Here is a 72,089-nt window from a genome sequence, read left to right on the forward strand (position 1 = left end):
AAATTATAAGGGATTCATGCAAACATCTTAATGGATATAATGGAGAATATCTTTACCATCAAGAATAAGTTAGTGCTTTCTGTTATATACTAAGGATTAAAGTGCAGTCTGTTGTTCATATTGTAATAAGCCAGTACACATCAAGAAGAACCGCTGGAAGAGACATGAGTCCAATAAAGACTCCAAAAAGGAGGAAAATTTAGTTGAACTAGGTCCACGTATTATTGATGAAGTTGTATTATACTTGTAATGTCCCTCAACAATATGAATATTAAGTGTTAAGTGTTATATTATGGTGTTTCTCATAATATGTGTCAACATAAAAAAATTACTTCATATCAAAGTGAAATTATTTTTATGGAAAATAATATTTCTTAGAAGACTATTCGGGTTGAAAGCATCAAAATTAAAATGTTTAATGATATTATAAGGACAGTAACGAATACTGAAAATTACTTAATTAAATAAGGATCCAATGTCTTTGAGAGATTTGGATTTTAGAGATCATAATTTTGCAGGTCAAGGTTTGAGAATTGAATGTTTCCAAGATTAGTAGTTATCAATGCTACAAAGATAGAAAAACTTTACAAGTTGTATAGAAGTACTAAGATCAATAAAAAAATCATGTAATATGATGGGAACTTGAATCCAAACATTTATGGCATCAGTTATTGGGTAATATAAGCAAGAAAGCGATAAAGTATTGATAAATGGCAAATTACTTCCAAATTTAAAATCTCTGAATTTGAATTACTGCAAACATTTTATATTTAGAAGGAAGTGTAGATAAAAGTTTGAAGTAAAAAAATCATATTGGTAAACATTTTCTTGATTATATCTATTTAGAAGTTTGGATGAATCTCTTACAATTTCTATTTAAGGGTAATAATATTTTGTAATATTTATAGATAATTATTCTAGAAAAGTGTGAGTCCTTGCCTTGAAATAAAAATTAACATGTTTAATACATTTGAACAATTCGAAGCTGATGTATAAAAGAAAAAGAGAAAAATAATCAAGTTTTTAAGAATGAATAATAAAAGTTAGTTCACTTCTTTAGAATTTGAAATTTATTTCCAAGAATATGGGATCATATGAAATAAAAATGTTGTATTCTCTCCCACATGAAATGGTGTCACAAAATGCATAACCATGACTCTCATATAAAGAGTAAGGAGCACGCTTAGCAACAAGATTATATTGGTGGAAGCAACCACTATTGCTTGTTATCTTTTATTTTGATCATCATTACTTTTGTAATGAATTATAAAATACTTAAGGAAGCATGGACATGTCCTCCATGCAATCATATATATATATATATATATGAAGTGGTTGTGAAGAAAACACTCATATTCCTATGAATTATCAATTTAAGCTAGACCCTATATACAAGAAATATATCATTGTTGGTTACGATGCTATAGCTAAGTAATATATAATATAAGGTTCGAGTCTCCACAAAATCAGTCATTAAAGAAGATATAATATCTTATTACTTTCTTCTCATTAGATCAAATATAGTAGAATAACACCTAAAGGTACATAATACCATAGAATAACACACCAGTAATACTTGAGATGCAAGTGTTTACTCTTATGGTGTTAATATACAGTTGAATTCTCACAGTGAAGTTGTGTCAATCTCTCCCATGTAACTATCTGACTCCACCTATCCAGGTATTGCACCTGGCTTAGGTCACACCAACTTTTAGCATGGTTGGATTTTTTCCCATAAAATTTTGAACCAATGACCTTCACACCACCGAGTGCTATAATAAAATACCTTGTGACCTCTATACCATGTAGACATTAACTTTAATAATTTTAATTCCAAATTTTAAATTTCAATTTTTAAAAAATTATATATATATATAACGATGGGGTAATCTCTCACTTGATGACTCACAATCACAAATTTGAGAGTGAATTTACATTAAATTATTCTAAAAATTCCAAAATACAAAAAGTGGGTAAACTGGACACAAATAAGTTTCAATGCGTACGTCAGGTACATCAATAATGTAAATGTGCATACATTATGCATGACGAATGAAGGTTTCTTGGAGTCTACGGAAACTGGAATATTAATAAGATCTGGTGAATATTTATTATATATTTTGACTCTTCCGTAATCGCTTACAGGTTCAAGTTATACATACAAAATGTACACTCGTTCACAATTCTAATCCTTTTAGCAATAATAGAATGCATCAAATGACGTTAATAAATGTAAAAGATACAACTCGTTGACAATTCTAATCTTCTAGTAATAAAAAAATACAGTTAACGACGTGAAACATTAAGTTTAATGTGGTTTTTAAATCATTGAAGAAGCCTGTTTGTATTGTCTTCATCTGCTATTCGTTGAAAGTAGCTTGTCTCATTGGATATACGTATTTGCAGGTAAATATTATAAACTAACATTTAATGGATGGTTGTCCAGGTCACACTATTTATTTACATTGGTGCTAATAAATTTGTGTAATATGTAAATAAAAATAAATCAATATATTGTATTTTAAATGTATTTTTCATTTTAATATATTTTTATACTACCATATTCAATGTACGATTGTTATATTTATATATATATATATATCGGAGTCATGAATTTTCACCTACCTTGGGAGCGTCCAGTTCAAGGAAGACATTGTTGGGAGTTTGTCTCTTTCAAACAGTTGAGTTTCATTAGTTTTCATTTCTTAGGAATGTCTGTCTCAGCCAATGTTAATGTTTGTTTAGGTATTTCTTTTTACTTTTTACTTTCATTTTTTTTTTTTTTAATTTACAAAGCAAGAAAACACAGTTATTGAGAAACAATTTAATGTAACCACATAATGTAACCACTAGCAATTTTTCTAATTGTCCAATGTTCTCTACAAAATGAAAGGAGAAAACAACTAATGTAATCTTTTTGCCATCATAGAATTGAATGAAGAGAAAGCAAGGAAACATTTTCTAAAGACAAACATCTGAATCCATTCATGTTACAGCGCTAGAATTTTTCCACATAATACTTTTAAATTATTTTCTTTTAAGCAAAGTAAATACACACAGGTGAACAGTAAGCACCAAAGCGAGGAGAGCTCCCGGACAAGCAGCAGCACAAACAAAGCAAATATATGAAGGAACGAGAAAGCCATTATCCACAGAGACAAGCTTCAGGTACAGAAAATGATTACATTCCCATTTCCCTTTGCAAAATTTAAACAATTGAATTTATAGCATAAATATATATATATATATATATATATATATATATATATATATATATATATATATATTTGTCAAAATCCAAGCATCACAGTACATTGTTCAATGACCAACGAATAGAACAGAGTCGAACGAAACTACAAACCCTCGCGAGGTCATTGCAAGACCATTTAAATACATAAATAACTACAAACAACAGAGTTGCAAATACAAAGTGGAGCCACAAGCACAGTGCCAAGAAACCGCAGAGCCAAGCCAAACTACCACCAAAGACTCATAAACCCTATGAACAACAAACCATTAGCCAATCAAATAGGAAGACACCAAGGGGCGACCCTACCCGGTTCAAGCGTAGGAGACACGGCGTGAAGACCACGAGCAAGCGCTTCACTAACCTGCATTGGCCAACGAACAAGTCATTAGCCAGGAGAAACAAACCACAGTTACGTTAACAAAGTGCAACCAGAACAGAGGATAGGGTTATGAGAACTTACTGAGGAAGAGCTGAGCCTATTTAAGTCGACAGAGGAGCCACGGAGCCAAGGTCACAGCCACAGAGTTGCTCACTGCCACGAGGAGTAGAGGTTGTCAGTAACTGAGAAAAACAAAGTAAGAAAATCCATCATAGAAAGAGGGCTTACCTTTCATAAGACTGTCGAGTGGAAGTTGAAAGCGAGGGACTCCATAGCTGCAACCTGAGACAAGAACAAAACCAAACAAATAGTAAACTACTAAAGCCAGCGCATGGAGGGGAGACATGTAAACCAAAGCTGCAACTGAAAACACAAATATAGCCGAGCAAAAGTTGACAACAAAGACCGATACCAAGGGTTTCACACCCAGGTCTCATAACCAAGCACAGAGCAGGGAGCATAAACATCTTTTGCAAGTGGAAACACTCACCAAATTGCAAGCCAGGAATAGTGAAAATGAAACCCCAGCAAAGAGACAGAGAAAACCCCCATTTCGCAAAACCAGAGACCTTACGAGCAGCATAACGACACAAAAAATTGAAAAAAATCGCAAATTAATGAGACAGCCATTCCTAAGAAATGAAAACTAATGAAACTCAACTGTTTGAAAGACACAAACTCTCTGAGCTGGATGCTCCTGCATCAGGCTCCCCGGGTAGGTGAAAATTCTTGGCTCCGGTCCCCACACATATATATATATAAAGTAGTTAAATAAATAAATAAGTTTTATTATTTTTACAAAAATATTTTTTGAAATAGTTATATAAATGTGAAAGTCTATGAAGAAAGCATTAATTCAATATTTAGATAGCAATGTTTGTTGATACTAAGAATCAATTATTTGGAGGAGTTTGTCATACTTAGATTGCAGTAATTGTAGAAGTAAATTATTTTCACATGAAAGTTTGTTTATTACAAAGGTCATTATGCAGGGATATAATACTATTTTTTATTTTTTATTTAAAATATATAAATTTATTTATATATAAAGTTTTTATTATAATAAGTTAGTTATATAAAATTTTATAATAGGGGAAAATTGATTATAATTAGATTTTCCAATTAATATTGGGGATAGTTGTCACTAGTTTCTATTTACAAATACAAATTAACTCATTACTATTATTCAAAGAAGCCCACACCAACCATAATTATCAACTAATGATTTTTAAAAAAGTTAAATACTTTTAAGTGCAAGGAATAAACCTATTTTTATAAAAATAATAATTATAATTTAAAATATATATATAAAAGTATAATTAATTAATTTGTGATTATAAAAAATAGCTTATTCTAATACAATTTCATGTTTCAAGTTAAATAGTAAAAAATATATAAAATATAAACATATTTTTTTCATACATATTTAAAACAACTATACAATTAGATATACCTATTTTAAACATCTTTACAATTAGATAAGTGGGCTGGTTCGAAAATAAGAACGTTCTTACAGCAATACCGTATATTATAATATTTAGATTTTAAATTAAGTCATATATATATAAGTAATTAATCTTACCCTTTCCAATTTAAATTAAAAATAAAGACGGTAAACCAAACCAATCTCAGTAGAGCTCTATATCCAATTTAAATTAAAAATAAAGACGTAAACCAAACAAATTTTAATAGAGCTCTATGTACTTTCACAATACTCTACAATTAGATGAGGATCTGTCTCGAAAGTAAGAACGTTCTTACAGCAATACGATATATTATAATATTTAGATTTTAAATTTATATATATATATATATATATATTCTTACTCTCTCCGATTTAAATTAAAAATAAAGACGGTAAACCAAACAAACTCTAATAGAGCTCCCTGTCCTTTCACAAATTTTCATATAGGGTAGATTAAAAAGTTGAGGAAGTGTAATAACATTTGAATTTACTTTTAGTAGAGAGTAATACCAGATTCTTTCATAATTTTGCAAATGGACGAAGATTAAAGAATGCCATATGGAAAATCAAGAAGGCTGAGGGGGATTTTATCTACACCCAACAAGAAATCTCAGAAGAAGCGACTAGATTTTTCAAAGAACAATATCAGAGGCAACAAAATCATCTCGCTGATTCACTATGGGCGGTGGATCATCTCCCGACCATGTTTGATGAGGCAGCAAATGATGTTTTTTACAGACCAGTCACGGAGGAGGAGCTTTCAGAAACAATCAGGGGTTTCAAAAAAGACAAGAGTCCCGGTCCAGACGGTCTGCCAATCGAATTTTTTTCCCACTTCTTCGATCTGTTCAAGCATGACCTGTTAAGTATGGTAGATGCTTCTCGTCTTTCAGGCAGCATAAATAGTGCTCTCTCGGCCTCTTTCATCGCGCTAATCCCAAAACAAGCAAATCCCTCTACTTTTGGCGATTTCAGGCCGATTGCTTTATGCAACTCGTTGTACAAGATAATATCCAAAATTATCGCTGAAAGATTAAAGAAAGTACTAAATTTACACATCTCACGGGACCAGCATGCTTTTCTGAAGGACCGCCTAATCATGGATGCTGTCGCAATGACACAGGAATGTTTCTCCGCTATTCTCTCGAGGAACATCGACGCTGCTGCTCTAAAAATTGATCTCAAAAAGGCATTTGATTGTGTGGATTGGAGCTTCCTCAGAATTCTTCTTGCCAAGATCGGTTTGAGGGCTCTAGCTATCAGCTGGATAATGTCATGTGTTGAAAGCGCACATTTCTCTGTAATCATTAATGGAATCCCATCCACCTTCTTTCGGGCTGAGAGAGGTCTCCGCCAGGGGTGTCCCCTCTCTCCCTTACTATTTATATTAGTAATGAATTGCCTTAGTTCGCACATCAATCTGGCTGTTCTGGAGGGTCGATGTAAGCCGGTAAAGATTTGCAGAGATGTTTTCCTTTCCCACAATCTTTTCGTGGACGACATTCTCATTTTTGCTCTTCTGTGTAAATCGTCTTGGATATGCCTCCACTTGATCTTCTCGAGATTCCAAGGTGCCACTGGACTCCAAATCAACTGTGAGAAATCTGTATTATATCATAATGATACAAATTCAGCTTTGGCCATCTGGATTGCTGATAAGTTTCACATCAATTTGCGCTTGTTAAAGGATGGTTTCTCTTATTTGGGTTTTCGTCTAAAGGCCTCGTCATATAGATGCCATGATTGGGCCTGGCTGGTCGATCGTTTCTACAGCAAGATCTCCTCATGGGAATTCCGCCTTCTATCCCTTGCTGGTCGTTTCATCTTAGTCCGGGCGGTTCTCTCTCAGCTGGCAGTATACTGGAGCCACCTCTACATGCTCCCCTCCTCGGTTATCAAGAAGATGAAATCTGTTGCCTCAAATTTCTTATGGGGCGGTCACTCTTTCTACTCAAAGATCCATTTAGTCAGCATGGATACCATTTCGCGTCCAAAAGAAAAAGGTGGGTGGGGTCTACTCAACATGAAGATCTTCGGAGAAGCACTCATCTGCAAATCCCTCCACAGGGGAATTTTTGGACGCTGTCCTTGGAGCTCCCTAATCAACAAGAAGTACCTGAAAGGTAGGAGCCTGGCGTACTGGCTCAAAAGATCTACTCTTGGAATCAGGAGCGGATCCCACATTTGGCACAGCTTCAAAAAGATCCATCCCTTCTTCCTCAATAATCTCAAATGGACTCTTTTCTCCGGCTCCTCTGTGCTCATTGGCGTCGACCCCACTCTCCACAACCTTGAGTCCATGATCCCTCCGCCGCTTCTTTCCTTCTTCCACTCAAGAGGGCTCTTTACCTGGAACCACCTCATTCTCTCTTGGTCCTCCCATTTGCCTGTCTGGAAATCTGATCTCCAGCTTGCCATCCCCCCCCTCTCCGTCCATTATGGTCTTCCTTTACATCTAGATTCTCTCGCGGGGGGGTTCTCCAACTTGGCACCAAGGATGAACTTATTTGGTCCACCAGTACCGCCATCCGCCCCATCACTGTCCGGAACCTGTACTCTGTCTTATCTGCTGCCCTCCCCCCTCTCCCCTCCGTCTTCCCTCTCGTTTTTTGGAAGGCCCCCTGCCCCCTCAAATCCATTCTCTTCTCATGGCTCCTTTTCTCAAACAAGAATCTCATATGGGACGTCCTTCAGCGGAAAGGTTGGTGTGGGCCTGGTCGCTGTCATCTCTGTCTCGCTGCACTGGAAACAAATCTACACACGTTCTTTCAGTGCCCGGTTTCCTCAGCTCTCTGGTATGAACTCTCTTGTAAATATGATTTTCCACACCAGCAGTTCTCTTTGATACAGGATGCTTTCTCCTGGTGGGCCTCCCAAGGCTCTTCTCGGCAGGCGCTCTTCATTCTCTCGTGTTGGAACATTTGGAAGTGGCGGAACCGCCCCATTTTCCAGGGCTGCTCCCTTCCGTTTCTTTCAATTCTTCCTATCATTCAGGGGTCTTTACCCGACCTCTCTTAGTTTGCTCTACAAGGCAGAGGTTTTTTGGTTTATTTTGGTTATCGCTCTCTCATTAAGAAGATTTTGATCATCTCCACATATTTTTTTGCAACATGTCTCGACCAATATCTGCTGACTGATGTCTGTCTTTTCTCATAGAATGTCATAGAATTTCATGAGGCTATATCTGAGAAGGCCTTCCTTCTTTCTCTCTGTAGATGTTTCTACTTATCGCCACAGGGCTGTATTGGGACCATGCTTCGTTATATTGCCTCAGGGCTGTATTGGGACCATGCTTCAAATTTTGAATGTGGCTTCTCGCCCTATTGTACCTTGATTATACAACAATATCAATATATAATGATTTTTCTTCTGAAAAAAAACTCTAAAACTGAGTGAGTATAACTTAGCATCGATTTTTTTAGTGTAGTGTAGGTTTTGTTTGGTATTGTTAATTTTGTAACTGACTCGGTGGAATTAGCATCAGTTTTTGTTTGTATTATAGGTTTTATATGATTTTGCCCAAAAGATAAAAAAAAAAAATTGGAGAGTGAGTGCGTCTATCATGTAAGTTAAAAGTTATGTATATGTTAGACAGGTTATAGTTATGTTTTAGCTTAATCAATTTCTATGTAATCACATGACGTATACATGATGTATAGGCCTTTATTTAAGTGAAGAATGTTTATGAATATCAAATTCTTATCACCGTTAAGAAAATAAAAATTTCACTTGTGAATGGATATTGATAATTTTATATTTCTAAGTTCTCAACCAAAGATCATCTAATAATTGATCAATCTATTAAAAATTTATATCATGATAATGATAATAAATAAAAGATCGCCTATCAATTGAAACTTTTGTTCAAAGCTTATATCACGATAATGATGGCAATAAAGTTCGTATCTCCCTGATGGGTGCCTTTAATAATTCCTATCACGGCATTAATCAGTCCATATCCATAACGAGTGTGCGAGTCTGGATGTCCAACTTCAAATTATGTGCGGCCCCTAAAACCTCTCCACCCGTCGTCCTTGCATGTCATGGAAACCGATCATGTGGCTGGGATCTCAAATCTTTGTCTCTTAGCTTTATATGCTGAGAGGCAGTTGCAATCCGGAGAAATTGCTGTGACGGTGAAAAGTGATTTTAGGTTGTCAAAAAAATTCAGAGGCAGTGTTTGTATTGTATTTTTATGGTGGAAATAGATTTAGCGTCATTAAAATTTTTTTAGAACACCTAAAATTTTGAAGTTTAACAACTATAACTTGGATTTACAAAAATTCTTGTCAAATTTTCTCTAAATTGACTAGAATTTCCATAACTTTCGGGCTAATTAAACTACGACTATTGTTATTACTCACACCGTCGTTTTGAAATTTTAAGTTCATATGAAGCACTTATCTATGGAATTATTGGCTCATGCCTCTGGGAACCTGACAAATGGTTCGTGGCACACATGTCCTCTCCTAGACTTGTCATGCTCTGTTAAAAGCTCATTTTCCTTGGGACGTCAATTGACGTTCTCCAATTATATCAGCATGAGATGTATAGAAGGGTGGAAACACTACGATGTTATCTGGAGTGGTGGGGAGGTCATCTCTTCACATGTCTGTTTTTGGTTCTTAATTGAGGTTCTCTCGGGTTGCATGGGACGTTTATTTCGTTCCCTTGCTCAATTTTCCATTAGTTCTAGTGTGACTGGCAAGCCGACATACATTCAACACTTTTCATTCAGTCCTGGAAGCATAAGAGTGGGTCAATGTTTTTCATTTTGGTTTTTCGTTTTTCATTTTGGTTTCTCATAACAAAACATTTGGGTTGGCTTTCGAATTGGTGGTTAACCACCTCAATGTTTAAGCACCTTAATGTTAGAGAAAGATTTCTGCGAAAATCACATGGAATGTTATTTGTCGATGCGTTTCGAACCAACCAGTGTGGTTCATCGTCAAGACAAGTTGACACTGATTTGGTAGAGAAATAAAATATCAAAAGACTTCTCCACGATGTATGTTTCAACATGGATGATACTGGGTCACAATTGAGTAAGATAAAGAGATACATGGTCTGTGAAACCCACTCTGAGACTGAGGAGCTCATTGACCTCCTACATTTATCAATCCACCTCTTATTACTCCCTCTCCTCCTCTTATCGCTCCTTCTAGTAACTCCTCACCTATCCCTCGAGTTATTATCTCAGACTCATGGGTGAATAGATGGATGCGTTTTTGTCTCTCTGTCAGTCGTCTTCTCTGGAACTCTGGATGGATCAGTTTTGGTCTTGCTCTGGCCTCGCTCCATGGAATTCTTAAGTCACCCTCAACACCCTTGTACGAAACATGGCGGTCAATGTCATATTATTTTTGCAAATTCATGAACTTTGGTCACATTTTTCACATAGGGATGGCGTACACTGCTTTCTCGCGTTCTTTGCAAGTTTCCAAAATGATACATTTTGTTAGGAATCTGACAGTGTTTAGTACTCGTTTGTTTAAGGACAATTCCTTACTATATTTTTGATATAGTGAAATGATCCTCTTTAGCCAAAATTGGTTTTGGACCATGTATATATTAAGATGTCAATTTCTTGATCTTATATTTTGTCCTTCGTTTCTTTACCACATCAGTCGGTATATATGTTTACAGGTGGAAATGATGGTTACTCTGTCTTACCTGTATGGAGGCATGATCTCCCAGGTCATTCTTTTTGGCATCATGTTAATTTTATGTACTCAATATAATCTTCTTTACTATTAATACAAAAATTTTGTATTAGCTTCAAAAAGATAATAATAAAGTTCGTATCTATTTCATGTTTTCAAATTTAAATTAATATATTACTTTTATTAACTAACAAATTATAAATTTTATTTTTATTATAAATTTCTTAAAATAAATGTAATATATTTCTAAATTAAAATTTTCCAAAAAACTCATCTCTTCTTTAAATTCGGTTCATTTTTATCACATTGTTTGAGGTTTTATATAATATTCTTATCTATATATTTAGAAGTTTAATACTCTCTCAATCTAAATATAAAAACGCTAAATAAATCTACTTGATTGGAAATTGTGTTGTCGATTATTATGTGTTGATAAATATATATCACCCTATTTTATACGTCCTTTGTCTAATTTGTTATGAATTATTATTTGTTGATAAATATACCCTATTTTATACATCTTTTTTCTTTGTCTAATTTGTTATGAATTATTCCAACTAAAGGGAAAGAATGATATTAATGGAATAACATGTTATATATTAAGTCATGATTAAACGTATGAAGAATGTGTTTTACTAGATTGATACAGTAAAATGCATACAATGTGAACTATTCTTTTATATTTATTAATAGTTAAAAGAGGAAATTTTCATTTTACAATTTCTTTTTAAATATATCTAGAGAAACATTACATGTTCATCGTTAAATTTGAATGATAAATTGTAGGAAATGGAAAAAACATTTTAACTGTTTACCAATAGGGAAATGGTATTTTAAGAAAAGCAACGCACTTACAAATTTGGAAAAAATAAGTTTTAAGAGGTATGGTAAGAGAAACAATGTATCTATAAATAATAAAAAACAAAATTAAGGTTAGTTAATTTTGGGACTATGTTATTTAAGTCATATTATTATTAGGGAATCATTTTATGATGTGTGGATTTTGACTTTAAGTGTGGATGAAAATTAATTTACTTGATCAGGGTGAACACGGGTGGGAAGGGTGAACACGGGTGGGAATGGTGGGATTCGTTTCATAATTATGAACTTAATCAGTGTACACCAAGGGTGGTGGCATGGCTACATCCATGCGGACTCAAGCATGGACGAATGATAGAGAAATTAAATTCTAGTGGGAGAAAGGCTCGAGAATATTTGGAATTCGGTCTGCTTGAACAATTACTGTAGGAAAACCAGATAATCTCATAAGATTGAGATTGTACCTTTCTAGGGCAATGTTAGAATATTTAATTCTTACTTGTCTCAGTTGTGTCTTTCTAACTAGAGGCGTCTGTTCCTAACTATATTCCTAGTTTGGTGTGTGGTTAAGATATTTTCTCAACCAACAGATTTTATGTCCAAGATAGTTTTCTTATCTTGAAACAATACTCTTGTATATATGTAATATGATATTTGATTTATGTATCTGGATATAGTTTACACTATCTGTTTTTATCATGGTATCAGAGGCCTGAGTGCCTGGACCCTCCTGGGCTTAGCCCATCCTGGCTGAGGAAATAAAAGAGTATTTTTTTTAGTGTTTAGTTTTTCCGTCGTTAAGAGACTCTAGATTTGGATTCAGGGGGATCTTTGATTTTTGCGTTTGTGAAGCGTTTCGGTGGCATAATTTTGGAGGCCGAGCAGACGAGCAAGCTGCGGGCCGAGTGGTGGCACAAGGAGAACCGTGGTATGGCATAGTTTACGTGCTGCCTGGTGGATAGTGGTTGCCAGATTGCACCTGAATCTGCGTGGCTGCGTGGAGCCTGGAGGTGGAGATCGCCTGGTGTCTTGTTGTTCGCGTGAAGGTGTCAGATCTGCGTGGGAGCCTGATCTGAGTTTGAAACCGTATTGTAGTAACGGTGATGGAGTGCCGAGAAATGTTGTGTCAGTGAGTTGAAACGACGTGCTGTGTGAGTGAACGTTGCTGCCAAACGAGGGATCTGCTGCGTGGAGAAGACTGCGAGAAGAGAGGATGTGTTGTGGTATTGGATACTGCAAAGAAGAGCACTTCCTGATTTCCAGAGTGATATTTAATGATGTAATCTTTTCATTGATGGTAATAGAGTGTACGAGAGTGATCTCTCTATTTTGTGAGTGTAGTCTCCAGGTGCAGGCCACACCTGAGAGCTACATCTCCTTCTTTTCAATTTTGTTCACATTTTATCTTGGTATCAGAGCTTCAGAGCCCGTAAAAGCCTCTGGCCCTTCCTGGGCATACATAAATAAATTACTGAGTGTGTATAGCTTTATTAAATTTTTTGTTTGTCCATCAGAAAGCAGTTCTATTCTGTGTAGGACTAAGCCTGGAGCGTTGTTGGTAAAATCTCTAGAAGACTGCACCTCTTATTCTTCAGCGCGTTCATATGATGGGGTTGAGAATGACCAGCAATGGTTTTCGGGCGATGTTGCCGCCAGAGCGCTAGTGCACTACGCGACGAGCAGGATCCTCCCTCAGCAGAACAGAGGTGAAATCGATCTGACCCTCAAAGTTCTTTCTGTGAGAAGCCCCTGCAATTTCCTGGTCTTTGGCCTCGGGCACGACAGTGCAATGTGGAATGCCTTGAATGCCCACGGGAACACCGTTTTTCTGGAGGAGGACTCCAATTGGATACGGGAAATCGTGAAAATCCAACCAGGAATTGAAGCTTATCACGTCCAATACCAAACGAGGATGTCCATGGCTGACGCTCTGCTGCGCAACTACAGAAAAAATCGATCCTCCTGCGGCCCCACCCGGCCGTTGAGGTCCTCCAAATGCGAGCTCGCTCTCACAAACTTGCCTGCGCTCATCTACGAGACGGAGTGGGATGTCATCATGATTGACGCCCTCCGTGGTTTCTTCAGCGCCGCACCGGGCAGAATGTTCGCCATTTTCACTGCAGCCGTGATGGCCAGGAACAGGAAGAAGGAAGGATCCACAGATATTTTCCTTCATGATGTTGACAAGAGAGTGGAGCAAATGTATGCCGGGGAGTTCCTCTGCAGCAGCAATCTGGTGGGATCTTCCGGGAGGCTTTGGCATTTCAGGGTTCCCCCATCATCCAGTGGTGGCAGTAGCACTGACGGTTTCTTCTGTCCGTGACCTAGCCACCTGCAATCGTGTGAGTGGTTTCCCATGAAAGAAGATCAAAGATACAAACTAAGAAATACCCAATCATGTTAGCAGGACTGGTTGCGAAAGGTGCTTAGTGATCATTAAGAGCAATGCAATCAAAGTGATGTGCAGTGATTGATCAACTTCAAGTAAACTGTGAGCAGTTCGAGTCCTCTGCATTGGGAAGTCAACAAGAGTTGCTGCATGGAGAAGAAAGCAGCGTGGGTAAATTCTTTGGTGAGCTGTTGGTGTGTGCGGATCTCCTCAACGTTCTTGATGCCTTGCTACTACGCCAGTCTGTTGCGTGGTTTTTTTGTTGTTTACAATTCACTAGTATGTTTGGTGCAGATCAAAAGTGTTGCCATGATGTCATGCTGTATATTGTTTTAAGAATGGTCATGTGAGTAATGTAAATCTGGTTGAAAGAATTAATTTATTTATTGTGACATTTAGCTTGGCAAATTATTGTCACGAGTATAAATCTATGTTGGAATTTTCCATTCCAACAATAGACAAATTTATTTGTAGGAATGATCTACTACCAGATACGATGATGACATGACAATGAAAATGGCATAAAAGAATAGTGGTTGGAGCTGCACGATGATCGCGTTTGGAAAATAATCATCTATGGGCAGAGACAGAGAAATTAAACCTGAAGAATTTATGCTTTATTTAGTTTCTTGGAATCATGTTTGAAGTTATTGAGCCTTATTGAGCCTAGCTAACTCAATGTAGGTAAAGTTATTTTGTTACAATTCGCGACTCTAATGAATGACAGGTTAAGCATGGAGTTCCAAGAATTTATTTTATAAAGATGCCCAATATGTGAACAGTGAACAGATGAGGTAAAGGAGCAGCAACAACGTTTATGGTGGACAACAAAGTAGATGTTTGTTTGAATTAGTGTGGTTTGTGGAATAGACTCCCTAGCATGTTATAAGCAAGTCCAGTTGTTGTAATGGTCATTGTATGTACCAGAAACTCCAAAATGTGGAATGAAATGTAAGTTTTAAAGGCATCTAAAAGTTCGTGGTGATCTTAAAACCACTTTGTAATGGTTTATGGTCAGCCTGAAACCATTTTTTGTCACTGTAAAGTGAGGGTTGGTGGTGAGCCAGAAACCATCTATAGAGTCTTTGTGGCTGAAGTGCTTTTGTGATCAGCTTGCCTTTGTGGCAGAATCGACTCTGTGGCTTGAGGTGCCTTTGTGGCCACGTGTACACGAGAGCTTTGTGCTCAATTGAGCAGGTGGACTGCAGAACACCTGGCTCGGACTCAGATGATTTTTTTAATTTTCTGAGTAGAAGGGGATTGGTGCGCTTTTAGCGCTGACAGTAGCGCCAAAAAGTGCAACTGGCACGTCTATTAGGCCATTAATCGCGCCACCGTGCTTCACGAGTTTCCAATTTAATATGGGCGCGGGTTTTTCGCTCAGGATCGCGCCAATTCACCTTCAAGGGGATCCGCGGGAATCCTTATCTTTGTTTGAAGCTCTATATGGATTTAAACTAGCAATAAACCATCTAAGAGTATTTGGGTCAAAAGCATTTGCCCATATACCCAAAGCTGATAGGAAGAAATTAGACCCTAAGGCAGTTAGATGCATCTTTGTTGGTTATGGCACAAAATTTAAAGCATATAAATTATTCAATCCTGAGTCTCGTAAGACATTTGCAAGTAGGGATGTAGTGTTTCATGAACAGGTATAGGAAGGGAAAGATGACGTTGGTGATGATTGGCACATTCCATTGTTGATGGAGGAAAGCAGCGAGGATGAAAGAGAGCAGGAGCAGAAAGAAGAGCAAAAAGAAGAACATCAAGAAGGTGATAATGCAAGGCCAGTTATAGCAGAAGAAAACAAATTTGAGTTAAGTCCCCTACCAAGGAGATCAGGTAGGAAGACTCAATTACCATTAAAATTGACAGACTATGCTTTGATGTCAAAGGTTTTGAACATTGTAGAACCCACTAATCACAAAGAAGCTAGTCAATTTAAGGAGTAAAGATTTGCAATGAATGACGAAATGGAATCAATTCTTAGAAATGATACTTGGGATTTATTTGAGTTGCCTAAGAATAAAACACCCATAGGATGTAAATGGTTGTTTAAACCAAAAATGAATGCAGATGGAAGCATAGAGAAATTAAAAGCTAGGCTGGCTGCAAAAGGATATTCACAGCAGGAAGGTATAGATTTTGATGATGCTTTTGCACCTGTAGCAAAGTTAAATACAATCAGAATTCTTATTGCTTTAGCTACTAAATGTAATTGGGAATTACACTAGCTTGATGTTAAATATGCATTTTTAAATGGTGATTTAAAAGAGGAAATTTACTTAGTACAGCCAGAAGGATTTGTAAAGCAGGGGCAGGAACATCTTGTTTGCAGATTGAAAAAGGCTTTATATGGTTTAAAGCAAGCACCCAGGTCTTGGTATGAAAAGGTTGATTCTTTCTTTTTAGAGCATGGTTTTCATAGAAGTTTAAATGACCCAAATTTGTATACCAAGTACAATAATCAGGGGCAGATTATTTTGATTTCTTTGTATGTGGATGACATGATTATAACAGGAGATGCAGATGATTTAATCAGAGGAATCAAAAGGCTTATGGCACAAGTTTTTGAGATGAAAGATCTCGGAAGCCTTCATTACTGTCTGGGATTAGAAGTATGCAGAGATACTGGGCAAACTTTTCTTACCCAAGGGAAGTATGCCAGAAATCTGTTGGAAAAGTTTGGTATGGATCAGTGTAGATCAACAGCGACACCTTTGCAGCAGAATCTGAAGTTGAGCAGTGACGATGGCACTAAAGAGGTTGATGCTACAATGTACAGACAGCTGGTTGGCAGCTTGATATATCTTACAACAACCAGACCTGACTTGGCATACTCTGTTAGTGTGTTGAGCCAATTCATGTCGAAACTGCTTGAAAGTCACTGGGTAGCAGCAAAAAGCGTGTTGAGGTATCTTTGTGGTACTGTTAATTATGGTATTTTATACACTGACGCATCTGATGTTACTCTAGCAGGTTTTTCAGACTCGGACTGGGCAGGTAACTTGGATGATCGGAGGTCCATCATAGGTTACGCAATCAACATAGGATCCGGGGTCATATCATGGAGCAACAAGAAGTCGAGTATTGTAGCTTTGTCTTCGTGTGAAGCTGAGTATCAAGCATTGTGTGCAGCGACATGTGAAGCGATCTGGTTGAGAAGGCTTCTCAAAGATGCAGGAAAAGAACAGAAGAATCCCACTTCCATCAAAAGCGACAACCAGAGCACCATTAAATTGGCATACAATCTAGTGTTTCACAAAAACACCAAACATATAGACACTCGGTTCCATTTTGTTAGAGAGAAAATATAGTCAAAAGAAATTGCTGTTGAATATTGTAGAACTTGTGACAATGTGGCTGATATTTTTACAAAGCCTCTTGCATGAGTGAAATTTGAATTTTTTAGAGGGATGTTAGGAGTTCAGGAGAACCCTTTCTCCATTAAGGGGGGGAGTTGAAAATAATTAATATTATTTTGTATTAATGGAGAAATGGTTACATAGTTGTAATGTATCTCCTTAGTTTAGGATTTGTTCCTAGAGTTTAGGAGTGTGGTTGCAACTTCCTGATTTCCAGAGTGGTATTTAATGATGTAATTTTTTCATTGATGGTAATAGAGTGTACGAGAGTGATCTCTCTGTTTTGTGAGTTTAGTCTCCAGGTGTAGGCCACACCTGAGAGCTACATCTCCTTCTTTTCAATTTTGTTCAAATTTTATCTAGAGAATTATTGAAAGGATCCGTTTTGTCTAAGGTTGGTTTGTGACCGCCACATTGGAAGTGTTGAATAGACTTCGTGTGCCTAAGTCAGGTGAGATGGCACTGTTGTGAGTGTGGCCAGCTGTGAGCCACTGTTATTTTCCCTGGTGTAGTCTAAGAGATCAAATCGTGGCTAGAGCATGGTCGTTATGGCTCGTTGATGTCAGCTTACTAATTTGTGTGGGCATTTGACCTGAGAACAATTATCTCTGGCTTTGAATAGGCGTGAAGCCTGTAACTGCTACCGGATCTGACGAGGTGTGAGTTGTGTTTAAATCTATGTGGAGCTAGCTTGTAATGCAGAGCCCTGGATCGTAAGGGGAGCTCCACCTACGTGGGGGAGACGGTGACTACCTGAGTATGAGGAGCATGAGGAAGGTCGGTGAGGGCCTGTTGACTGTACTTGTGGCCACTGCGTCTTTTTTTTGCTTGTGTGTCAGCAACGTTCGATTGCTTCTCATCATTTCTTGAAGACCTCTAATTTCAAACCTAGAAGATGTCCGGATTTGTTTTTCTTTCTGCAGAGAAGCGAGAAGTGGCTGGTTCCTAGTAATGATGATGAAGAAGAATTGCATCATTGCTACCATATTTATCAGTGGCATCTAGTCTTTACGACATTGTGGGGTTCGCTAATTCAGGCTTTTGCTTAAGCCTGTGACGTAGAGGAGACGAACCTTACTATTAGGTTTTCCAATCATTGTTGGCAAGTGTTTATCGATAGATTTTTCTTCAAAGCCAAGGGACTTCATCAAAGAAGCTTTTTGATACTTTATAGTTCGAATAGAGGTGGGGTCTTTAAAGTCGAGATCCCCAGAGATTTTACTGAGAAAAGTTTTCCCATGGAGCCACTGGCTGACCTTTCTGCTACCGTTTCATTATTAAAGCCAGAGCGTTAATACATTGTGTAAAGGATCCTCGTTTGAGATTAGCATTCAAGTTATTCACGAGACTATTTCTAAGCAATGTGAGGGCATCATGAGAGGGACCTGTGAAGGATGAGAGGATAGCTAGTAATTCAGTGGTCAAACTTGCGAATGAACTGTTGATCGCCTTGGGGACCTCTGATCTATGGGATTAAAGGTTTTTGAGCAATGTTTAGATCAAAACCCCGAGAAGGTGGAGTAGCTTTTTTTAGATGAAGGGAATGAGGAGTTCATCCTATTCAACAATTGAACAACCTGATCCCCATCCAAAGATGACTGTCCGTTTGATTTCTGAAATAAGAATGAGGGCATTGGTGGGGTGGAAACCTTACAACGACAAGATTGTTTGGTGCAAAACCACTGATGCCAACGATAAGAATTCTTGTGTGTATTAATATTTCATGTCATGGTATGGTATTTCATTGTTTCGTGTATTAATGTCATGGTATTTCAGGTTGTCATTGAAGTGATAACGGTCTAACCAACTATTGTCACAATTATGAGTGTGTGTTGGAACTGGGCCTTCTAACAATACACAAATTTGTAGGAATTATTGATTACCAAATATTATGAAGACATGATACTGAAAATGGCAACATCAGAGATTGGAGGATGATGGATAATTGAGTTTGTGTGAATTAGTGTGAGTTTGTGGAACGGATTCATGTAGTATGAGTCACATATTGTAATTAGAACAAATCTACATGTCATATACTCCTTTGTAATGGTTAGTTGTGGTCTTGAAATGTTTTATGTATCTATTGTACTGGAAGACCCAGAGAGGAATGCATACCCTTTGTTATGTGTTCCATCAGTAAAAGAGTTTTAACGTCGTGGAAGAGTGTGTCATGCAGGATGGATACACTTGGGTAGGCCATATTGGTTTTAGGCTCTATGAGGTGAAATTTTATAGCTAGGGGGAGTTCATTAAGAGGTTGGATGAACCGTGTATGTGAAGGACTTCCTAGTAGACTAGCAGTTAGAGCGGTTGGGAACCCATGCATTCTGGTAGATGGTTGTTCCTTTATATGGACATCGACAATTGCATGAACAAGGTACAAGGTGTAATTACAAGACTGGACAAGATGTAGAATTTGCAGATTGATATCGAGACAAGTACTCATTAAGGGGGTGTGTTGGAATATTTAATTCCTACTTGTCTTAGTTGTGCCTTTCTAACTAGAGGAGTATGTTCCTAACTATATTCCTAGTTTGGTGTGTGGTTGAGATATTTTCTCAACCAACAGATTGTATGTCCAAGATAGTTTCCTTATCTTGAAACAATAGCCTGTATATATGTAATATGATATTTGATTAATGTATCTGGAGATAGTTTACACTATCTATTTTTATCAAGCAACTCTTGGCAAGGGAAGTAATGCTCCAACCAAGGAAAATTTTAAGGATGGAAAATTTTCTTGAAGTTTAAAACATTGGCGAATCTCACTAATCCCTAATATGCAAATTATAAAATGTTTACTGATATATTTGTAAACTTATTCAAATTTATAATGATTTTATATATAGTCTTTATATAATGTTGGCGATTTTTAAGGTAAAATAATTTTATATTCTAAAATTTGGGCGAATCGTCTTTTATAAAATTGGAAATTTGCGAATCTTTTTTGTGGAAAAATCGTGGAAATTAGCCCACTGGGCGAACATTAGCCCCTAAAATTTTCCATGGCTCCAACTCTACCAGTGGTCATGGAGTCTCCTCCTATCCCTCTCAAACATGTTCGGTATGTGAAAATTGGTCACACCATGAGACCAATGTTTACAACAAATTCTATGTTCTATGTATAGCTAAGTTTAGTTGTTCTCGTCCCCGCTATGTGGAATTACACTCCTTATGCCCCCATGAAAAAAGGGAGTGGACAAAGCTCACCCTTCCTATACCATATTGAATATAGGGAGCCTCCATATATGTAATTCCATGGGGAGTGTAAGAAATTCCACCAACTTCGAAACCTGCTTCTCTAGGGAAGTCGATATATCCCATCTCTCAATAGTTGGCTAGCTAGATTTTTCTATTGATATCTCTATATTTATGCAATTCTCCAACAAGTGGTCTCCTGTAGGGACAATGAACAAAATGTACTACTAGCATCTGGAATTTAAAAGGTTTCTTGTTAAGAACCCTCACAGATGTTAAGAGGGGGGTCATTCTCATTTCCAGGATGAAAATGGGGCAAGTTTCCAAGAAATATGGTTTAATGGATGTTTCTATAATGTCTATGCTCTCGTAGCCTATGGAGGTTCCTTAATTTATCCACAGAGTAAACAAATCCTCTTCAGGCATCCTCTAGATCATAACTCTGCAATTGGAAAAAAAAGAATAACGACCTGGATACATGCTTCTAGGGTTTATATTAATTTACTGTGTAGTATGACTCCCTTCGAAATGCATCAAGGCCAGACTCCTGTAGTTAGAGGGAGAGGTCATGATTGGGGCAATTGTGGTGGGAGAAGGCGTCCTCCAACAGCTTGTGTGCTTGAGACCAAGTCTCTATCCATCTCGACCACAACCATATCATATAGAATAATGGCCCACCCATGGGCTCGCTAAAAAGTTAAGGAGTGGGAATCCAACATTGTAAATCGCAACACTATCAGTGACCATGAAATTTTAGGGGAATTGGGAGTCTTAGTCCTGGACCCAGGCCACACCTATGTTCATCGTTCATAATACCAGCAATCTCTTTTTACATACTAGATTGTGAAAAGAATTATTGTGAAGGTTATGATGATGAGAACTATGGCCACTTCAACTCCTATACAAGATATTCAAATTATCCATGAGGAATTCTAACTCATCCAACACTAGATCTAACAACAAAATGCTTGTTTGGCCCATATAGAGAAGCATATTCATTGCTCACCTCAAACAAAGCTGTGAGGTTCCAGCACCAAAGGCCCAACTCCAGTAGAATGTTCAGATAATTAGTATGTTTCTTGTTGAATGTGATGTTTTGGTTGTCAAATTTCAATATTATTTATATGTATAGAAAGTAATTTTTGCATATATAGTATAGATTGCTATTCAATAGGGGTTATAAAGATGGTCATTTGTCCTTGCACTGTTTGATAATTTTAAACTATTCAAGTTTTGGTTAGCTTATAATGCAACCAGATTGTCAACAGACATGGTTTCCCTATGGGAAAATGGGGACCATCTGGCGCTGGATGCAGATTATGTTTCTCCTAAATATTTTTTAAAATTAATGGAAAAGTTTTGTTAAGCTTACAATATATATATATATTATAATTAATCAAATTAGATATTTTTGATTCTGGTAATGTTACTTATTAAAATTAAAGTTTATAATTTTTTATAAAATAAATGGAGAAATTTATAAAATTTAGTTTTGTTTTAGAAAAGTAATAATACTTTTTTTCGGTAAGTAAGTAGGTTTTTTTATATTATAAAAAAATATACATAGCTTAGAGGCATGAATAGATTTTTTTGAGTGCAACACCTTACTGTGAGTAGATGGATGAAGGGGAGGTCCAATAGAGGGAAAATAAAATGTCTCCCACAAAACATGAGAGTCATAATATGGCCATAGAAAAAAGATAAAATGGGAAGCTTGATGCTGAAGCAATTTTCCTAAAATTCAGAAACTGGATGCATTTCGAAAAAAAATTAATACATTACATAGGCAACAAACTCAGAATGGACATAGCCAAAATTGGAACTACTAGAACGACAATGGAACAAGAAAGAAACAACAAAATAACCTCTGAGAAAGGTAAATCCTAGATAGAAATCATATCTGGAGACGAATTTGGATTGAGTTGACACCTTGCTGGACTGACTTTACCATTTTTGCCTTCATTTGATCAAATCACTTGCTTACCCTTCGAGCTAGATGCAATATGATGCGCTTTTTTGTTTCCTTCTTTGTCTTTCTTTTCCTCAACTATCAGGAAACCATAGGACCTTGTTTCTTGCAGGAGGGTTCTCCTATAACTACTTGGGAAGTGTTGGTGATGGGAATCTTCAAGTTCCTCGCAATTGCTTCAGGCTTCTGGCATGGAGATCTATGAATTGTTGGACCTATACCACATATTTATTCATCTCAGGGATTAGTGGGAGAAGGGGAATCCAACTGGTGGGAATAATTTGTGTACCTAGAGTTCTCCAAGGAACTTGAGGATGTCGAAGAAAGAGAAGTAGCAAAAAATTCAATGACAATATACTTAGATAGATTGCATATCCAAATGGGAGTTCTATTGAGTTCAACATTTGTCTCTCCCATCCTTTGTTCTTCATTCTCTCTAGTTAACTCCATGGTGAAGAGGTGGCACGTGAGTAAGTTTTAGACCACCCAATGGCCATACCTTGCATTGAATGTGGACAAGGATTTCAGGGTCGAGTAGTTCCATCTGATCATTGTGCCATGGATTGCAGGGAGGATGCTCTTTGTTGAAGAATGTAAGTAGTGTCGATCTCCACAATTATATTTAAGTCATGATGTAATGTATTTCTCAAAAGAAAGAAAAAAAAATATTCTAAAAGAAATTGACTTACTAAAGCATGGGATTCATTCTTAGGTCAATGGTTCTTAGGTCAAAGCCCCCATTGTAGGCTTCTAGGGTTTATGTCAAGTATCATTTTCCATGTTATAATATAAAACACCCTTCTTAGACTTTGTCAATTAAGAATTTTTATTATTTATTGATAAATAGGTCATTTAGGCCTCCTCCACCAAGTCAGCCTCAACCTGGACAAGTCAGCCTAATTAGGGAAGAAGAAACCACTATAAGAGGGAAACAACTTGATTTGTTTGAAGCACATCCACAAAAAGTTTGATATGTAGTTGCTGGAAGCAAAAAGTGAGAAATTAAAGGAAGAGGAAGAAAACCATAATGAAGGAGAAGGAATTTTTTGTCAAGCAAAACGGAGTCAAATTTTCTCTCTCTACTCTCACATGTGCGAAATTCCAAAGTTGTTAGGGAGGCCGAAATTCTAGATCTGCAGTAGGGCAGAAATTTTGGAGTTGTTGGGGGTTCAAATTCTGGGTTGTTACTAGGTTGTAGCTATTGGACAAGAAGATACTACTGAAGGTTGCTGAATCATATTCGAAGGTTGAGATGGTTGAGGAGGAAGGCCTTTTGGTTAGGTATAAGGTCTTATTCTATCTAAATTTGATTAGTGGACGAGTTTAACTGGGTTTTCCCCCAGAGAGGGGCTTTTGCCTTGGTGTCGTTGATATTCATGTTTTGATTTGATGATTTCTTAATGAAAAGAAGATAAAATAAGAACATAAAGAATATAACAACAAAACAATAATAACACAAGTAATTATCAACATAAGAAAATATTTCTTCCTTTCTAATTTTCTAACATGGTTTCAGAGCTGAGGTGAAGGAAGAAAAAAAGCATCTTGAAGATCTACTAAAAGGGTTAAAGTAAGAAGATAATTTTTCTATCTATACAAACTATGTCAACCATAATGAAGACACAAACAAGCTAGAAGGAGCCTCCAACTATAGGGCATGGAAGAAGAGGATAGATCTTATTCTTACTAAGCATAAAGTTTCTGATCTTGTTCAAGGAAAAGTGAAGAAACCTACAAATGATGCAGCAAAGGAGAAGTTTAGGCAAACTGAAACCTTGGCTATGGATCTAATAGTATATGGAGTTAAGGATAATATAATCATACACATATCTAAAATATATTCCACTCAAGAAATGTATGTAGCCCTCTCCAAGTTGTTCACCATCAAGAATATTGGTCAAATATCAAGTGTCATGAATGAACTAAGAACAATAAAGATGACAAAAGATGATACTGTTTCTTCATATTTTTTAAGGATCCCTAGAATAAGAGATGAACTCAAGTCTAGACATGAGGTTGTACCCGCAAAAAAAATCGTGATTGTTGCACTCCTAGGTCTACCAAAATCTTCAAGAGCTTTCGCATCAGGAATTAGCAGCTAGAAAGATATGCCTACCTTTAAACAAATGTGAAATGCATGCAGTCAAGAGGAAGCATGCATCTCATTATTAAGTAAAAAGAAGGAGGATGAAGAAGAAAACACCAAAAATGCCTACACTTCTCATCACAAGAAGAAGTGAACATATAATAATTTTAAAGGAACAAGAAGAAAGTTGATTTATCAAAGATTGAGTGCTGCAATTGTCATAAGATGGTAAACTACAAAATTCAATGTCTTGAGAATTCGAGGAAAAAGAAGAGAGAAAGAGAACATGCAGATGTTGTCGATGAATCTCTACCTAAGAAGAAAAATACTGAAGAATCTAGTATCAAAGACTTATACTATTAAGTCTACTCTCTCATATCCTTCTAAATCTATTAATCTAAGTTTTGCAATGTTTTATGTTTATATTTTTAGATATAATGTGCCTTGCTAGCAATTCTTGAAGTTGTTTTGATAAGTCATAGGTATCCCTCAAAAAGATTGTATTAAGAGGGAGCCTTGAAAATTTTACAAAAAGATAAGTATATTGTTCCTTATTTCATATTTTGTTTTTGGTTTCCTCCTCATATCGAGATTTGCTAGTATTGTATACTAATAACCTCTTATTCATAATTTTCCTTGATAGGAAACCTTGCAGAATACATAAAGGCTTTGGAGGAGATTTCAAAGGAAAGACTTGGATCATGAAATAAGTTATGTTGCAAAAGAATCACTTCAAGAATTGATGTCCCATAAGGTTTGTTAAAGAACAACTCAATGTATGTCTTAGATTACAAGTTTTGTCACAAGGTTCTCTTAATACAATATTATTATCCTCTTTTGAAATTTTCTTTACATTAATCACATCGTTATGTCTATGGTTTTGAATTTTCAAGATTCTTGTTAGGGGGATAAATCATGAGATTAAATCTACCATCGTTATATTATCATTTGATCATTCTTGTGAAACCTTAACTCTTAAGGTTCACTGTAAAACCCTAGCCTCTTGCTACTAAGGGTATGTCGATGTTAATAATGAAATCCTAGTATACCTAGGGATTGTTGATGAAGTCTATAAATCCTATTCTTTTTATGTTTAGGGCTTTAATGATTTTATGTAAAAACCCGAGTCCTTTAGGGTTTGTTTTTAATGTCTAAATGAAACCCTAGATCTTTAGGGTTTGGTAAATTAGGGTTTATAAACAAAACCCTTGTAATAACTAAAGTAAGATCCTATGAATTAAACCCTAGGAATATATTCATATGTTTGATCGAAATCCTGACCTGAATTTTTCGATGTATTAATCTTGGGTTTACTTAGTAGATATTGTTGTGAAATGATAATGCATGATTATGAAATCCTAGATATGTATATCCATGTATGCTAACTTAATTGTTGATTCTCATGTTTTAGTTTGTGAAATCTAGGGTCTCTAACAAAAACCCTACTAGAGATTGGTATTTTAGGACATGTTGATATTGTTTTTTGGTTATTGGTATAGTTTAGTATTAATGAGAAAGTATAGGGTTTGGAACAAACTGTAGTAGAGTGTGGCATGTAACTATAAAACCATATTGTTGAAACCTTAAATGTATAGTACTATGATTGGATTGTTATATTGAATATTAGGATTTGTGTTTCAAAGATGGAGTCTAGGTTTTCTGACGAAACCCTAGCAAGAAGTTGAAGTTGAGTATGTAAAATGATGTAACCTTTGCTCATTATGAACCTAACTAGGTTTAGGTATTTGATGTCTAAAGTTTGATTGTTTTGATGCTTCCATTGTAATGAAATGATTTTGATTGACTTCATGCTTCTATCTATTTGTATTTGATTGTACTTGCTATTAAAGTTTTGCACATACATGATCTTCAAGATCTTGAAGATGTTCATAATGATGAGCATGATGAAGGAAGCTACCCGAATGATGATAATCAAAGATTACCTTGATTTCACGAGAAAGAAATGAAGCCTTGAAAGGATAAAGTTACTCCAATATTGTAATATAAGGATGTTGTTGATCTCCCTAATTTGAGAGGTAGTTTGGATATAAGAAAAGGCACATCTCCATAGTTCATAAGGAGGGAATATTATGAAAGTCACAGTGAATACCTTGAATAAAGAATGAAACTACAGATGGATGCTCATGAAAAATATTGAGCTTGTATTTAGTGCTACCGAAGAAGTGAAATAAGAAGAAAACTTTCAACAAGTTGTATTTAGATAAATTGATGATTATATGAGTAACATCAGAATGTCTAAGAACCCCGAAGGTTTGTGTTTACTTATATCTATACTTAAAAGTATAGTACTGCTTAGGGTTGTGATTGCAGGGTTTCTCTGTAAAAAGGTCAAAAATTTGAAGCATGCTTGAAGTAGAGGATATATATATGATTTAGTCAATAAGGAGAGATGAAGCATCTTGTGGAAACAAGATGCTTGGGAGGACATCTAGTTGACCAATATGTTGGTGTCTAGATCCTGAAGTAAGGAGGGTGGCATTGGTCATGGAGCTTTCACCTTGGATATGCACCAAAATCCATCGGTTGTTGATAGAGCTTAAAATCCATATAATACCTAGAGTGGCGAAGGCTTGAGTAAACCTTAGTCCCACCCGATTAGAGTACCCTAGTCAAGCATCTAATATGTAGAACTGTGTGTGTTATGAACTCTTCATAGAGTATGTCACTTTGAGATCTGCCGTGTACCTTTATATATATATTTGATTATGAATACCTCCCTAGTTATGAGGGAGTGTTGAAGAATGTAACTAGTGTCGATATCCATAATTGTATTTGAGTCATGATGTAATGTATTTGTCAAAAGAAAGAAAAATGAATTTTATTGTAAAAGAAATTGACTTATTAAATCATGAGTTTCATGTTTGGGCCAATGTTTCTTAGGTCAAAGTCTTAATTGTGGGCTTCTAGAGTTTATGTCAAGTGTCTTTGTCCATTTCATAATGTAAAAGATCGTTCTTGGGCTTTTTCAATCAAGAAAGATATTTTTTTAATGTAAAATAGGTCATTTAGACCTTCCTCCACCAAGTCAGCCTCAACATGGACAAGTCAGCCTAATTAGGGAGGCAGAAACCAATTTAAAAGGGCAGCAACTCAACTCATTTGAAGCACATCCACAACAAGTTCGATCAACGGTCGCTGGAGGTACAAAAAGCATGCGAAATTCGAGGAAGGGGAATAAAACCCTAGCAAAAATGAACAAAGGTTTTGAAAAGCAAAAGGAAGTTAAATTTTCTCTCTCTACTCTCATGCATGCAAAATTATGAAGTGGTTGGGGAGGTTGAAATTCTGGAACTGCAATAGGGCTTACTTAAATATTAGAGTTGTTACGGGCCAAAATTCCGGGTTTTTGCTAGGTTGTAGCTGTTGGACAAGAAGATCCTACTGAGGATTGTTGAATCATATCAGAAAGTTAACTTGGTGGAGGAGGAAGGTCTTTTGGTTAGGTTTAAGGTTTTAGTCTATCTCAATTTTATTAGGGAAAGAGTTTGACTAGGTGTTTACCGAGAGAGAGGTTTTAGCCCTTGATAAGTGATTACACATGGTGTTATTGATCTTCATGTTTTGATTTGATGATTACAATTTGAAAAAAAGAGAAAAGAACATAAAAACGGTAATAAGATAAACAAGAATAACACAAGTAATTATCAAAATAAAAATTATTTCTGCCTTTACAATTTTCTACTAATTTTCTAACACCGTTGTTTCCCGTGAAGGAGTAAATATAGTGTGAAGACTTTAGGAAACAATTGCACGAAGAGCATTGGAACGGTTGTTTCTATCCTCATCAAACCTACCTCCCCTTCTTGTGCTACCTCTTTCCCGTGAAGGAGTAAATATAGTGCGAAGACTTTAGGAAACAATTTCACGAAGTGCGTTGGAATGGTTGTTTCTATCCTCATCAAACCTCTGCGTGAAGGGGGATGAATGTGGAAGCTAAGTGCAATAATTATTGCGACAAAGCGATCATAAGGTCGACCACAACGAGGATGCAGGAGGAATGAACCTAATACTTTACAACTTGATTGTCAATCACCTAGAGAATTATAGAAATGCATGACCAGAAATTGAAGGTGGTATTCATGTTGAGAATGAATGTTTTTCTCCCTGATTTGATAACGCCCAAAGATCAAAAGGTCACCCAAATTCCAGTAATAATAATTATATTAAGTGTAAAATGGTTTTAAACTTATAAATTAAAAAGTAAATGGTTAATAATGATGAGTATATTTTAGTCATACTATTGATTTAAACGTTTATATAGGACCCTTTTATAATGAATAATTAAAAAACACATTTTAAATCTTATATTCATATAGAATAATAATCAAATACTATTTAAATATTATGCTCGTGTATGTTAATTGTATTTATTTTAAACGATGGAAAGAATGATGATTATCTTTTCCATTCCGATCGAATTCATCACCAATAATACGACATGATAACCTGTATTATTTGAATCATTTTCATTACCTACCATCATTTTAAACTCGACAACATTTAAAATTAAAAATGGATATATGTAAGTGATTATACCGTAATCTTGGATTAAAATTAGAAACCATGAAGTTTCAATTCGCCTTAAGACAAAAAAAAAAATATGTAATTCGTCCGCCTGGACATTAGGCTTACATCACGCGACTACGAGCACCGAAATTTCAGTGTCATCAATCGTAAGTATTCTAGACCCAACTTGGTCATTATACGGTTTTGACATAAAATCCAGAGAAAAACACAAACCCGAATTTTCAGTATGAAATTCTTTGAGGTTGCACTGCATCAAGGCGACAATCTTAATTTTTAATTTTTATGTACACTACACTGCTCCTGATCTCACTTACATAAAACTACCGGCTCCCATAGAACAAGTATAGTACGGCGTCGTTCCACTGAATGCGTAGGCTCCAAAGGAGAATCCATTCGTTATTCAGACAACGCAAAACGATTGGACTAAAAAATGAGATGCACTCCTTGACAGAAAGGAAGATAAATCCATGGACAATAGTAATCATAGGGGAAATATTAAATGTACAGGGATGAAGAAGAAAAGAGCACCTTCTTCATTCAGGTGTCTGAACGTGCAGAAAGGCAGAAAATACAGTTGTTATTGAAGATATGATGCATAATGCTCCCTTCCTCCATGTTTAGCCCTCTGCTCTGCTTGTTCCACAAATGGATAGCATAAGCTTCCTTCTCCAACTGAATAATCTTCGCGCTTCTCCACTTCACATGTCCCTTGTCACTGGGACTCATAAAATAACTGGAAATGTGAAGCCAATCCACCGGATAAAATGCAATGGGGGGCATGATTTTGAAGTCATGGCGAGTCTGGTTGGCAAGACTGGTGACAACTCGACTGACGAGGTAAGGACCGTTGTGCCCCCATCTGTTACCGTCGAACGTGAGCGCAAACTCCTTTATGAACTTCAACAGCAGAGGATGCCGTTTATCGAACGCCAAAACTGCATTATTCAGCCGATTCCACTGCCCTGTTTTGGGATTTGTGTTCTGGGCTCCAATGGTGTTTCTCAGGCCAGAAAAGCTTCTGAGAAGTATCACGTCCGCGTCGATGTAGATGCCTCCGTACTTGTAAAGAATGGCGAGGCGGAGGATGTTGGACAGATTCTGGGCGAACGGGACTTTCCCGGGATCGATATCACCGTTCTCAACCTTTCTCAGCCATTGCTCCGCCGGGGTATTCTTGAAGAGGTAGCGGAGATCGGGCGCCGCCGCCATGACACGAAACCCTCGGCTTCTAAAAGGGCGCAGAATCTCTTCTCCCGCCTTGGAGTCCATCGTGCGGGAGATCACGAGCAGGCAGCACGATGGATTCCACTTGAACACGCTCTCCATGGATACCTTCTCCCGATAGCCAAAGGATTCGAGCTCCGATATCCACGTGATGAAGAAGCGGAGCTTGCAGGGCTTGAAGAAGGCATTGACTTTGGCCGGGAATTGTCTCGACATCGAATCCGAGTGGAGGACTTTGAAGCTGGAAAAGCTATCCCTGAACCATTTTATTCTATCCTCCCGGGTCAGGTTCACGGGGGTGTACTCAAGGCTTGGAACATTCCTCAAGGGTTTTGATCCTACGCTTATCTTGACAGCGGATACTTCCGGATCATGTACTTCTCGCAGGGCCTTATGGTGTCTGTGTACGATTCTAGGGGAGGTGTGATTTTGTGCATCAAAAATAGGATTTGGGGTGAGATGGGCGTGGAAGACTAGAAAGAAGTTGAGAGTGAGAACAAGAGGCAGTAAAAGTAGCAGAGAAGAAAGTAGCAACAAGTGGGATTTCAACATCTTAGCCATAGGTGGCGTTGGCTGCTAAGGCCAATGGAAATTATGCCATATATGTTGTTTCTCTCCTCAACCTTCTGATTCACAATCGCCAATTGCGCCCGCGAGGACTTGGCATTTCAGCGCCTGCATCCGCTCAAATCACAAGTCATTTTTCATTCCGATTGCAAATTAAAATAAATCTGCAAAACACAAAATACAAACAGAATCTCTGCGAAAATAGCCCCACGTTGATGGAAATTTTAAATTTAACCGACCTTGGGATTTATTTAAATAATACAGTGCAGGTCCCTCCATCACATGCTTATCGAATCACGTATTCATCGAGTCAATTATTCATGCATTCAAAGAAAGTACTTCATGCTTACCTAATAGATGATGCCACAAAGGCTGCGACATAGCCACATGAATCTTATGGTTTAAAATAAGATGATACATTGAATTTTATGTTATAAAATAATATAAACTGAAAGTTAGACTTTACGAGCGTGATAACTGCCGTACAAATGGCATGAGCTTTTCGGAACTATCAATCCATGAATTTACAGAAAGGACTCATGATTATCGCATCGACGATCCCGGAGACTTTTATGAGTCATACTTTCCATTGCTGTAGTCTAACTCTTTTGGTATTTTTTTAATGAAATTTCGTTGTTGTAATCTTTCTTTTATCTAAATTGCGTTTTTAAGACGTGAATGCACGTAATATTACCAATGTAAATGAACGTAATATTACCAATAAAATTTAGAACATTCAGATTAACTTGCTGTGCCATTGTAATTTCGATTTATCTAACCTGCATTAATATTTGTTTTGTTTTGGAATATTCAGCTTATTCAGGATAAATAGCTAAAACCTGCTATTCCAACAAATACATTGACTGAATTTTTTTTTAGTAAAAACTAGTGATAAGATGGAACATTCAGGTTAAATTGCGGCCACATTGTAATTTCGGTTTATCTAAGCTGCATTAATATAATGTTCCATTTTTTTTTTTCGAACATTCAGCTTAGTCAGGATTAATAGCTAAAACCTGCTATTCCAACAAATAGTTACACTGATTTTTTGGGGGGGAAAAGCTAATGAAAGATGTAACAGTACAAATATCAAAACTTGAAACAATTAACTGCAATCACAGAATTTTAAGCTTTTTCAGCTTTAAGCTAAAAATATGCCTTCCCAAATTGATAAGGCTCTCTCTTAGATTTTTTGAGTGTTTTCTGGCATCTTTTCTGCCAAAAATATACAATTTAAAACACAAAAGCAAAAAAAAACAAAAACAAAAAAGCCCGGCAAAATCTAAAAAAAGCAAAACATAAAGCAAAAAAGCCTGCCAGAATCTCCAAATAGTTAGACAACGGCCTTCCAAATATTATGTTTCCAAAATAGAGTAAACTGAAAGTTATAGTCAATCTTGGTGACTACCGTACATTTGCCTTCGGTTTAAGTAATCCCCTCCGGACGAGTTATAATCAAAGCATTGAAATGCCGTTCGATTTTGATGATATTCACGGAACGAGGTACAATCAATTATTGAAATTGTGAGATTTTTATATTCTGTGTGGATTTGAATATAGAGAATACAACAACTCATTCTCTAACTAAATTTTGCCACAAGGAATTAAAAAGCAATCCACAGCGAAACATGGCATGGCAGTACAATAACTTGCATGCGAGATTACGCACAAAATATGAGTATATTTTCTTAGAAAACCTTATTCTATACGCCGAGATTAAAAAATTAATTCTGAAATGCCATCACCCCAACCCATCCTATCACTTTTGTTATTATCTTCCTCCAATTTTAAATGTTTGCCAGGCATGGAATGACGGCGTATCACTTTTGTAATTCTCTTCCTCCAATTTTAAATGTTGGCCACGCATGGAATCACGGCGTAACACTTTTGTAATTCTCTTCCTCCAGTTTTAAATGTTGCCACGCATGCAATCACAGCGTCAAAGGGATTGAAATCCCTTAGATAATGGGAAGAATGTTCGCCTGGAATGCAATGCCAAAGTCGGAGAGACTGAAATCTATTAAGTTGCAGTTACAAGAGGTTACCAAATCAGAAAGAAAATGGAACTGAATACAATCACACAAGTAAAAAACTTAAGATTTATGTGGTAAAACACTAACATGGTGTCAAGGAAATATCCACGGGGCAAGGGATTGGAATTTCTATTCAATCAATAAATGATTCTCTTTACAATAGTTTGGCCATTCATCAGTTTTATATGAGCCTCGTCAGTTATATAACTGCTAATTCGGTATGAAACTAATTTGTCAATAACTAATACAATTTTACCCAAATTTACATTAATTAGTTGTCAATTACCAACAAACTTCACCTTGACAACAATTTTCCTAATCCCTTGTCCGTGCACTTTCATCATCTCTTTCAGCAAGCCAAGAGAAGCTAAACACCACCGCGACTTCTCTACAGTAATTGGCTTTGTGAATATGTTTGCACAATTCTCCCGTGTATGGACCTTTTGAAGAGCTACTTTTCCGCCATCGATCACATGTCTCAGAAAATGATACCTTACATCAATGTGCTTGGTTTTGCTATGATAAGCAGGATTTGTAGCCAAGTGAATAACACTTTGACTGTCACAAAGTACGTTCACTTTCTCCTGCGTCCTTCCAATCTCATCAAGTATACCCTTTAACCAGATTGCTTCTTTACTGGCATCTGAAGTAGATATATAGTCTGCTTCGGTAGTGGACAACATAACTGTTTCTTGAAGATTTGACATCCTACTAATTGCTCCACCTACAAGAGTAAAGACATAACTTGTAGCAAATCTTCTTTTGTCCAAATCACCTACATAATGAGCGTCTACATATCCGCAGACTGATTCTTCACTACCATTAAAGATGATGCAATGGTCACTTATGCCTCGTAGATATCGAAGCACCCATTTCACTTCTCGCTAATGTTCTTCACCTGGATTTGCATGAACCTACTGACAACTACAACTACATGTGAAATGTCAGGTCTTGTAGATACCATTGCATACATTAGGTTTCCTACAACATTTGCATATGGTACTTGAGACATATACTGCTTTTCTTCATCAGTTCTAGGACTCAAAACCGAAGAAAGCTTAAAATGGGAAGCTAATGGAATATTAATAGGTTTCACATTGTTCAGACAAAACTTTTTGAGCACTTTCACCACATACTTCTGCTGTGATAACCAAATCTTACCATTTTTCCTGTCTTTTTGTATCTCCATGCTCAAGATATGTTTTTGCTGCTCCAAGATCCTTCATATCAAACGTCTTAGAGAACTGAGCCTTTAACTTATTGATCTCTTCCATGCTTTTGCTTGCAATAAGCATATCGTCAACATACAAAGCTAAGATAATGAATATGCCATTGAAACTTTCGAAGTATACACAATGATCATACTCACTTTTAATAAAGTTTTGGCTCACCATGAAGGAGTCAAAATTCTTGTACCATTGTTTGGGAGACTGCCTTAGACCATACAATGGTTTCCTGAGCTTGCAAACTAATCTTCTGCTGCGACCTTATACAGAACCTTCTGGTTGTTCCATATATTAATCTTCATTCAAATCACCGTGTAGAAAAGATGTTTTAACATCTAACTGTTGTAACTCAAGGTTAAGTAATGCAGTTAGTGCCAACACAGTACGAATAGAAACAAGTTTTACAACTGGTGAAAAAATCTCATGAAAGTCGATACCTTCAACCTGAGAATACTCTTTTACTACCAGTCTCACCTTATACCTTTCGATACTTCCATAAACTTTCTATTTTAGTTTGAAGGGCCATTTGCATCCAACAACACTTCTCCCTTGAGGAAGTTCTACAAGATCCCAGGTATTGTTCTTGGCTAAGGAATCCATTTCTTTTTCCATATCCATTTTCCATTTTTTGCTATCCAGATCGTCTATTGATTCCTAATAACAAGAAGGTTCCCCATCTTCACTAATGAAATCAAAAGATGAAGTAGAGTCTTCATACCTTTTGAGAGTTTTTCTTTCCCTTGTAGACCTTCTTAGAGTGACTAGTTACTGAACTAGTTCAAAAACTTCAACAGTTTCCTTCGTATCTTCAACACCTTTTTCTCTAGAAGTCTCTTCTTCCCTTTGATTGTCGCCGAAAGGTCTAGCCTCCAACTAAATTTTTTGATTTCGTGATACCTATTCCTGTTCAATTGTTTCAACAGTTGATTTTAAAAGAGAAGATTCATCAAATGTTGCATCTCTACTAATGACTATCTCCCGTGATGTAGGATTCCACAACCTGTATCCTTTCACTGAATAGTCATTCCCAACAAAGACATAACATTTCGATTTTGGATCTAATTTGAATGCTTATTTTTAGGAATAAGAGCAAAAACATCACATCCAAATATCTTTAAATGTGAATAATCACAAGACTGACCTGACCAAACTTCTTTAGGAATTTTATAATTAATTTCTACTGAAGGTGATCTGTTAACTAAATAACAAGCAGTGGATACTGCTTCTACCCACAACTCCTTTTTCAAGTTAGCATTGTTGATCATGCTTCTAGTTCTTTCCTTAAGAGTCTGATTCATACATTCAGCAACACCATTTTGCTGAGGAGTATAAATAACAGTTTTGTGTCTAACAATTTCTTCATCCTTATAGTATTGTTCAAATTCTATTGAAGTAAATTCACCACCATTGTCAGTTCTTAAACATTTAATTGATTTGTCTGTTCTTTTATCTACCATTGCTTTAAATTGTTTAAAGATATTGAATACATAAACTTTCTTTTTCAGCATAAAGACCTAAACTTTACGCGAGAAATCATCAATAAACATTAAAAAATATAGAGCACCTCCATATGAGACAACAGGAGATGGTCCCCACAGATTAGAATGAATATAGTTTAAAATATCTTTACTATTACGATTTCGAGTTTTAAATCTCTGTTTACACTATTTTCCATACACACAATGTTTACAGAAATCCAACTTCAAAGATTTCAGATCAGGAAGAGATTTATGTTTCATTAGTATCTGAATACCTTTCTCATTCATGTGACCCAATCGTTGATGCCATAGGGGAGTACCTTCTTCTTCTTCTTTTTTCTCACACAATTGCTACTTCACTAACTTGAGTACTTTCTTTGAGTCTGTAAATATTTCCGACCTTTTCTGCTTTCATAACAACTAGGGCACCTTTAGAGACTTTCAGCACTCCATTCTAACCTGTAAACTTATAACCATATGAATCCAACACTCCCAAAGAAATCAATTTTTCTTCAATTCAAGTACATGTATAACACTAGTTAATGTTCTAACTGTGCTATCATACATTTTAATCCTGATATTTTCCATCCCAATACTTTGACATGATACATCATTACCCATGAACACAGAACTACCATTTACATCTTCATATGAAGTAAACGAATTTCTGTGTGGACACATATGGTGAGAAGCACGAGAGTCTAAAAGCCAACTTTCAAAACCCTGAGAGACATTACATACAGGTAAAGTTTCATCTATGATAAATAATTCTTCAACAGATAAAACTTCATCTTTCCTACCTGAATCAACCTGATTTGCTTCCTTCTTCGGGTTATCAAACTCTTTTTGTTTCCAACAATCTTTCTTAAGGTGTCCAATTTTGTTGTAGTGCCAACATTTTTCCTTACACTTCTTTCCCTTTGATTTAGATCCAGAAGACCCCTTTTCTTTTTCTCCTCTTTCCTTTGACTGTCCTCTAGCTATCATGGCTTTTGGTGTTGTTGTTTCAGTACTCGACTTCCTTCGTACTTCTTCAAACAAGAGAGCTCCCACAACTGATTCGAATTTCAAAGAATCAGCAGTGCTCAAACTGATTGAAGTTACGAAGTGTTCCCATGACTCGGGCAGAGAACACAACAAGGTTATAGCTTTGTCTTCTTCTTGAATTTTAACTTCTATATATGATAATTGGCATATAAGTGTATTAAAAACATTTAAATTCTCTGCAACTTTTGAACCCTCCTTCATTCGAAGACTGTACAATTGTCTTTTCAAATAAATTCTATTGGTTAATGACTTTGTCATATATAGCTTTTCCAGTTTTTCCCATAAGCCTGAAGTTGTACTCTCTTCATCAATGTTGAAGAGAAGTTCATCCACCAGGCATAACCTGATGGTACTGAGAGCTCGGGCATCCAAGTCCTCCCAGTCCGAATCTTTCATGCTAGCAGGTTTCTTATTTGCCCTGTTCAAAGCTTTGTGCAACCCTTGTTACACCAACAAATCCTTAACTTTCAGTTTCCAAAGAGAAAAATTGTTCTGGACGGTGAATTTCTCAACCTCAAACTTTGCATTCATCATTTTAGCCATTTCTTTCCTACAAATCCTTCCTCCTAGGGTTTCCTTTCTTTCAAATAGGGTTTATTTTTAGTTTCCCTTATTCAGAAATCTGAGTAAAACCAAAATTTTCAATCTCCCCTTAAAAAAAAAACTTATTTCAATTTTCTGGATTCTGTTATTTTTAAAAGATGCCCCCCTTTTTCAAACAGAGAAACCCTTCAATAGATTTTGTTGAAAAAAAAATCTTGTTTTTCTTTCCTTCAAATTAATGAAACCCTACTCATCTCCCATCAATTTTAACAAATTTTTGGCAAAATTTCCACTGGTTTTTTTTTTTGAGTCCAAAATATTTCTAGAAAAATTTGCTTTCAAATTATTTCACTGTAAAAAAAATTAGCCAGATATTTCACAACGGATTGATGAAAAACATTCTTCCCAAATAGCTGCAGTGGCAAAGTCTCTATGTAGAAATGATGTTCCATTCATAATGGCAGTAGGGACTTTCTCTTTACAATAACATTGACAAGGGTTCACAATGCATTTCTCTTGAGGTGTGGCTCAAACAATGGATAGTAGCAGCGGTCGCATTTTTCCTCACACGTAGAGGGCTGGTGGCATTCTCTTCACAGGGCAGACAAATGGGCTTCCCTACCACGACTCTTTCTAGCAGTTTATCCTTTTTTTCTTTTTGTCTACAACATCAAATTTTATTGGTGACAACTTGGTGCCTGAAAAAAACAGCTGTTGTCTTGCTCCTCTACGGCACTCTAGCAATTTTCACCAGTTTCTGCTCTTTGATCAACAGTTTCTTTAGTTCTTCAAAAATCGACAGATCTAGTGCATTTGGCTTGAGTCAAACACTGCTCTTCGACTGCAACAACATCTCTCTCTGGTGGATTTTTCTCACAGCTATGATGGCAACAGATTTCTTTAACCTTGCTCTGATACCATTTGTAGTTACAAGAGATTACTAAATAAGAAATAAAATGAAACTGAATACAACCACACAAGTAAAAAACTGAAGATTTACATGGTAAAACCCTGACAAGGTGTTAATGAAACATCCACGGGGCAAGGGATTGGAATTACTATTCAATCAATAAATGATTCTCCTTACAATAGTTTGGGCATTCATCAGTTTTATATGAGCCTCCACAGTTACATAATTGTTCATTCGGTATGAAACTAACTTGTCAATAACTAATACAATTTTACCCAATATTACATTAATTAGTTGTCAATTACCAACATAAGTAAATTTCTTTGTTGTAAGAGTTTTGTTTGTCCATCCTATTTCTTTGAATAATCCTTTTGTTATATTTTACCAGGAATTCGTTGAAATATGCTTTCAGTGTCAATGTGTTCGTTACAGTGAAGATGTAGAGTGATGGAATGATTCAAGGCTCAGCATTGTATATATGGTTGGAAAATTAATCTCAACCACCACATTACTGATACTGATAACAACCATCTTTTTGATCTTTTGGAGTACAAAAACAAATCAAAAATGATTTTTCGGAGAAGTTTTTTGTTTGCAAGTTAAAGGACCTGGATTAAGGAGGGAAAATTGTGGAGCAATTTGTGGGAGGTTAAGTAAAAATTATTGGCTTTAAATGGTTTGTCTTGTCATTGTCATGTATTAAAATATTAAAAATGTAAACGTATATTTTGAACAAAAAGGAAAATGATGTAGAAGTATTTTGCTATCTTTTATTATGTGGGGATGTTATTGTAATAGGTCAAGGAGAGAAAATAGTGGAGAAATTTGTGGTAAGAAAGTAAAAACTATTGGCTTTAAATGTTGTCTTGTAATGTATTAAAAAATAAAAAATGTAAATGTATGTTTTGAACCAAACAAGTATATAGAAGTCTTTTACTATGTTGCACATGTAATTGTAATAGGTCAAGGAAAGAAAATCGTGCAACAATTTGCAGGAAAGTAGAAACCACTCGTTATTGGCTTTAAATGTTTTATTTTGTCATGTATTAAAATATTAAAAATGTAAATATATGGTTTGAAAAAAACAGGTATGTAGAAGTCTTTTGCTATGTTGCGCATATAATTGTTTTTCTCTAGGAGGCAAGTAAAAACTAATTGTTATTGCCTCTAAATGTTTTGTCTTGTCATATATTAAAATATTAAAAATGGAAATGTCTATTTTGAACAAAACAAGTATGTAGAAGTCTTTTGCTATGGCGGAAGTAACTGTAATAGGTCAAGGAGAGAAATCATGGAGCAATTTGGTGTACCACATAAATACTACTTCTTAAACTACTTGTTATTGGCTTCTTACGTAATTGTAATAGGTCAAGGAGAGAAAATTTAATTGTAATAGGTCAAGATTTGATAGCTCTTAGTTCTCCTCTGGAGAGAAAATCATGGAGCGATTTGGTGTAGCCATGTAAAAACTACTTGTTAAACTACTTGTTATTGGCTTTTTATGTAATTGTAATAGGTCAAGGAGAGAAAATCAATCATGGAGCAATTTGTTGTAGGCATAGAAACTACTTTTTATTTGAATTTTACAGGTTACTCCGTAACTCCCAATGAAGTGTAAATCTCAGTAAGAACTCATAGTTTTACTTTTTGAAGGAGTTGTAGCAGGAACAAAATTTAAACAAGCATGGGATACCCTCCAAACATCCTACCAAGGTGATCCAAGTGGCTCTAGAAATAGGAATGTCCTTAAAAAAGCTTAAAAATCAAAGTCATTAGATTGAAGTCAAACCAGGACCATATCATTGGGCTCATCATCATGATTCCAATGGTGTGAATGACACTCAAATTTGAGTCAAGATATAGCCGGTCAAAGCTCTGGTCAAACTAGACCAAGTGGTAGTCACTGACGAGATAACATAACAATTTGGCTAAGGGATGGTGCACAGAAAATGACAATTGGAAAGGGAGTATTTTTCACCTACTTAATTTTCCCATGACCCTTAAACACCGTCACCAAAATTTAACTATTGTGTTTAAAAAAAATAAAAAAAGAAATATATTTGCGGTGGTGAGCCACCATCCCCGCCACCCCACAATGACATTATTAATATAGCACATATAAAAGGGGTGGGCCACCGTAGACTCAAGCCCCACCCAACCCACTAGTTAATGACCACCGTTTAAAATAGGGCCAACGAGTATCAAACCTACACCAGTCGTCAGCGAGCTGGCCCACCCATGGTCGACCATACCACTAATAGCATTACCAAATGGAAACACCACCAACAACATTTCCAATTGTCGAGTATTTTATAAAAAAAATGAACCTTTAATTTGGGTGCGACAGATTTTGAACTTGGTTCATCCTCGACCTGTATGCCTCCACCACCAACGAGCCAATGGCTCAACATTGGTACCTCTACCCACTTGTTAATATATAAATCTAACATTCCATTCAACTGATAGGAGGCGTGGCAGAACCACGTCAAAGAAGAACATTTTGTAGGTGAAACCAAGAGCGCCCAGGTCAAAACCATGTGAAGCTAGGCATGAAAACTAAGAAGGATTCTAAAAGAATCTTGGAAGAATATTCTTGCACGAAATCTTAAGAAAATATAAAAATTCCTTGGAGATCTAGTGGTCACTTGCTTAGAATATGGTCAAGTTTATAGTTGTTTGACATGATTTCGCGCCACGGATCCAATGGTCATGTCTATATCTGCATCTCATCTTTGCATTTTTTTTCATGACATAAATTGGAGGTATAAGGGTCATTTATGTAAAGTTGATTGTAATTCATGTTTTGCTATCATTTAATGAAAGAGGCCTCCCCACTTTGAGCAGTTCCCATAAACGTAGCCAACACTAGGTGAACTCTGTAATCAAATCGTTTTGTGCCTTTGATCTCATGCTTTGTTTATGATTTCCACTTATTTTCCATATGTTTAAGTTATTTCGTTAACATTCTCTTTATTATGCAGTTATGTATGCATCCTTGAAGTTAAAATATCTTGATAAAGTTTGGTATCAAAGTAGGTCTCATTCATGCTTGAGTGAATGCTAACCAACAATAAACTCCAAAGAGGAGAAGAAAACTCAAATCCTTTGATCCTGAAGCAGGGCATGCAACATGAAGATGGAACATGGATGATGAGGAAGCTCAAATGGAGGAAGAGAAAAAATATCACAAGATCTTCTTCACCATGGCAGAAAAAGTTAAAATGTTTTTTGCAAAATATGAGAAGACAATCAAGCCTAAGCAGAAAGAACTAGATGATCATGCCCCCATAAATCCTTAAGGTGGAGGATAAAATCCTCCTCCCTCTCCATCCTCCAGTGAAATTTCTTCTTCCTCCACTTCTCGTCATTCTAACAAACATCATAGGAATGTATCTAAAAAGCCATTTTTCCAGCTAGATGTCAAGTTTGACTTACCTGTATTTAGTGGAGAATCTAATGTAGACAAGAAAGATAACTAGATAAGGAAGATTGAAGTATATTTCTGCATACAACAAATCAAAAAGGATGAAGCCAAGATCTAGCTACCGTCCCTTCGATTAAGTGACACTGCTCTCATCCACTGGGAATGAAAACTACAAAAAGGTGATGAGAATAGTCGTAAACTTCTTTCATATTGGTCTGAGTTTGTCTCTTCTATAAGAGGATAGTTTTACCCTTTGGGTGAAAGAAAAAAATCCATGCTGGAATGGAAACATTTGAAACAAAGTAAAGGTGAAATTGTTGAAAATTTTACAAAGGAGTTTAGAAAATAAGCATTGCATTGAATGTTCCAGTAGACATTTATGAGACATTAATGAAATATATTGGCTTTGTGTCATTTATTGTTATTATTTGAATATAATACTCTTGATGAAGCAAGTGTGAAGGTTATACATATTGAAAGTAGGCAGAATCATGAGCAAGAAGATTACACAAAGAGGACAAGAAAAACCAGGAGAAAGAAAGCACAAATCTCTTGTACTCATTGTGAAAAAGAGGGGCATGATGAGGAGCATTGCTTGAAATTGCATCCAGAATCGAGGCCAAAAAGGTATGAAAGAAAATGGAAGCAGAAGACAATTGCAACTGTTGAGAAATGGCAACAAGAAATTCCAGTTTAATTTGTCCTTGGATTAAACTGAGAATTAAAATCGAATTCTATTCTCATAGCAACTTGTAAATAGTTAATTAAGTTTAATTAACTTAATTATCTTAGTAATTTCGATTTGGAAGCATTTTTGAAGTCATGTATATGTTCTCCCTATATTTTAGGGGTCCAATATGAGTTTAATTGTGAGTTGTAATTAGATAACTCAGTTTATTGAGTTAAGTTAAGTTAAATTATTTCCAAACTGTTTGTGGAACTAATAGAGATTTAACAGTTAGTTGGTGCATTAATGCATCCACTAGTCCTAATCCAGTTAACTAAAGATTCCCTCCTTAGAAACTCATGCATGTCAATTGTGAGAAAGACCCATTTGAGACTAGAGTGGAGGGATAATGTACTATCAGTTGTTTGATTTATCAACTTGTATATATCATGCATGCAATTAGGAACTGAACCTATTATGGATTGTGCAATGTTGGATGCACTATATTCCCATTAATATGAGCTATTCAGCCATAGGAATTGCATAAGGAAATAGGGCCTTGGAGAGATGTAGAATTGGCTAAGTGTTGGTCAAGAGATTGCTTGTGAGCTGAGGACTAATTATACTAAGTGATGGGATTTTTCATGTGAGAACAAGCATCATATTATCATCTTGGATTTCTGATTTAATACAATATAGATGGTGGGGGTTCTTAGCTAAGGCTTCCCCTCACTGGTTGAAAGTAGAAGTAAATTCTTGTCTTTTTCTTTAGTACATTGCATGAGCTTGTGAATCTACACGAAATTCTAGATGGTATAATAGTTGCGAACAATATACTAGAGGATATTTCGAATTTTTGAGTTCTGGGTTACAGGTGAAATTCAAATTTGAAATACATACTTCACATTTGGTAGATGGTGTTCTACGGCTTGTGGTTCGAGCATGCCTTGGAAAGCAACTCAAATTTTATATCCTGGAGTGAAAAAATGGAGTCTGTGCTAGAGGATAATGGCTTAAAGGAATTCATTGATCAAGAAATTCCTAAGCCAACAACGTCAGATGGACAAAATTTTGCTGAATGGAAGAAGTGTGTGGTGAAGGCAAGGCAGGTAATCCTTGAGGGTTTTCGAGACCACATTATCATTAGCCTCCATGGAAAGGAAAATCTGTATGCTATGTGGAAAACATTGACGAACTTGTATCAGAATAACGATGACCAAAGGAAATTGGCACTGAAGGACAAACTTTGAAAAACCAAAATGGAGAAAGGCGTGACTATTTCAAAATACTTGACAAAGTTCACTTAATTTCATGATGAACCTGGAAGTGTTGGAATCATAGTTTCCGAGGAAGATATGGTGAGTCTTTCTCTTTTAGGGCTCCCAAGGAGTTGGCATAGTTATCAAGACTTTGTAATTGGTTGGGAGAAGCTTCCAAATTGGGAATGAATGTTGTTGAATTTGATGTAGGAGGAGATCAAGAGAAACACCAGGCATGGCACTTCATTAAAGATTGATGATGAAGAGAATTGTGCCTTAGGAATTAAGGTGAAGAAGGGGAAAGAGAAAGCTTCCCATTCCAAACTGGATTCTTATCATGGAGGCAAGAAGGAAGACATGAAAAAATTTAAGTGCTTTCGTTGCCATGATCTGGGCCATTTTGCTACAAATTTTCCACTCAAGAAGTCAAAGAAGAATCCTCAGGAGGAGCGGTGGGTGAGGCTTTGGCCTCTCAATTCAATTTGGATTTTTTCCTCATTGCATGCTTGGTGTCATCAATTATGGGAAGTGTATGATACTTTGACAGTCGAGCTCCATTCCACATCACTGGCAACAAAGAGTTATTTAGTGAACTGGAGAAAGATCTCCATATGCATATCACGATGGGTGATGACAGGAAGTATAGTGTCACTGGATTGGGCACAATTAATTTTTAGAGGGAGCATGGAGCTCCACTCATATTGAAGAATGTTATGTATATTCTCAGGCTGAAGAAGAACTTGGTATCTATTGCCATGCTTGAGGATAAAGGCTATGATGTGATCTTCTCAAAAGGAAATGCGTTCCTTCGACACATAGCCATGGCTCAAGTAAATAATATAGGGATTCAAGTGAAGAATCTCTGTAAGTTGGAGGTAGAGGAGTGTGCTGCTTTGAGCACAAAAGAAGAAAGGGTGTAGAGATGAGACGTCTGCTAGTTCTGGCGTAGGCTATTGGGCTAATTGCATCATGTGGCTTTGAAGATATTCCAATAGATCTCTATCGGTCTTCCCAAACATACACTTGAACAAGTTGATACATGCAACATGTGTACTTTGGGAAAATACACCAAGTATTCCTTTCACGATAGATACATTCAAGTAGAGGCTATTTTAGAGAGAGTCCATTGAGATGTGTGTGGACCATTATAGATAGAATCCATGGCAAAACACTTGTATTATGTTATATTTTTTGATGATTATTCTCGTAAACGACAGATATTTTTCATGTAGAAAAAGGATCAAACCTTCAGAAGGTTTTGTGAGTTTAAAGCATTGGTGGAGAAAGATTCGGGCAAGAAGGTTAAAGCTCCATGGAGTGATAATGGTGGTGAGCATGTCTCTAATGATTTTAAGAACTCCTGTGCAGTAGAAGGGATTAAACAGGAATTGATGGCACCCCATAACCCTCAATAGAATGGGGTGGCTGAGAGAAATAAAACAAGCATAGCACAGGCAGCGAGCGAAATGTTGCATGATCATAGCCTACCACTACACTTGCGTCATGAGGCATGCAACACAACGGTTTATGTTCAAAACTATAGCCCACATTAGATACTTGAGATGAGGACACCAGAGGAGGATTATTCTGGTAAGAGGCTAGATGTTAGTCACTTCAGGACTTTTGGGTCATCAATAAATTTCCATGTGACCAAAGATGCAAGGAAGAAGCTTGAGCCGACAACAGAGTTGGGGGTATTTTTGGGGTACACTGATACACCTCACAAGTATTGGGTGTACTTGCCGATCAGTAGGATGACAGTGGTTTGCAAGGATGTCAGATTTAAAGAGGAGAAGGCCATGCGAGTTTTCCTTGAGAGAGAGCTTGAGATATAGGCAAATGAGGAGATTTTAGTTCCTAAGATTGAGGAGCCACATATTGATGTGGAGCATCCACATGTAGAGGATCTGTGAGTGGAGACATCCACTCAGGCAGAGTCTTCAAGAGAGGGAAGAAAGCATACCAGAGGGGTTGACAGATTGTTGGATGCTTCGCGAGAAAATGTGGGAGCACCCACTTCTTAGTGTAGGTATAGGAGGTCAACTGAGAGGTACACTAGATACATGGCTCTTATGGGATAATGTGTTATGATAGAGCCATCTTCCTTTAAGGAAGTAGTGTAACAACCAGTTTGGTTTGATACCATTGTGGAGTATGACTGCATAGTTCATAACAGTGTTTTGGATGTGGTCCCGAGACCAGAGGTCAAGTCAGTGGTGAGCTCCTGTTGGCTTTAGAAGATAAACCATGTCATAGATGGTAGTGTGGAGAAGCATAAGGCTGTATTTGTGGCCCGTGGATTTTCACACGTAGAGGGGATTGACTATGATGAGACTTTTTCTCCTGTTGCAAGGTACTCATCAATAAGATCTATATTGGCACTATCAGAACAGATCGGTTGGAAGATACACTAGATGGATGTGAAGATAACCTTCCTTAATGGAATGATTGAGGAAGATGTGTACATAGTGTAGCCTGAAGGTTTTGAAACCTTTGACCATGAGTCACATTTGTGCTAGCTCAACAGAGCATTGTATGGGCTGAAGCAAGCACCCCATTGTTGGTACACAAGGATATATATCTACTTCGTTGGGTTTGGCTTCATGAACAGTGAAGTAGATGTGAACTTGTACCACATAGTGGTGGAAGATAAGTTGTTGATAATTTTACTTTGTGTTAATGATCTCATACTGACAGGTGATGATCAACTGATCAAATCATGCAAGGAGGACCTTGCAATAGAGTTTAGATGAAGCACATGGAGAACATGCATTACTTTCTTGGCATGGAGGTATGGCATGGAGATGGGTAGTTGTTTGTGTCTCAAAGGAAGTATGCTAATGAGATACTAAGGAGATTCCATGTGGAGAGCAACAAAGTCATGGAGACTCCTTTGGAAAGTAACTAGAGGAAGGAGGATTCTACTTCAGGGGAGGTAGTGGAGGTTACCATTTATAGACAACTAGTGGTTTCACTCATGTACTTGGTGAACACACGATCGGATATGTGCTATGCAGTTAACTAGCTTAGTCAAGCGATGGCTAGGCCTACCAAGCTGTATTGGAAAGTGGAAAATCATGTATTGAGATACATCAGGGGCACTTCTCAGTATGGATTATGGTACAAATAGATAAAGGGATTGAGGCTTCAAGGCTTCACTAATGCATATCTGTTAGGGAATCCATCCTACAAGAAGAGCACATCAGGAGGGATCTTCAGTACTGGGTCAGTGATAATTTCTTGCTATAGTAGGAAACAAAGATCAGCTGCACTAAGTTAGGTAGAGGCAGAGCACATGGTTGTGAGTCCGGGATCATGTGAGGCCACATGGATGAGGAAGATCCTGGTTGGTTTGTTTGGTCAACAGATGGATCCAACTATGATTTACTGCAATAATAAGAGTTGTATCAAACTCTCTGAAAATCTAGTTTTTCATGATTGGTCCAAGCATATTGATATTCAATATCATCATCTCAGAGATTGTGTATTGAGGCAGATTATGGTGTTCGAGTACATTCCCACAGAGGAGAAAGATGTTGACATTTTGACAAAGGAATTGTCAAAATTTAAATACGAGTTTCACAGAGACATGACCGGGGTAGCTGATAATCCCTTTGTTGCTGAGAGGGAGTGTTGAGAAATGGCAACAAGAAATTCGAGTTTAATTTGTCCTTGAATTAAACAGAATTAAAATCAAATTCTATTCTCATAGCAACTTGTAAATAGTTAATTAAGTTTAACTAGCTTAATTAGCTTAGGAATTTCGAGTTGGAAGTCTTTATGAAGTCATGTATATGTTCTCCCTATATTTTAGGGGCCCAGTATGAGTTTAATTGTGAGTTGTAATTAAATAACTTAGTTTACTAAGTTAAGTTCAATTAAATTAGTTTCAAACTATTTGTGGAACTAATAGAGAGTTAATAATGAGTTGGTGCACTAATGTATCCACTAGTACTACTCCAGTTAACTAAAGATTCCCTCATCACAAACTCATGCATGTTGATTGTGAGAAAGACCGAGTTGAGACTAGAGTGTATGGATAGTGTACTATTAGTTGTTTGATTTACTAATTTGTATAGATCATGCGTGAAATCAGGAATTGAACCTAGTATCGATTGTGCAGTTTTGGATGCACTAAATTCCAATTAATATGGACTATTAAGCCATAGGAATTATGCAAGGAAATAGAGGCTTAGAAAATTGCAGAATTGGCTAAGTGTTGGTCAAGAGATTTCTTGTGAGCTGAGGTCTGATTATAATGAGTGTTGGGATTGTTCCTATGAGAACAAGCTTTGTATTATCATCTTGGATTTCTGGTTTAATGCAATGCATATAGTGGGGGTTTTTAGTTGAGGCTTTCCCTGGACATTTGCTGTGTTATGTGTTATTGATTTGTCTTCCTCTTGTTTAGTATTGTTTTCATCGATATATTGGCTTCCGCTGGTTGAAAGTAGAAGTAGATTCTTATCTTTTGCTTTAGTACATTGTATGATCTTGTGAATCTATAGGAAATTCTATAGCAACTTTACAACAAGACCAAGAATCTAAATAAGAGGATGATGTGAAGATCACAACTAAAGGATTTCTAGCTGTTGGACCAATTGACTTGGGATCAAACTCAGGTGACAAAATGTAGAATGTCGCTCTTTGGATTGTAGAAGATGAACCCATTGAATTGGGTTCTGATTCAGGTGATGAGAGAAATATTTCACTCCATGTTATGCTACAAATGAAAAGGGGACCAAATGAAACATGGCTACAAGAACTTGAAGAATTCAACCAAATAATTCAAACAAAGAATTATGAACTAAGGAGACTCCTACAAGAAGCGGAGAAGGAGAAGAAGAGGGTGCAACATCAGTTACAAGCCAAGGAGGAGGCTTGTTATGCTAAAAAGTGATTCATCAATTTCATGTACTTTTAATGATGATGATTTCTCTTCTTTTAAGAAACATACTACAAGATCCCAGGTATTGTTATGACCGCGATTGCACTTCCAATCATCGCGACTCCCAGAATGCAAATTAAGTCGCCAGAGTGGCCGCTTCCCTCGGTGATGTACAGTAAAGCCAGCCCGCCTAAAAGCAAAGAGAGGGAAACGATCAGTCGAGTCCGCCATGTGAACCCGGTGAGCTGAAGCAGCTCCATTATCTTCTTAACGGCAGCTTTCGTGATCTCTTTCATCAGCTCATGCGCCATCTTCAAGAGGAGGTTGCTAATGGTTTCTTTCAAACCTTCCGCCATTGCTTAGATGGAAACGCTGTGACGATGGTGGAATCTCTCATATATATAGATAGATAGAGAGACCAGGTGCAACATTTGAGAATAGAAGGCAGCAGTTGAATGTCATGAGAGGAAGCATTTTACTTTTTGTTTTTTAGATTCGCAATCGGACGAAAATGTTGATTCATAAAGTGGATACATACATGTATGTAAAAGTGGACGAAAATGCATTTGAGAATGTCAGGAGAGGAAGGCAGCAGTTGAATGTCATGATAGGAAGCATTTTACTTTTTGTTTTTTAGATTCCTAATGGGACGAAAATGTTACTCATAAAGTGGATACACATATATGTAAAAGTGGACGAAAATGCATTTGAGAATGTCATGATAGGAAGACAGCAGTTGAATGCCATGATAGGAAGCATTTTACTTTTTGTTTTTTAGATTCCCAATGGGACGAAAATGTTATTCATAAAGTGGATACACACATATATTGTCAAAGCGGACGAAAATGCAAATGCATTTGAGAATGTGATGAGAGGAAGGCAGCAGTTGAATGCCATGATAGGAAGTATTTTACTTTTTGTTTTTTAGATTCCCAATGGGACGAAAATGTTATTCATAAAGTGGATACACACATATATTGTCAAAGCGGACGAAAATGCAAATGCATTTGAGAATGTGATGAGAGGAAGGCAGCAGTTGAATGCCATGATAGGAAGCATTTTACTTTTTGTTTTTCAGATTCCCAATGGGACGAAAATGTTATTCATAAAGTGGATACACACATATATTGTCAAAGCGGACGAAAATGCAAATGCATTTGAGAATGTGATGAGAGGAAGGCAGCAGTTGAATGCCATGATAGGAAGCATTTTACTTTTTGTTTTTCAGATTCCCAATGGGACGAAAATGTTATTCATAAAGTGGATACACACATATATTGTCAAAGCGGACGAAAATGCATTTGAGAATATCATGATAGGAAGACAGCAGTTGAATGTCATGATAGGAAGCATTTTACTTTTTGTTTTTTAGATTCCCAATGGGACGAAAATGTTATTCATAAAGTGGATATATATATATATATATATATGAGGATGTAGATTAAAAAACACAATTTATATATATATAATTTATTTGGGTTTGTTTTTTTTTTTAATTATTACTTTCTTTTTAATCCTCAAATTTATTTGGGTAGTCTTTTTTTAATTGTTACTCTCTTTTTAATCCTCGTTACTTTAATTCTTAATGTGATAGTCATGTGAATGAATGAATTAATGGATTAATATAAATAAATTTATTATAATTAAATTTTATTTTTTAAGTGATTTTTTTTGTAATATGGTTTTTTCCATTTTAATTTTAGATTTTTAATTAGGTTTATAAGTTATTTTGTAATAGGGCTTCCAAAATTTTAATTTGATTATGAACAATAATTAGGGCTTCCAAAATTTCTTGAAGACCTCTAATTTCAAACCTAGAAGATGTCCAGATTTGTTTTTCTTTCTGCAGAGAAGAGAGAAGTGGCTGGTCCCTAGGAATGATGATGAAGAAGAATTGCATCATTGCTACTAGATTTATCAGTGAAATCTAGTCTTTACGACATTGTGCGGTTCGATAATTCAGGCTTCTGCTTAAGCCTGTGACGTAGAGGAGACGAACCTTACTATTAGGTTTTCCAGTCATTGTTGACAAGTGTTTATCGATGCATTTTTCTTCAAAGCCAAGGGACTTCATCAAAGAATCTTTTTGATACTTTATAGTTTGAATAGAGGTGAGGTCTTTAAAGTCGAAATCCCAATAGATTTTACGGAGAAAAGTTTTCCCATGGAGCCGCTGGTTGACCATTCTGCTACCATTTCATTATTAAAGCCGAAGCGTCAATACATTGTGTAAAGGATCTTCATTTGAGATTAGCGTTCAGGTTATTCACGAGACTATTTCTAAGCAACGTGAGGGCATCATGAGAGGGACCTATCAAGGCTGAAAGGATAGCCAGTAATTCAGTGGTCAAACCTGCGAATGAACTGTTGATTTCCTTGGGGACCTCTTATCTATGGGATTAAAGGTTTTGAGCAATGTTCAGATCAAAACCCTGAGAAGGTGGAGTAGCTTTTTTGAGATGAAGGGAACGAGGAGTTCATCCTATTCAACAATTGAACAACCTGATCCCCATCCAAAGACAACTGTCCGTTTGATTTATGAAATAAGAATGAGGGCATTGGTGGGGTGGAAACCTTACAACAGCAAGATTGTTTGGTGCAAAACCACTGATGCCAACGATAAGAATCCTTGTGTGAATTAATATGTCATGTCATGGTATGGTATTTCGTTGTTTCCTGTATTAATGTAACGGTATTTCAGGTTGTCATTGAAGTGATAACAGTCTAACCAACTATTGTCACAATCTATTGTCACAATTATGAGTGTGTGTTGGAACTCGCCATTCCAACAATACACAAATTTGTAGGAATTATTGATTACCAGATATTATGAAGACATGATACTGAAAATGGCAGTACCAGAGATTGGAGGATGATGGATAATCGAGTTTGTGTGAATTAGTGTGAGTTTGTGGAATGGATTCATGTAGTATGAGTCACATATTGTAATTAGAACAAATCTACATGTCATATACTCCTTTGTAATGGTTAGTTATGGTCTTGAAATGTTTTATGTACTTGTTGTACTGGAAGACCTGGAGAGGAATGCATACCCTTTGTTATGTGTTCCCTCAGTAAAAGAGTTTTAACACCGTCGAAGAGTGTGTCATGCATGATGGATACAGTTGTGTAGGCCATATTGGTTTTAGGCTCTATGAGGTGAAATTTTATAGCTAGGGGGAGTTGATTGAGAGGTTGGATGAACCATGTATGTGAAGGACTTCCTAGTAGACTGGCAGTTACAGCGGTGGGGAACCCATGCATTCTGGTAGATGGTTGTTCCTTTATATGGACATCGACAATTGCATGAACAAGGTACAAGGTGTAATTACAAGACTGGATGAGATGTAGAATTTGCAGATTGATATTGAGACAAGTAATCATTAAGGGGGTGTGTTGGAATATTTAATTCCTACTTGTTTTAGTTGTGTCTTTCTAACTAGAGGAGTCTGTTCCTAACTATATTCCTAGTTTGGTGTGTGGTTGAGATATTTTCTCAACCAACAAATTATATGTCCAAGATAGTTTCCTTATCTTGAAACAATACTCCTGTATATATGTAATATGATATTTGATTAATGTATCTGGAGATAGTTTACACTATCTATTTTTATCAGGCAAGTCTTGTCAAGGGAAGTAATGCTCCAACTCTAGCAGTGGTCATGGAGTCTCCTCCTATCCCTCTCAAACATGTTCAGTATGTGAAAATTGGTCACGCCATGAGACAAATGTTTACAACAAATTCTATGTTCTATGTATAGCTAAGTTTAGTTGTTCTCGTCCCCGCTATGTGGAATTATACTCCTTATGCCCCCATGAAAAAGGGAGTGGACAAAGCTCACCCTTCCTGTACCATATTGAATATAGGGAGCCTCCATACCTGTAATTCCATGGGGAGTGTAAGAAATTCCACCAACTTGGAAACCTGCTTCTCTAGGGAAGTCAATATATCCCGTCTCTCAATAGTTGGCTAGTTAGATTTTTCTATTGATATCTCTATATTTATGCAATTCTCCAACAAGAGGTCTCCTGTAGGGACAATGAACAAAATGTATTACTAGCATCTGGAATTTAAAAGGTTTCTTGTTAAGAACCCTCACACATGTTAAGAGGGGGGTCATTCTCATTTCCAGGATGAAAATGGGGCAAGTTTCCAGAAATATGGTTTAATGGATGTTTCTATAATATCTATGCTCTCGTAGCCTATGAAGGTTCCTCAATTTATCCACATAGTAAACAAGTCCTCTTCAAGCATCCTCTAGATCATAACTCTGCAATTGGAAAAAAAAGAATAACAACCTGGATACATGCTTCTAGGGTTTATATTAATTTACTGTGTAGTATGACTCCCTTCGAAATGCATCAAGGCTAGACTCCTGTAGTTAGAGGGAGAGGTCATGATTGGGGTAGTTGTGGTGGGAGAAGGCGTCCTCTAACAACTTATGTGCTTGAGACCAAGTCTCTATCCATCTCGGCCACAACCATATCATATAGAATAATGGCCCACCCACGAGCTCGCTAAAAAGTTAAGGAGTGCGAATCCAACATAGTAAATCACAATGCTATCAGTGACCACGAAATTTTAAGGGAATTGGGAGTCTTAGTCCTGGACCTAGGCCACACCTATGTTCGTCGTTCATAATACCAACAATCTCTTTTTACATACTAGATTGTGAAAAGAACTATTGTGAAGGTTATGATGATGAGAACTCTCCGCACTTCAACTCCTATACAAGATATTCAAATTATCCATGAGGAATTATAACTCATCCAACACTAGATCTAACAACAAAATGCTCGTTTGGCCCACATAGAGAAGCATATTCGTTGCTCACCTCAAACAAAGCTGTGAGGTTCTAGCACCAAAGGCCCAACTCCAGTAGAATCTTTAGATTATTAGTATGTTTCTTGTTGAATATGATGTTTTGGTTGTCAAATTTCAGTATTATTTATATGTATAGAAAATAATTTTTGCATATCTAGTATAGATTGCTATTCAATAGGGGTTATAAAGATGGTCATTTGTCCTTGCACTGTTTGACAATTTTAAACTATTCAAGTTTTGGTTAGCTTATAATGCAACGAGATTGTTAACAGACATGGTTTCCCTATGGGAAAATTGGGACCATCTGGCGCTGGATGCAGATTATGTTTCTCCTAAACATTTTTTAAAATTAACGACAAAGTTTTGTTAAGCTTACAATATATATATATATATATATGTATATATATATATATATGTATATATATATATATATATATATATATATATATATATATATATGTATATATATATATATGTATATGTATATATATGTATATGTATATATATGTATATGTATATATATATATATGTATATATATATATATGTATATATATGTATATATATGTATGTATATATATGTATATGTATATATATATATATATATATATCTATATATATATATATATATATATAATAAATTGTATAATTAATCAAATTAGATATTATGATTCTGGTAATGTTACTTATTAAAATTAAAGTTTATAACTTTTTATAAAATAAATGGAGAAATTTATAAAATTTAGTTCTGTTTTAGAAAAGTAATAATACTTTTTTTCGGTAAGTAAGTAGGTTTTTTTATATTATAAAAAATATACATATCTTAGAGGCATGAATAGAGTTTTTTGAGTGCAACACCTTACTGTGAGTAGAGGGATGAAGGGGAGGTCCAATAGAGGGAAAATAAAATGTCTCCCACAAAACATGAGAGTCAGAATATGACCATAGAAAAAAGATAAAATGGGAAGCTTGATGCTGAAGCAATTTTCCTAAAATTTGGAAACTAGATGCATTTCCAAAAAAAATAATACATTACATAGGCAACAAACTCAGAATGGACATAGCCAAAATTGGAACTACTAGAACGATAATGGAACAAGGATGAAACAGCAAAATAACCTCTAAGAAAGGTAAATCCTAGATAGAAGTCATATCTGGAGACAAACTTGGATTGAGTTGAAACCTTGCTGGACTAACTTTACCATTTTTTCCTTCATCTGATCAAATCACTTGCTTACCATTCGAGCTAGATGCAATATGATGCGCTTTTTTGTTTCCTTCTTCGTCTTTCTTTTCCTCAACTATCAGGAAACCATAGGACCTTGTTTCTTGCAGGAGAGTTCTCCTATAACAACTTGGGAAGTGTTGGTGATGGGAATCTTCAAGTTCCTCGCAATTGCTTCAGGCTTTTGGCATGGAGATCTATGAATTGTTGGACCTATACCACACATTTATTCATCTCGGGGATTAGTGGGAGAAGGGGAATCCAATTGGTGGGAATAATTTGTGTACCTAGAGTTCTCCAAGGAAGTTGAGGATGTCGAAGAAAGAGAAGTAGCCAAGAATTCAATGACAATATACTTAGATAGATTGCATATCCAAAGGGGAGTTCTATTGAGTTCAACATTTGTCTCTCCCATCATTTGTTCTTCATTCTCTCTAGTTAACTCCATGGTCAAGAGGTGGCAAGTGAGTAAGTTTTTGTCAGACCAGGGTAACTCCACAATGAACAGAAGAAAACTGAGGTATTATTTCATTAGAGAACAATTGTTTATATACACAAAGGGGACGGAACAGTTCATCTTCTTGATGACTGTTCACGTTCCAGTTTACCCAACCGCCTTCGGATTAGGTGTGAACATTCCCCCCCTTAATTTGAAGGGATGTTGGTGAGTCCAAGCATCGTTCTGAATCTTTCAAGCTTTTCTCTTCCAAGCGCTTTGGTGAAGATGTCTGCAATTTGCTCATTTGTGGAACAATGACGGAGATGGATTGTTTTGGCCTCAACATGATGTCGGATCAGATGATATTTAGTATTGATGTGCTTAGTACGATCACGAAACTTTGGGTTCTTGGCCAACTTTATTGCAGAGGTGTTATCAATCATGAGTGGAGTTGATTGTACTTGTTTTACCTACAAATCTTCAAGAATTTTCCTGAGCCACACAATTTCTTTCGTTGCTTCAGCTGTTGCCACGTATTCTGCTTCTGTTGTGGAATCTGCTAGAACTGATTGTTTTTGTGATCTCCAGGAGACAGCTCCTGATCCAAGACTCATAGCATATCCTGAAGTGAATACCCCAGTTTCTTTGTCTCCATCGAAGTCTGAATCAGAGTATCCAATCAAGCTGAAGTCGTCCACCTGTGTATACTTGATTCTAAGGTCTTGAGTTCCCTTCAAGTACCTTAGAATTCTTTTTGTAGCAGACCAATGTCCCTCACAAGGCTTTTGCATAAACCTGGAGAGGATTCCAACTGCAAATGAAATGTCTGGTCTGGTAGTAGGGAGGTAGATGAGACTTCCTACAAGCTGTCTATACTTTGTTGCATCCTCAAATTCCTTTCCTTCAATAGATGTGAGCTTCAAGTTTTGTTCCATTGGAGTAGAAAGAGGATTGCACTCTGTCATGCCAAATCTGTTTAACAAATCTCCAATGTATTTCTTTTTGAGAAATAAATATGGATTTTGGATGTTGGGTTACTTCAATGCCAAGATAGTAATGAACATAGCCCAAATAAGTCATTTCAAAACTTTTTCCTAATTCTTTCTTTATGGATGCAATATAGCTTTCATTGTTCCCTGTCATTAAAAGATCATCTACATATACCACAAGATATACAACTTTTTTGCCAACTTTCTTGACAAATAAAGTTGCATCATCAAGATCAAAATGTTTGAAGTTGAGTTTCAGAAGATGCTTAGTTAGTTTTTCATACCAGGCTTGTGGTGCTTGTTTGAGGCCATACAAGGACTTCACAAGTTTGCATACTTTGTGTTCATGTCCTTTCACAGCAAATCCTTCAGGCTGGGACATAAAAACATTCTCTTTTATATCTCCATTCAAGAATGCAGTTTTTACATCCATTTGATGGACTTTCCAACCATTCTGAGCAGCTAGTGCAAAGAGTGTCCGGATGGTGGCCCATTTTGCTGTGGGGGCAAAAGTTTCCTCATAATCGACCCCTTATTTCTGTGCAAAACCTTTTGCCACAAGCCTAGCTTTGTGCTTGTCAAGTGAGCCATCAGCTTTGTACTTGTTCTTGTAGACCCACTTGCAGCCAATTGGTTTGGTTCCAAATGGAGGATCAACCAGCTTCCAAGTGCCATTCTTTATGAGGGCATCATACTCCTTCTGCATCGCTTCTTTCCATTCATCATGAGAAGCAGCTTCTTTGAAGGAAGTTGGTTCAAAATCTGTAGACAAGTTCAATTCACAATCATAAGTAACATCCATATCAACAGGTGAATTAGAGTTATCTACATCACCTCCATCTTGTCGGTTTGTATTTCTGGTTCCTGTTTTTCCAATTTCATCAGGATGAACACTTTCAAGTGTCTTTGTCAGCCACTTTGGGGGACCTTTCTGAGATGGTCCAGGCTGCTCTGTTGATTGAGTTGGGTCTGAATCAAGATTGAGTCTCCCAATTCTATCAATTACATCACTTAAATCATCATCTGTTGTTGGAGTGTCATGCAGGGGAGATTGTTCTTCAGAAGAAGATTCCACATGTTGATCTAGTATAGGAATCCCCCCTTCAAGATGTGGAATCTGATTATCAAACTCTTGAAATGATTTCAGTTTTGTGAATCTATCCAAGCGATCAAGTTGCCGCTCAAGACCTTCTTTCCTTTGTGGGTAGGGTTTTGACTGGTGGGTCAAACACTTCTCGTGGTTCTCTCCCCCTCCTTACTGTGGACAGACACCCATGGATCTATTCTATGATATGTGATTGCCACGTATAGGGAGGTCAATTTTCTCCATGTTCAACGGACTTCACATTTACATTATTGATATACCTGACGTACACATTGAAATTTATTCGTGTACATTTTACCCACTTTTTGTATTTTGGAATTTTTAGTCTAATTTATGTAAATTCTCCCGAGATTTGTGATTGTGATTCATCAAGTGAATGATTATCCAATCATATGTTACTATTATTTTTAAATCTATATATATATATATATATATATATATATATATATGTATATTCTTAAATCTAAAATTTGGAATTAAAATTATCAAAGTTGATGTTCACATGGCATAGAAGCCACAAGTTATTCTATTATGGCACTATGTGGTGTAAAGGTCACTGGTTCAAAACTCCATGGGAAAAAATCCAATCATGCTAAGGGTTGGTGTGGTCTAAGCGACATGCAATTCTCGAATAGGTGCAATCACAGACTTACATTCGAGAGATTGACAGGGTTTCAAAGTGAGAATTCAACTACATATTAACACTATAACTATAAACAATTGCATCTCTTGTATTGTTGTTGTGTTATTCTATGGTATTATCTACATTTAGGTGTTATTATACCATATTTGATCTAATGAGAAGAAATAAAATAAATCTGATATTATATCTCCATTAATGATGAATTTTATGGGGACTAGAACCTTATATTTCATATCACTTAGCTATATCATCATAACAAACAATGATATATTTATTTTATATATATATATAGAGAGAGGACATGTCCATGCTTCTTTAGGTATTTTGTAATTCATTACAAGTAATGATCAATTTACAAAATAACAAGTACTAATGATTTCTTCCACCCATATAACCTTGTTACATGTTGACATTGCTAAACATGCTCCTTACTCTTTATATAAGAGTCATTGTTATGCATTTTGTGACACCATTTGATTGGGGAGAGTATACAATGTTTTTATTTCATATGATCCCCTATTATTTGAAATAAATTTAAAGTTTTAAAAAAGTAAACTGACTTTTATTATTCATTCTTAAATATTTGATTATTTTTCATTTTTCTTTTATACCTTAGTTTTGAATTGTTTAAATGTATTACACATTAATTTTTATTCCAAGAGCAGGACCCACACATTTCTAGAATAATTATCTATAAATGTTACAAAATATTATTACTCTTCAATAGAAATTATAGGGGATTCATGCAAACATCTTAATGGATATAATGGAGAATATCTTTACTATCAAGAATAAGTCAGTGCCTTATGTTATATACTAAGGATTAAAGTGCAGTCAGTTGTTCATATTGTAGTAAGCCAGTGCACATCAAGAAGAACCGCTGGAAGAGACATGAGTCCAATAAAGACTCCAAAAAGGAGGAAAATTTAGTTGAACTAGGTCCACGTATTATTGATGAAGTTGTATTATACTTGTAATGTCCCTCAAGAATATGAATATTAAGTGTTAAGTGTTATATTATGGCGTTTCTCATAATATGTGTCAAACATAAAAAAAAAAATTACTTCATATCAAAGTGGAATTATTTTTATGGAAAATAATATTTCTTAGAAGACTATTCGGGTTGAAAGCATCAAAATTAAAATGTTTAATCATATTATAAGGACAGTAACCAATACTGAAAATTACTTAATTAAATAAGGATACAATGTCTCTGAGAGATTTGGATTTTAGAGATCATAATTTTGGAGGTCAAGGTTTGAGAATTGAATGTTTCCAAGATTAGTAGTTATCAATGCTACAAAGATAGAAAAACTTTACAAGTTGTATAGAAGTACTAAGATCAATAAAAAAATCAGGTAATATGATGGGAACTTGAATCCAAACATTTATGGCATCAGTTATTGGGTCATATAAGCAAGAAAGCGATAAAGTATTGATAAATGGCAAATTACTTCCAAATTTAAAATCTCTGAATTTGAATTACTGCAAACATTTTATATTTAGAAGGAAGTGTAGATAAAAGTTTGAAGTAAAAAAATCATATTGGTAAACATTTTCTTGATTATATCTATTTAGAAGTTTGGATGAATCTCTTACAATTTCTATTTAAGAGTAATAATATTTTGTAACATTTATAGATAATTGTTCTAGAAAAGCATGAGTCCTTGCCTTGAAATAAAAATTAGCATGTTTAATACATTTGAACAATTTGAAGCTGATGTATAAAAGAAAAGAGAAAAATAATCAAGTTTTTAAGAATGAATAATAAAGGTTAGTTCACTTCTTTAGAATTTGAAATTTATTTCCAAGAATATGGGATCATATGAAATAAAAATGTTGTATTCTCTCCCACATGAAATGGTGTCACAAAATGCATAACCATGACTCTCATATAAAGAGTAAGGAGCACGCTTAGCAACAAGATTATATTGGTGGAAGCAACCACTATTGCTTGTTATCTTTTATTTTGATCATCATTACTTTTGTAATGAATTATAAAATACCTAAGGAAGCATGGACATGTCCTCCATGCAATCATATATATATATATATATATGAAGTAGTTGTGAAGAAAACACTCATATTCCTATGAATGATCAATTTAAGCTAGACCCTATATACAAGAAATATATCATTGTTGGTTACGATGGTATAGCTAAGTAATATATAATATAAGGTTCGAGTCCCCACAAAATCAGTCATTAAAGAAGATATAATATCTTATTACTTTCTTCTCATTAGATCAAATATAGTAGAATAACACCTAAAGGTACATAATACCATAGAATAACACACCAGCAATACTTGAGATGCAAGTGTTTACTCTTATGGTGTTAATATACAATTGAATTTTCACAGTGAAGTTGTGTCAATCTCTCTGATGTAACTATCTGACTCCACCTATCCAAGTATTGCACCTGGCTTAGGTCACACCAACTTTTAGCATGGTTAGATTTTTTCCCATAAAATTTTGAACCAATAACCTTCACACCACGAAGTGCTATAATAAAATACCTTGTGACCTCTATACCATGTGAACATTAACTTTAATAATTTTAATTCCAAACTTCAAATTTAAATTTTAAAAAAATTATATATATATATAACGATGGGGTAATCTCTCACTTGATGACTCACAATCACAAATTTGAGACTGAATTTACATTAAATTATTCTAAAAATTCCAAAATACAAAAAGTGGGTAAACTGGACACAAATAAGTTTCAATGCGTACGTCAGGTACATCAATAATGTAAATGTGCACACATTATGCATGACGAATGAAGGTTTCTTGGAGTCTACGGAAACTGGAATATTAATAAGATCTGGTGAATATTTGTTATATATTTTGACTCTTCCGTAATCGCTTATAGGTTCAAGTTATACATACAAAATGTACACTCGTTCACAATTCTAATCCTTTTAGCAATAATAGAATGCATCAAATGACGTTAATAAATGTAAAAGATACACTCGTTGACAATTCTAATCTTCTAGTAATAAAAAAATACAGTTAACGACGTGAAACATTAAGTTTAATGTGGTTTTTAAATCATTGAAGAAGCCTGTTTGTATTGTCTTCATCTGCTATTCGTTGAAAGTAGCTTGTCTCATTGGATATACGTATTTGCAGGTAAATATTATAAACTAACATTTAATGGATGGTTTTCCAGGTCACACTATTTATTTACATTGGTGCTAATAAATTTGTGTAATATGTAAATAAAAATAAATCAATATATTGTATTTTAAATGTATTTTTCATTTTAATATATTTTTATACTACCATATTCAATGTACGATTGTTATGTTTCTATATATATAGATATATATATCGGAGTCATGAATTTTCACCTACCTTGGGAGCGTCCAGTTCAAGGAAGACATTGTTGGGAGTTTGTCTCTTTCAAACAGTTGAGTTTCATTAGTTTTCATTTCTTAGGAATGTCTGTCTCAGCCAATGTTAATGTTTGTTTAGGTATTTCTTTTTACTTTTTACTTTCATTTTTTTTTTTTTTAATTTACAAAGCAAGAAAACACAGTTATTGAGAAACAATTTAATGTAACCACATAATGTAACCACTAGCAATTTTTCTAATTGTCCAATGTTCTCTACAAAATGAAAGGAGAAAACAACTAATGTAATCTTTTTGCCATCATAGAATTGAATGAAGAGAAAGCAAGGAAACATTTTCTAAAGACAAACATCTGAATCCATTCATGTTACAGCGCTAGAATTTTTCCACATAATACTTTTAAATTATTTTCTTTTAAGCAAAGTAAATACACACAGGTGAACAGTAAGCACCAAAGCGAGGAGAGCTCCCGGACAAGCAGCAGCACAAACAAAGTAAATATATGAAGGAGCGAGAAAGCCATTATCCACAGAGACAAGCTTCAGGTACAGAAAATGATTACATTCCCATTTTCCTTTGCAAAATTTAAACAATTGAATCTATAGCATATATATATCTATATATATATATATATATATTTGTCAAAATCCAAGCATCACAGTACATTGTTCAATGACCAACGAATAGAACAGAGTCGAACGAAACTACAAACCCTCGCGAGGTCATTGCAAGACCATTTAAATACATAAATAACTACAAACAACAGAGTTGCAAATACAAAGTGGAGCCACAAGCACAGTGCCAAGAAACCGCAGAGCCAAGCCAAACTACCACCAAAGACTCATAAACCCTATGAACAACAAACCATTAGCCAATCAAATAGGAAGACACCAAGGGGCGACCCTACCTGGTTCAAGCGTAGGAGACACGGCGTGAAGACCACGAGCAAGCGCTTCACTAACCTGCATTGGCCAACGAACAAGTCATTAGCCAGGAGAAACAAACCACAGTTACGTTAACAAAGTGCAACCAGAACAGAGGATAGGGTTATGAGAACTTACTGAGGAAGAGCTGAGCCTATTTAAGTCGACAGAGGAGCCACGGAGCCAAGGTCACAGCCACAGAGTTGCTCACTGCCACGAGGAGTAGAGGTTGTCAGCAACTGAGAAAAACAAAGTAAGAAAATCCATCATAGAAAGAGGGCTTACCTTTCATAAGACTGTCGAGTGGAAGTTGAAAGCGAGGGACTCCATAGCTGCAACCTGAGACAAGAACAAAACCAAACAAATAGTAAACTACTAAAGCCAGCGCATGGAGGGGAGACATGTAAACCAAAGCTGCAACTGAAAACACAAATATAGCCGAGCAAAAGTTGACAACAAAGACCGATACCAAGGGTTTCACACCCAGGTCTCATAACCAAGCACAGAGCAGGGAGCATAAACATCTTTTGCAAGTGGAAACACTCACCAAATTGCAAGCCAGGAATAGTGAAAATGAAACCCCAGCAAAGAGACAGAGAAAACCCCCATTTCGCAAAACTAGAGACCTTACGAGCAGCATAACGACACAAAAAATTGAAAAAAATCGCAAATTAATGAGACAGCCATTCCTAAGAAATGAAAACTAATGAAACTCAACTGTTTGAAAGACACAAACTCTCTGAGCTGGATGCTCCTGCATCAGGCTCCCCGGGTAGGTGAAAATTCTTGGCTCCGGTCCCCACACACATATATATATAAAGTAGTTAAATAAATAAATAAGTTTTATTATTTTTACAAAAATATTTTTTGAAATAGTTATATAAATGTGAAAGTCTATGAAGAAAGCATTAATTCAATATTTAGATAGCAATGTTTGTTGATACTAAGAATCAATTATTTGGAGGAGTTTGTCATACTTAGATTGCAGTAATTGTAGAAGTAAATTATTTTCACATGAAAGTTTGTTTATTACAAAGGTCATTATGCAGGGATATAATACTATTTTTTATTTTTTATTTAAAATATATAAATTTATTTATATATAAAGTTTTTATTATAATAAGTTAGTTATATAAAATTTTATAATAGGGGAAAATTGATTATAATTAGATTTTCCAATTAATATTGGGGATAGTTGTCACTAGTTTCTATTTACAAATACAAATTAACTCATTACTATTATTCAAAGAAGCCCACACCAACCATAATTATCAACTAATGATTTTTAAAAAAGTTAAATACTTTTAAGTGCAAGGAATAAACCTATTTTTATAAAAATAATAATTATAATTTAAAATATATATATAAAAGTATAATTAATTAATTTGTGATTATAAAAAATAGCTTATTCTAATACAATTTCATGTTTCAAGTTAAATAGTAAAAAATATATAAAATATAAACATATTTTTTTCATACATATTTAAAACAACTATACAATTAGATATACCTATTTTAAACATCTTTACAATTAGATAAGTGGGCTGGTTCGAAAATAAGAACGTTCTTACAGCAATACCGTATATTATAATATTTAGATTTTAAATTAAGTCATATATATATAAGTAATTAATCTTACCCTTTCCAATTTAAATTAAAAATAAAGACGGTAAACCAAACCAATCTCAGTAGAGCTCTATATCCAATTTAAATTAAAAATAAAGACGTAAACCAAACAAATTTTAATAGAGCTCTATGTACTTTCACAATACTCTACAATTAGATGAGGATCTGTCTCGAAAGTAAGAACGTTCTTACAGCAATACGATATATTATAATATTTAGATTTTAAATTTATATATATATATATATATATATATATATATATTCTTACTCTCTCCGATTTAAATTAAAAATAAAGACGGTAAACCAAACAAACTTTAATAGAGCTCCCTGTCCTTTCACAAATTTTCATATAGGGTAGATTAAAAAGTTGAGGAAGTGTAATAACATTTGAATTTACTTTTAGTAGAGAGTAATACCAGATTCTTTCATAATTTTGCAAATGGACGAAGATTAAAGAATGCCATATGGAAAATCAAGAAGGCTGAGGGGGATTTTATCTACACCCAACAAGAAATCTCAGAAGAAGCGACTAGATTTTTCAAAGAACAATATCAGAGGCAACAAAATCATCTCGCTGATTCACTATGGGCGGTGGATCATCTCCCGACCATGTTTAATGAGGCAGCAAATGATGGTTTTTACAGACCAGTCACGGAGGAGGAGCTTTCAGAAACAATCAGGGGTTTCAAAAAAGACAAGAGTCCCGGTCCAGACGGTCTGCCAATCGAATTTTTTTCCCACTTCTTCGATCTGTTCAAGCATGACCTGTTAAGTATGGTAGATGCTTCTCGTCTTTCAGGCAGCATAAATAGTGCTCTCTCGGCCTCTTTCATCGCGCTAATCCCAAAACAAGCAAATCCCTCTACTTTTGGCGATTTCAGGCCGATTGCTTTATGCAACTCGTTGTACAAGATAATATCCAAAATTATCGCTGAAAGATTAAAGAAAGTACTAAATTTACACATCTCACGGGACCAGCATGCTTTTCTGAAGGACTGCCAAATCATGGATGCTGTCGCAATGACACAGGAATGTTTCTTCGCTATTCTCTCGAGGAACATCGACGCTGCTGCTCTAAAAATTGATCTCAAAAAGGCATTTGATTGTGTGGATTGGAGCTTCCTCAGAATTCTTCTTGCCAAGATCGGTTTGAGGGCTCTAGCTATCAGCTGGATAATGTCATGTGTTGAAAGCGCACATTTCTCTGTAATCATTAATGGAATCCCATCCACCTTCTTTCGGGCTGAGAGAGGTCTCCGCCAGGGGTGTCCCCTCTCTCCCTTACTATTTATATTAGTAATGAATTGCCTTAGTTCGCACATCAATCTGGCTGTTATGGAGGGTCGATGTAAGCCGGTAAAGATTTGCAGAGATGTTTTCCTTTCCCACAATCTTTTCGTGGACGACATTCTCATTTTTGCTCTTCTGTGTAAATCGTCTTGGATCTGCCTCCACTTGATCTTCTCGAGATTCCAAGGTGCCACTGGACTCCAAATCAACTGTGAGAAATCTGTATTATATCATAATGATACAAATTCAGCTTTGGCCATCTGGATTGCTGATAGGTTTCACATCAATTTGTGCTTGTTAAAGGATGGTTTCTCTTATTTGGGTTTTCGTCTAAAGGCCTCGTCATATAGATGCCATGATTGGGCCTGGCTGGTCGATCGTTTCTACAGCAAGATCTCCTCATGGGAATTCCGCCTTCTATCCCTTGCTGGTCGTTTCATCTTAGTCCGGGCGGTTCTCTCTCAGCTGGCAGTATACTGGAGCCACCTCTACATGCTCCCCTCCTCGGTTATCAAGAAGATGAAATCTGTTGCCTCAAATTTCTTATGGGGCGGTCACTCTTTCTACTCAAAGATCCATTTAGTCAGCATGGATACCATTTCGCGTCCAAAAGAAAAAGGTGGGTGGGGTCTACTCAACATGAAGATCTTCGGAGAAGCACTCATCTGCAAATCCCTCCACAGGGGAATTTTTGGACGCTGTCCTTGGAGCTCCCTAATCAACAAGAAGTACCTGAAAGGTAGGAGCCTGGCGTACTGGCTCAGAAGATCTACTCTTGGAATCAGGAGCGGATCCCCCATTTGGCACAGCTTCAAAAAGATCCATCCCTTCTTCCTCAATAATCTCAAATGGACTCTTTTCTCCGGCTCCTCTGTGCTCATTGGCGTCGACCCCACTCTCCACAACCTTGAGTCCATGATCCCTCCGCCGCTTCTTTCCTTCTTCCACTCAAGAGGGCTCTTTACCTGGAACCACCTCATTCTCTCTTGGTCCTCCCATTTGCCTGTCTGGAAATCTGATCTCCAGCTTGCCATCCCCCCCCCTCTCCGTCCATTATGGTCTTCCTTTACATCTAGATTCTCTCGCGGGGGGGTTCTCCAACTTGGCACCAAGGATGAACTTATTTGGTCCACCAGTACCGCCATCCGCCCCATCACTGTCCGGAACCTGTACTCTGTCTTATCTGCTGCCCTCCCCCCTCTCCCCTCCGTCTTCCCTCTCGTTTTTTGGAAGGCCCCCTGCCCCCTCAAATCCATTCTCTTCTCATGGCTCCTTTTCTCAAACAAGAATCTCATATGGGACGTCCTTCAGCGGAAAGGTTGGTGTGGGCCTGGTCGCTGTCATCTCTGTCTCGCTGCACTGGAAACAAATCTACACACGTTCTTTCAGTGCCCGGTTTCCTCGGCTCTCTGGTATGAACTCTCTTGTAAATATGATTTTCCACACCAGCAGTTCTCTTTGATACAGGATGCTTTCTCCTGGTGGGCCTCCCAAGGCTCTTCTCGGCAGGCGCTCTTCATTCTCTCGTGTTGGAACATTTGGAAGTGGCGGAACCGCCGCATTTTCCAGGGCTGCTCCCTTCCGTTTCTTTCAATTCTTCCTATCATTCAGGGGTCTTTACCCGACCTCTCTTAGTTTGCTCTACAAGGCAGAGGTTTTTTGGTTTATTTTGGTTATCGCTCTCTCATTAAGAAGATTTTGATCATCTCCACATATTTTTCTGCAACATGTCTCGACCAATATCTGCTGACTGATGTCTGTCTTTTCTCATAGAATGTCATAGAATTTCATGAGGCTATATCTGAGAAGGCCTTCCTTCTTTCTCTCTGTAGATGTTTCTACTTATCGCCACAGGGCTGTATTGGGACCATGCTTCGTTATATTGCCTCAGGGCTGTATTGGGACCATGCTTCAAATTTTGAATGTGGCTTCTCGCCCTATTGTACCTTGATTATACAACAATATCAATATATAATGATTTTTCTTCTGAAAAAAAACTCTAAAACTGAGTGAGTATAACTTAGCATCGATTTTTTTAGTGTAGTGTAGGTTTTGTTTGGTATTGTTAATTTTGTAACTGACTCGGTGGAATTCGCATCAGTTTTTGTTTGTATTATAGGTTTTATATGATTTTGCCCAAAAGAAAAAAAAAAAAAATTGGAGAGTGAGTGCGTCTATCATGTAAGTTAAAAGTTATGTATATGTTAGACAGGTTATAGTTATGTTTTAGCTTAATCAATTTCTATGTAATCACATGACGTATACATGATGTATAGGCCTTTATTTAAGTGAAGAATGTTTATGAATATCAAATTCTTATCACCGTTAAGAAAATAAAAATTTCACTTGTGAATGGATATTGATAATTTTATATTTCTAAGTTCTCAACAAAAGATCATCTAATAATTGATCAATCTATTAAAAATTTATATCATGATAATGATGATAATAAATAAAAGATCGCCTATCAATTGAAACTTTTGTTCAAAGCTTATATCACGATAATGATGGCAATAAAGTTCGTATCTCCCTGATGGGTGCCTTTAATAATTCCTATCACGGCATTAATCAGTCCATATCCATAACGAGTGTGCGAGTCTGGATGTCCAACTTCAAATTATGTGCGGCCCCTAAAACCTCTCCACCCGTCGTCCTTGCATGTCATGGAAACCGATCATGTGGCTGGGATCTCAAATCTTTGTCTCTTAGCTTTATATGCTGAGAGGCAGTTGCAATCCGGAGAAATTGCTGTGACGGTGAAAAGTGATTTTAGGTTGTCAAAAAAATTCAGAGGCAGTGTTTGTATTGTATTTTTATGGTGGAAATAGATTTAGCGTCATTAAAATTTTTTTAGAACACCTAAAATTTTGAAGTTTAACCACTATAACTTGGATTTACAAAAATTCTTGTCAAATTTTCTCTAAATTGACTAGAATTTCCATAACTTTCGGGCTAATTAAACTACGACTATTGTTATTACTCACACCGTCGTTTTGAAATTTTAAGTTCATATGAAGCACTTATCTATGGAATTATTGGCTCATGCCTCTGGGAACCTGACAAATGGTTCGTGGCACACATGTCCTCTCCTAGACTTGTCATGCTCTGTTAAAAGCTCATTTTCCTTGGGACGTCAATTGACGTTCTCCAATTATATCAGCATGAGATGTATAGAAGGGTGGAAACACTACGATGTTATCTGGAGTGGTGGGGAGGTCATCTCTTCACATGTCTGTTTTTGGTTCTTAATTGAGGTTCTCTCGGGTTGCATGGGACGTTTATTTCGTTCCCTTGCTCAATTTTCCATTAGTTCTAGTGTGACTGGCAAGCCGACATACATTCAACACTTTTCATTCAGTCCTGGAAGCATAAGAGTGGGTCAATGTTTTTCATTTTGGTTTTTCGTTTTTCATTTTGGTTTCTCATAACAAAACATTTGGGTTGGCTTTCGAATTGGTGGTTAACCACCTCAATGTTTAAGCACCTTAATGTTAGAGAAAGATTTCTGCGAAAATCACATGGAATGTTATTTGTCGATGCGTTTCGAACCAACCAGTGTGGTTCATCGTCAAGACAAGTTGACACTGATTTGGTAGAGAAATAAAATATCAAAAGACTTCTCCACGATGTATGTTTCAACATGGATGATACTGGGTCACAATTGAGTAAGATAAAGAGATACATGGTCTGTGAAACCCACTCTGAGACTGAGGAGCTCATTGACCTCCTACATTTATCAATCCACCTCTTATTACTCCCTCTCCTCCTCTTATCGCTCCTTCTAGTAACTCCTCACCTATCCCTCGAGTTATTATCTCAGACTCATGGGTGAATAGATGGATGCGTTTTTGTCTCTCTGTCAGTCGTCTTCTCTGGAACTCTGGATGGATCAGTTTTGGTCTTGCTCTGGCCTCGCTCCATGGAATTCTTAAGTCACCCTCAACACCCTTGTACGAAACATGGCGGTCAATGTCATATTATTTTTGCAAATTCATGAACTTTGGTCACATTTTTCACATAGGGATGGCGTACACTGCTTTCTCGCGTTTTTTGCAAGTTTCCAAAATGATACATTTTGTTAGGAATCTGACAGTGTTTAGTACTCGTTTGTTTAAGGACAATTCCTTACTATATTTTTGATATAGTGAAATGATCCTCTTTAGCCAAAATTGGTTTTGGACCATGTATATATTAAGATGTCAATTTCTTGATCTTATATTTTGTCCTTCGTTTCTTTACCACATCAGTCGGTATATATGTTTACAGGTGGAAATGATGGTTACTCTGTCTTACCTGTATGGAGGCATGATCTCCCAGGTCATTCTTTTTGGCATCATGTTAATTTTATGTACTCAATATAATCTTCTTTACTATTAATACAAAAATTTTGTATTAGCTTCAAAAAGATAATAATAAAGTTCGTATCTATTTCATGTTTTCAAATTTAAATTAATATATTACTTTTATTAACTAACAAATTATAAATTTTATTTTTATTATAAATTTCTTAAAATAAATGTAATATATTTCTAAATTAAAATTTTCCAAAAAACTCATCTCTTCTTTAAATTCGGTTCATTTTTATCACATTGTTTGAGGTTTTATATAATATTCTTATCTATATATTTAGAAGTTTAATACTCTCTCAATCTAAATATAAAAACGCTAAATAAATCTACTTGATTGGAAATTGTGTTGTCGATTATTATGTGTTGATAAATATATATCACCCTATTTTATACGTCCTTTGTCTAATTTGTTATGAATTATTATTTGTTGATAAATATACCCTATTTTATACATCTTTTTTCTTTGTCTAATTTGTTATGAATTATTCCAACTAAAGGGAAAGAATGATATTAATGGAATAACATGTTATATATTAAGTCATGATTAAACGTATGAAGAATGTGTTTTACTAGATTGATACAGTAAAATGCATACAATGTGAACTATTCTTTTATATTTATTAATAGTTAAAAGAGGAAATTTTCATTTTACAATTTCTTTTTAAATATATCTAGAGAAACATTACATGTTCATCGTTAAATTTGAATGATAAATTGTAGGAAATGGAAAAAACATTTTAACTGTTTACCAATAGGGAAATGGTATTTTAAGAAAAGCAACGCACTTACAAATTTGGAAAAAATAAGTTTTAAGAGGTATGGTAAGAGAAACAATGTATCTATAAATAATAAAAAACAAAATTAAGGTTAGTTAATTTTGGGACTATGTTATTTAAGTCATATTATTATTAGGGAATCATTTTATGATGTGTGGATTTTGACTTTAAGTGTGGATGAAAATTAATTTACTTGATCAGGGTGAACACGGGTGGGAAGGGTGAACACGGGTGGGAATGGTGGGATTCGTTTCATAATTATGAACTTAATCAGTGTACACCAAGGGTGGTGGCATGGCTACATCCATGCGGACTCAAGCATGGACGAATGATAGAGAAATTAAATTCTAGTGGGAGAAAGGCTCGAGAATATTTGGAATTCGGTCTGCTTGAACAATTACTGTAGGAAAACCAGATAATCTCATAAGATTGAGATTGTACCTTTCTAGGGCAATGTTAGAATATTTAATTCTTACTTGTCTCAGTTGTGTCTTTCTAACTAGAGGCGTCTGTTCCTAACTATATTCCTAGTTTGGTGTGTGGTTAAGATATTTTCTCAACCAACAGATTTTATGTCCAAGATAGTTTTCTTATCTTGAAACAATACTCTTGTATATATGTAATATGATATTTGATTTATGTATCTGGATATAGTTTACACTATCTGTTTTTATCATGGTATCAGAGGCCTGAGTGCCTGGACCCTCCTGGGCTTAGCCCATCCTGGCTGAGGAAATAAAAGAGTATTTTTTTTAGTGTTTAGTTTTTCCGTCGTTAAGAGACTCTAGATTTGGATTCAGGGGGATCTTTGATTTTTGCGTTTGTGAAGCGTTTCGGTGGCATAATTTTGGAGGCCGAGCAGACGAGCAAGCTGCGGGCCGAGTGGTGGCACAAGGAGAACCGTGGTATGGCATAGTTTACGTGCTGCCTGGTGGATAGTGGTTGCCAGATTGCACCTGAATCTGCGTGGCTGCGTGGAGCCTGGAGGTGGAGATCGCCTGGTGTCTTGTTGTTCGCGTGAAGGTGTCAGATCTGCGTGGGAGCCTGATCTGAGTTTGAAACCGTATTGTAGTAACGGTGATGGAGTGCCGAGAAATGTTGTGTCAGTGAGTTGAAACGACGTGCTGTGTGAGTGAACGTTGCTGCCAAACGAGGGATCTGCTGCGTGGAGAAGACTGCGAGAAGAGAGGATGTGTTGTGGTATTGGATACTGCAAAGAAGAGCACTTCCTGATTTCCAGAGTGATATTTAATGATGTAATCTTTTCATTGATGGTAATAGAGTGTACGAGAGTGATCTCTCTATTTTGTGAGTGTAGTCTCCAGGTGCAGGCCACACCTGAGAGCTACATCTCCTTCTTTTCAATTTTGTTCACATTTTATCTTGGTATCAGAGCTTCAGAGCCCGTAAAAGCCTCTGGCCCTTCCTGGGCATACATAAATAAATTACTGAGTGTGTATAGCTTTATTAAATTTTTTGTTTGTCCATCAGAAAGCAGTTCTATTCTGTGTAGGACTAAGCCTGGAGCGTTGTTGGTAAAATCTCTAGAAGACTGCACCTCTTATTCTTCAGCGCGTTCATATGATGGGGTTGAGAATGCCCAGCAATGGTTTTTGGGCGATGTTGCCGCCAGAGCGCTAGTGCACTACGCGACGAGCAGGATCCTCCCTCAGCAGAACAGAGGTGTAATCGATCTGACCCTCAAAGTTCTTTTTGTGAGAAGCCCCTACAATTTCCTGGTTTTTGGCCTCGGCCACGACAGTGCAATGTGGAATGCCTTGAATGCCCACAGGAACACCATTTTTCGAGAGGAGGACTCCAATTGGATACGGGAAATTGTGAAAATCCAATCAGGAATTGAAGCTTATCACGTCCAATACCAAACGAGGATGTCCATGGCTAACGCTTTGCTGTGCAACTACAGAAAAAATCGATCCTCCTGTGGCCCCACCTGGTTGTTGAGGTCCTCCAAATGCGAGCTCGTTCTCACAAACTTGCCTACGCTCATCTACGAGACAGAGTGGGATGTCATCATGATTGACGCCCTCCGTGGTTTCTTTAGCCCCGCACCGGGCAGAATGTTCGCCATTTTCACTGCAGCCGTGATGGCCAGGAACAAGAAGGAGGAAGGATCCACAGATATTT

At 36.3% G+C, this 72,089-nt stretch overlaps 1 protein-coding gene and 1 pseudogene across 1 annotated transcript; one reads left to right on the forward strand and one right to left on the reverse strand.

Annotated features, from left to right (window-relative positions):
• The first annotated feature begins 7,945 nt into the window (after positions 1–7,945).
• On the forward strand, positions 7,946–13,899 carry LOC149151195 (arabinogalactan O-methyltransferase 1 pseudogene; annotated as a pseudogene).
• Positions 13,900–29,668: 15,769 nt separating this feature from the next.
• LOC149151196 (uncharacterized) lies at positions 29,669–30,916 on the reverse strand. The gene has a single exon (XM_089443088.1). It carries the CDS (start codon positions 30,914–30,916, stop codon positions 29,669–29,671), a length of 1,248 nt encoding a protein of 415 aa, XP_089299214.1.
• Positions 30,917–72,089: the final 41,173 nt, after the last annotated feature.

Source organism: Pinus tabuliformis, chromosome 9 (genome assembly GCF_031772625.1).
Source record: "Pinus tabuliformis cultivar Carrire ecotype Pingquan chromosome 9, CPIR1, whole genome shotgun sequence".
Taxonomy (NCBI): domain Eukaryota; kingdom Viridiplantae; phylum Streptophyta; class Pinopsida; order Pinales; family Pinaceae; genus Pinus; species Pinus tabuliformis.

Excerpts from the sequence above, each read along its gene's own strand:
- LOC149151196 (XM_089443088.1), bottom strand. The coding sequence starts at position 30,916 with ATGGCTAAGATGTTGAAATCCCACTTGTTGCTACTTTCTTCTCTGCTA.